We start from the raw sequence: 72,089 nt of genomic DNA on the forward strand, positions 1-72,089 counted from the left end.
ATATCATTGTTCAGCTCTTAATTGAAGAGGTAGGTGATTCCAGCACTTAGCAGCAGTCACCGGGAAGCTGGACCCTCCCGATCTGGATCTTTTCAATCTCAGGATTTTCAGTTGATACGAGTAGGCAGAGTTGGTGGGCCCAGTAGACTGAGATTTGGAGATTTTTTCAGAAAGATATCTAGGAGCAGAGTCCGATAGGCATTTGTGTATGATGGTCAGAGATTTAATGGTAATGTCCTCCCGTATGGGCAGTCAGTGTGCTTTCTTTCTAGCTACAGAGATGGGATCACGCTTGGATATGTTGAGGGCTGCTCTTAAGGCATTATTCAGAATTGTTTGAAGCTTGTGGATCTTGCATACCGATGTTCCTGTAAAATGTGCATTGCAGAAGTCAAGCCTTGATCCTATGGAGGCTCTGGAAACGGTGAGGCAGCTATCTGCAGCCAAGAATGATCTGCAAGCATTAATTAGTTTACATTTGAGGGCTGTGGAGGAAGCAATTTCATTGACCTGTCTTTAAGGAGACAAGGTGAAATCCATATAGATGCCCAAGGTTGTGACATTATTGGCCACCTGATGATGTTACCCTCAATGATGAAAGATTTGTAAGCGTGGCCAAGGTTGCTGAGCCTGATACAACCACCGAGATGTCTGTCTTCTTATTATTGAGGCAAAGGTGGTGTGATGCCATTCAGACTTAGATGGTGTGATATACTGAGCAGTGGAATAGTTGCCAGTAAGAGGGGGTAAGTAGTATCTGTGTATCATCCACGTAGTTTGTGTATGAAATAGTAGGTTGAATAGTGGCTTGGTGAAGATATAGTAAAGCGTTGGACAGAAGCATGAGCCTACAGGACACCACATGTGACTGGGACTAGAGGTACCGCTGCACTATGAGAGAAGACGCTCATGGTTCTCTCAGGAGATCCAGGTTATGGCATCAGGTGAGAAAAAAGCGGCTGAGGCCAGATGTTGGAAGAGGATTTGGTGGTCTACCAATTCAAAGTCTGCAGATAAATAAAGCAGCAGGATGTAAGCTGATTTAGCAATGTCTTTGATCTCATCCAATTGGTTCTTCAAGTCTAAGAGGGTGGATTCAGTGCCATAACCGCGATGGAAGCCAGACTGACACATGCCTAAAAGGTCATGAGTTTCCAGTAAGCATTGGATCTGCAAGTAGGCTGCATGTTCCATAGTGTTTTGTAGAAAGGGGACAGTAGTGATGTGACGGTAGTTAATGGGTATATTGGGGTCCAGGTTAGTTTGTTTTAGGAGGGGTAGGACACAGACGTCTTTTAGGCTGGAAGGTACAGAGCAGGAGGCATTCATGAATGAGGCGAGGAATGGAGTCAGCGGTTCCAAACAGCCGTTAATGACTGTTGCTGGGCAAATGTCACCCTGGCAGCGGGAGGGTTTTAGTCCTTTGATGATGTTTGTCATCTCAAGCTAAGATATAGGTTTAAAGTGACACTGCGTGGCATTAAGTGTTGTAGTTAGAGGCCCCTTCTGGACGGGCGCAGGCGCATCAGTCATCAGGGCATCTTTTTTGCTGGTAATCTTTCTCTGAAGATTGTCAATTTTGGTCTAGCAAGGCCTTTTGGATTTTAGTACACCAGGCGTCATCCTTTTTGCAGTTAGATGGTGGTGAAATGGGCGTTGCTAGCTCATGCATGATGGTTAAGTGTTCTCTAGAACTGGATTTGGCATTCTCTGTCCTTGTGTTGTAGACATTTCTTTTCTCAAGAAGGATTGCTTTTTTATAGACATTAGCAGAAATTGAGTATTGGTTTTTGTTTTCTGAGGTCATATAGTATATGATATGACATTTATAACGTGCCTGTACACAAGTGTTTCTAGGTGAACAAGACAAGGAGGGGTAAACATAGGGAGGACAAAACAATGATCTTCCTAGGCCCTGTGTCATATAGATCGCGCAAGAGCAGGGACGAGGAAAGGGAGAAGTGCCGGGGGGGTTGAGGGAGAAGTGCATGTAACTCAAAAGTGCAGCCAGCATGTGGTGGCTTAGTGTAGGTAAATTAGAAGTGCAGCCATGGGGTGGCTCGTAAGTGCAGAGAGAAGGGACTGTCGGGTTGCAGATAAAGGCTGCAAGTGCTAGGGGAGCCGGGAGGCAGTGCACGGTGCAACTGGACATGCAGGAGCCTGGGCCCAGGTTCAGAGGGTAGCCAAGTGGCCAGTGCGTGGAGCATTCGGGAATAAGCAGAGGAGAGGAAGAGAGAAAGCGAAAGCGAAAAGGAAGGTCTTGAGTTGCTTCTGGAACCGGAGATGGTTCTGCTTAAGTTTGAGAGAGGCGGGGAGGCTGTTCCAGAAGGAGGCCTCAGCCGAGGAGACAGATCTACCTCTAACTCTCTGCTTGGATAAGCATCTGATCCTAAGAGAGTTGGAGGTGGATGAGCGGAGAGCTCGGGAAGAAAGATGTTTTGGAAGAGAAAGTTGGAGGTAGAGAGGTTCCAGGCCCCAGAAAGTTTTGTGGATGATGCAGAGGGTCTTGAAGTTGATCCTTGCAGCTACAGGAAGCCAGTGAATAGATCTCAGAGCTGGAGAGATACGATCCCTGGGCTTGCGGCCACGGACAATTCTTGCAGCCCTGTTCTGGATAAGTTGTAATGGGGCAGTGCTTCTATTTGGCTTCTGACTGCCATTTCTGGAGATGAAGGGTTTTTATTACAAGTGAGAACCATGAATTGTCCAGGAATGAGTTTGCTAGGGATAGTGCATTCAGATTATCTAGGTAATTGAACCCCAAATTAAACCCATCTAATGTTTCTTAGACCTGGTCGACCATGGAATATTGGCGACTGTTAGGTAAGATTTTCACAGAGCTGGTAAATTTCCTTCCCTGGTTCAACTCCAGAACTTTTTGCTTTTCTAGTGGGATATTTATCATTAATACCTCACCTAATCTTTAACTCTTTTTATGGGTGTAATTTTTAAGACTCTCCATAGTGTCTTTTTAAAGTTATCATGTTTAACAACTTATTGTCAATAATTGCCTGTTGTTGCTGGGTTGCCCTAGGGGCTCCCCATTTAACCAAGGGTAGACAGGATCTTTGGATCCCTTTTACATTTTGTTAGGTGAAACCAGCACACCCCACCTTATGTGGAGTGCTGGGGAGATACAATGTACCCCGTTTTACACTAAAACTGTAACAATTGTGTTACAGTGACATGCTTACCTTTAATGGCTGGTGGCAGTGATACCTTTACTAAATTTGTGCACCTTTACCACGGGCTGTGATCACAGATGCAGTAAAGGCACCTATGGGTGCTCATTTTACCAAAATGGCCCCTGTCTTCTTTTTCTGCCATTTTTGTCTTTCTTGTCGTTTCTTGTACCTTCCCCTCACATCCAGGGTAGGAAATTCCGTTGTGTGAATTGTGTCTTTGGCGGGAGTCCCCTGGACACCCTGCCCAGGCTCCAGTCAGTCTGTAAGCACAAGAAGTGGGGGAGGAGTCCAAAACTTCCCCCTCCTTTGTCTTACGCCTTGATTCGACTGGGCCAAATCCCAGTGGGGGACTGGCTGTCCTGATTGGACAACCAGACGCCCCTTTCTTGTAAAATGCGGGGAGAGAATGCAGAGGTTGTGCTGTAGTTCCTGATAAATACTGGAAACCTGGAAGCTGAAGTCATGTCGACCACTGGAACTTAAAACGAAGAGGATGACGAAGGAAAAGCGGCAGAGACGATTTCCAGCGACTGGAGAGCCTGCTGTGTATCCCGAGCCTGCTGCAGCCCTTCCTTCCAATCGACCTGGGGACTCTGAGAATGATGACCCGAACCAAGTGCTTGGTGAGACCCACTAGACTCAAGAAGACCTGCATTTTGAGCCATCCTACGGGTTGCTGCGACCTTGCGTTCTTGCAATACCCCCCACTGTGCGGTGCATGGTCTTCCGAATTCTGAATCTCGCTGAAATTTCGGGGCATCTTGGTGCATCTTCAGAGACCGAATCGAGTCCAAAAAGTCCCTTCACAACAGTGCTGGACCTTTAAAACGATGAGAATTCAACTGCGATTTTCTGTCTTCGTCTGTGCTCCTTGAAAAGGCACCAAATCCACAGAACCGCATTCAGCCGTGAGAGAAATCTTGCCTAGAGCCTTCTTCATCGATCCCTGCTACAAAGTCGCTTCTGAGATCTTATTTTCAGTCTCCACGACACGGAATCCATTGACCAGGTATTTGGCTGCAGTCCCTGAAGTTCTCTTGCTGCAATCTCTTCTTCATAGCTGAGGTACTGTGTTGGCTTGGGTATATACTTACCTTAAGTCTTTTAGGATTTCTGTGTAGTCCTGGGGTGTTTTCTTTGATTGGGAGGTCCCCCATCCAGTGCACCCAGTCCCACTGCTAGAATCCTGCTGTGGTGTCTTCTGTGAAGCCACTGGACCCTCTTCTAACTCTAAAAGTAAAGTACTCACCTGTTTGCCAGATTTCCTAAGGAAACTCTGACCTTTGCTACTAAAGAACCTATTCTAACACTGCCTGTTGGTCACTAGCCCTAGTGACACCCCTTCTGCCACTGAGAACACTCATACTCCAAGAATAAGGGAAAGACTTTGAAGGGATTGGGACTTCTGCCTAGGAAAGAAATCAAGTGTTTTATTTACTTGTAAAGAGTTGGTTGGTAACTGTAATTCTAAGAGTGAACAGTTACAAAATGAAATGTCTTACTGATCTTGAATGTGTGATGCACTATTATTAAAAGTATGGTTAACATCTTTTCTTCCATAGCCACTGTTTTGCCAGTCTAATAGAAAGTAGATGTGAAGGTATTTTATTCTCCTGTGATTAGGTTGTGCCTCTTTACAAAAGTAATGTGTTGGTTTCACCAGATTATTCCTGTAGGGTAATTGTATGAGTGTCCTCCAAATGTTGGTATCACCAGGTTAGTGTCATGATGCCTACCTCTAAGGAGCCAGGCCGGGCCCAGCAACCCCAGAGGCAGACATCATTTTCCCCAGGGAAGTCCCAGCGGGCCCAAGTCGGGGCCCTTTGGACTCAGTCCTGGCGCCTTAGGCGCCAGGCTCACAGCGGACACCAGTCCTGGCGCCTTAGGCGCCAGGCTCATAGAAGAGGATATGTGTTTAAGTGCTTGGGTGCACACTTACCTGATGCAGACCTTGCTGCTTCATCCAGGCCCTCTTGAGGCCTGAATGGGACTACTTAACCTGTAGGACTACTTCACCACCCGGGTGTGGTCGGGGAAGGATACATACCTGATTGGTGGAAGGATACATACCAGGAACTTCTTCCAAGGCTATTTAAACCCCACCCGAACAGCCACACATGCTTCGCGTTGTTCTGCACCTAGCAGCTGGACGCTCACCGTGTCAGCTCCTGCATCCTGACTTCAGCCACGCCTGCCAGCACCCTGGAACACCTGCAAGGGGAGAAAGGAAGAGAATAGGAGAAGAAAAGCCCTTACCTGCTAAATCTGCATCCCGGAGTCATTTCTCCAACAGCCCTGAAAAGGAAGACATCATTTTAAAGGCATTTCGTTTCGATCGCTGCAGCGCTGCATTTTACTCACCTTTGCAAGGCGCTTCCATCTTCAGCAGCGATCTTCCGGATTCAGCTACGCCCCGGCGCCTAGAGGAAAAAAGACAAGAACAAAGGTGAGAGGGAGAAAAGGAATAAGGAAAGCTCAGTTTCCTTTTAAGTCTTACCTGTTGGATTATTCCCACTGCATTTCGGGTCCTGCCACTTCCTGGCATCTCCGGACCCCGGCCCCTATGGGGAAAAAAGACAAAGACATTGAATGAGCGAATGCAAAGACATTACCTGAGCGCTCATCCAGAACTGTTTCACTTCGGGTCGGCGCCATATCTCCGGCACTCCGAACCCCGGCCCCTAAGGGGAAAAAGACATAAGCATTAGCGCTTGCTGCAATTAGACAACAAACATTATTATTAAGCTTGAACTTTTGAACAGAACTTTTACAGCGCCTTACCGTAACAGTCAAGCTTACCTGAACTCCCATCAATCCTCAATCCAGTGAAGTAACTGGGTTTCAACGCGCCCCTGCATCAGAAGCAGGATGGAGAGCTCATCCTTCCAAACCCTAAGGTGAGGCTTCACGGGGAATCGTGGAGGAGGTATCGTGGAGGGTTGGAAGGGAGTGGGAGGCTTGAGCATTGTTCCACAGTTGGTAATACTCCCTTTTCACGCACAGGAGGGTATCCAACGAGCCAGGGAAGCCAGAATAGAGGGGCCCTTCCTGTCCATCTTCAGAGTTCTGCGCCTTCAACGCCGCACCTCCGTGGGAACCAGGTGAGCGTTACAGAACGCGAAGCATTACCACAATATCCCACCTGGGCGCTATGGAGACTTCCGAGACAGATCAGCTGGCCCATCTTTTAGGGGAATTACGGGCAGAAATGCACTCAGCCCGCCAGGAGACTAATGCTCTCAGAAGGGAACTAATCCTATCCAAGGAAAGAACTGATGATTTGGCCAAAAGGTTATTGCAGGGCCAGGCAGAGCACACTCCTTTACCTGTTTCCGGAGATATTTCTACAACAATGGGTTCGAATAACCCGGTACAAATCAATCTACCTGGACACGTGCCTTTGGCCCCGCCGGAACGTTTTGCGGGGGATCCCAAGAAATATGCCGTTTTTATGAACCAATGCCGTTTACACTTTTTATGCAGGCCCGGGGCCTTCCCCAACGACCATACCAAAGTAGCCTTTGTACTATCTTACCTCAGTGGCTGTGCTGCCGATTGGTCTATTCCATTGGTAAATCAGGATGATCCCATTCTCCGGGATTTCCAGGGCTTCCAGGCCAGCATGGAAAGATTGTTCGCTCGACACTCGCAGGGACAGGCCCTTGACAACGAACTGCTATCCTTACGACAAGGTAATCAGGATCTTTTGTCCTATATCGCCACCTTTAATAGACTAGTTGTGGAAACCGGATGGCCTGAAAATAAAAGGATCACATTGTTTCATCGAGGCCTGCGCGGAGAGCTTGAAGATGTTATAGCTCAGATAGTAGATCCACCCCAGGCCTGCGCAGACTACATAGACTTAGTGGTTCAACTTGATCACAGACTTCAAAATAGAAAAGCAGATCGGCTCAAGTATGAAACCAGAGTACCTATCAAGACCCACGTTAACTCCAAGAATACTGACGTTTCCGAACCTATGTAAATTGGCAGTGTTAAAGGACCATTAACGCAGAAGGAACGAGAGAGAAGGCGACAAATGCAACTTTGTCTGTATTGCGGAACTTCCAGTCACTTTCTTCAAAGTTGTCCAGTTAAACCACCCAAGAAGGTGGTTGGAGCCACTGATAACGAGTTATTGACACCTGGTTCGGGAAACGACCTAGCCCGACAAGCGTAGGGGTCCGCTTGCCGAGCTTGAAAACAAACTCTTTGACCTCGCATTTTGTCATGCTAATGGTGCTTGTGAACCCAAAACAGCCTCAGCAGTTGCATGCTATAAAAGCATACATAGACAGTGGAGCTATTGGAAATTACATAGACTGTGAATTGGCTTCCAGGATTAAGCTTCCTCTCCGCCCGAAAGTAACCCAAGATGTAATTACTACAGTTGATGGAACCGAAATAGCCTCAGGGCCTGTAACGCATTCCACAGTTGAAATCACTCTGGTGGGTCAGGACGGACATCGGGAAGCAATCGTGTTTGATGTGATCAAGGCCCCACAATTTCAAGTACTTCTTGGAATCCCTTGGTTAGAAACACATAATTCGAGAATAGACTGGCGAGCAAAGAAGATAACTTCTCCTGATTGTGAACCAACCTGTTACCCAAGGAATCCAGCTATGGGTCTAGCCTCTGTAACTTCCACCCCTGTACAGCTACCATCTGAATACCAAGAATTCCAAGACGTTTTTCAGAAAGAGCAGGCTAACACCTTACCTCCCCATCGATCTTACGATTGCCAAATCGACTTGGTACCCAATGCACAACTGCCTTGTAGTAGGATTTATGCTCTTACTGAACCTGAGAACCTGCATTTGCGCCAGTATTTGGATCAATACCTGGCCAATGGTTTCATTCGCCCATCAAAGTCACCAGTCTCTTCCGCTTTGTTCTTCGTACCTAAAAAGGAAGGAGACCTTAGGGCCTGTATTGACTACCGCGCCCTAAATCAGATAACGATTAAGAATCGTTACCCTTTGCCCCTGATACCTGAGCTTATCGACCAAGTAAAAGATGCTCGTGTGTACACCAAGCTAGATTTCCGAGGAGCTTACCACCTGGTATGTATAAAAGAGGGCGACGAGTGGAAGACTGCATTCCGCACCAAATTTGGGCTCTTCGAATATCAAGTAATGCCCTTCGGTTTGTGCAACGCACCTGCCGCCTTTCAGTACTTCATGAATGATGTTCTTCGGGAACTTATCGATGTTTGTGTCATCGTTTATATTGACAACATCCTGGTGTATTCCTCCTCAGAATCTGATCACAGAAACCATGTTAGGGCAGTTCTTGAGAAATTGCGCCAGCACAAATTATTTGCCAAGCTCGAAAAACGTGTTTTTCATACCACAGAAATGGAGTTTCTCGGATTCATCCTGACACCTCAAGGAATCCGAATGGACTCGCGGAAAGTGGACGCCATTCTCAAATGGCCATCTCCTAGCTCTGTGAAGGGAGTGCAAAGCATGCTTGGCTTTGCCAATTTCTATCGAAGGTTCATCCCGGAATTTTCTCGAACTGTTCAACCCATCACAGCTCTCCTAAAGAAAAATAAACGCTTTGAATGGACTCTTGAGGCTGAACAAGCCTTTCAGGACCTGAAAACCAAATTCACCTCTGCACCTGTATTGAAGCACCCGCGCCCAGATCTCCCTTACATCGTGGAAACCGATGCATCCAGTTCGGCCATGGGAGCTGTCCTGTCGCAAAGAGACCCAGAAACTAACCAACTACACCCTGTAGCCTGTTGGTCCAGAAAATTCTCTCCACCTGAACTCAATTACGCAATTACCGACAAAGAACTACTGGCTATTAAATCAGCTTTCAAGGCTTGGCGTCACTATCTTCTCGGTGCAAGACACACCATCACCGTAATTACGGACCACAGAAATTTGCAGTATTTAAAGACGGCCAAATCTCAATCTTCGCGACAACTCCGATGGGCTTTATTCTTTGCGGAATTTGATTTTGTAATTACCTATCCCCCTGGCTGCAAGAATGGTAAGGCAGATGCCTTATCCCGGATAGGCATGGAAGAACCCAATTCGAGTTTAGAACCTGTGCCAATCATACCGGAACAAAGAATTATGGGCTTGACTTCATTGCAAACCATTGAGGACATCCAAGCTCAAGTAAAACAGCTTTTTGACTCTTCTGCCTTACTGGAATGGAGTCAAAAGGGTCCTCACTACACCGTTAAGGATGATTTACCCTACTTCCAAGAGCGGTTATTTCTGCCAAGTAAAGAATTGCAGGAACTTGTCATTACCCGTCATCATGAATCATTAATGGAAGGACACCCCGGTATCGCGAAAACAGAAGAAAAGATCAAACGCCACTTCTGGTGGCCTTCTTGGAGAAAAGACATAAAGTCATTTGTGTTGTCTTGCGGAATCTGTGCCCAAAATAAGAGTCAAAAGAAAAGGTCAGCCGGCCTACTTCAACCTTTGGACATTCCACCAGCACCTTGGCACACCTTGTCAATGGACTTTATAACTGACCTGCCTCCTTGTGGTGGTTACAACACGATTCTCGTAATAGTGGATCTATTCTCCAAAATGGCCCATTTTATCCCTTTAAAAGGATTGCCGTCAGCTTCCACCTTGGCCAAGGAATTTATGGAAAATATAGTGCGGTTACATGGTTTCCCTTCCATATTAGCCTCAGACCGTGGAAGTCAATTTATCTCCCACTTTTGGAAGAAATGTTGCCAACTAGCACAAATAGACGTGCGGTTATCCACCAGCCACCACCCCCAGACCGACGGACAAACCGAGAGAACCAATCAGACTCTCGAGCAATATCTGCGGTGCATGTTACACCAATCCGAGTTGAATTGGAAGGACATCCTTTGGATTGCAGAATATGCATACAACAATTCAGTGCATTCTGGAACCGGACAGACTCCTTTTTATACCCTGTATGGTCACCATCCTCGGACCTCTGACCTAGATCCACCTCTGACCCTGGAGATGCCTGCAGTAAATCACCTACATTCCACAATAACCCAAGCCTTCAAAGAAGCTACAACCCACTTACAGCAAGCCAAGAAAAAGTATAAAGAAAACGCTGATTTGCACCGAAGTAAAACTCCTCCTTACCAAGTAGGAGATCAGGTATGGCTAGCAACTAAACATCTACCCCTCAAGGGTCAGTGAACCTTTAATCCCAGATTCATTGGGCCTTACCCCATCAAAGCTATTATCAACCCAGTGGCCTTTAAACTCGATTTACCATCCAACATGCAGATTCATCCCGTTTTTCACGCATCTCTTCTAAAACCAGTACAACCTGGAACCAGACTGTCTGAGCCCCCAGGCCCTGTCCAAATTGATGGAGAATTAGAATTCGAAGTGAAAGACATTTTAGATTCCAAGATAGTTAAGTCGAAACTCTTCTATCTTGTTGATTGGAAAGGATATGGACCTCAGGAAAGATCTTGGGAACCCAGTAACTATGTTCACGCACCACGATTAATTCAAAGATTCCATCGAAGATTCCCGCACAAACCAAAACCCCTGGAGGAAAAGACCTTGGGAGGGGCCTTGAGGGGGGGTACTGTCATGATGCCTACCTCTAAGGAGCCAGGCCGGGCCCAGCAACCCCAGAGGCAGACATCATTTTCCCCAGGGAAGTCTCAGCGGGCCCAAGTCGGGGCCCTTTGGACTCAGTCCTGGCGCCTTAGGCGCCAGGCTCACAGCGGACCCCAGTCCTGGCGCCTTAGGCACCAGGCTCATAGAAGAGGATATGTGTTTAAGTGCTTGGGTGCACACTTACCTGATGCAGACCTTGCTGCTTCATCCAGGCCCTCTTGAGGCCTGAATGGGACTACTTAACCTGTAGGACTACTTCACCACCCGGGTGTGGTCGGGGAAGGATACATACCTGATTGGTGGAAGGATACATACCAGGAACTTCTTCCAAGGCTATTTAAACCCCACCCGAACAGCCACACATGCTTTGCGTTGTTCTGCACCCAGCAGCTGGACGCTCACCGTGTCAGCTCCTGCATCCTGACTTCAGCCACGCCTGCCAGCACCCTGGAACACCTGCAAGGGGAGAAAGGAAGAGAATAGGAGAAGAAAAGCCCTTACCTGCTAAATCTACATCCCGGAGTCATTTCTCCAACAGCCCTGAAAAGGAAGACATCATTTTAAAGGCATTTCGTTTCGATCGCTGCAGCGCTGCATTTTACTCACCTTTGCAAGGCGCTTCCATCTTCAGCAGCGATCTTCCGGATTCAGCTACGCCCCGGCGCCTAGAGGAAAAAAGACAGAACAAAGGTGAGAGGGAGAAAAGGAATAAGGAAAGCTCAGTTTCCTTTTAAATCTTACCTGTTGGATTATTCCCACTGCATTTCGGGTCCTGCCGCTTCCTGGCATCTCCGGACCCCGGCCCCTATGGGGAAAAAAAACAAAGACATTGAATGAGCGAATGCAAAGACATTACCTGAGCGCTCATCCAGAACTGTTTCACTTCGGGTCGGCGCCATATCTCCGGCACTCTGAACCCCGGCCCCTAAGGGGAAAAAGACATAAGCATAGCGCTTGCTGCAATTAGACAACGAACATTATTATTAAGCTTGAACTTTTGAACAGAACTTTTACAGCGCCTTACCTGAACAGTCAAGCTTACCTGAACTCCCATCAATCCTCAATCCAGTGAAGTAACTGGGTTTCAATGCGCCCCTGCATCAGAAGCAGGATGGAGAGCTCATCCTTCCAAACCCTAAGGTGAGGCTTCACGGGGAATCGTGGAGGAGGTATCGTGGAGGGTTGGAAGGGAGTGGGAGGCTTGAGCATTGTTCCACAGTTGGTAATACTCCCTTTTCACGCACAGAAGTGTATCCAACGAGCCAGGGAAGACCGAATAGAGGGGCCCTTCCTGTCCATCTTCAGAGTTCTGCGCCTTCGACGCCGCGCCTCCGTGGGAACCAGGTGAGCGTTACAGTTAGTCATGTTAGGATACCTGTATGAGTGTCCCCCAACTGGGTCTTGCTTCCCCTGACTTTCTGCTAGCCTGTCCTTAAGTCTACATTAGGTTGTTGCCTACTTAGAATAACTATTCAGTAAAGTGTGACATTGGGTTTTACTTTCCCCTTCATTGTGAAGTTAAAGTATGTGTGTTTTACTTACCTTATGTTAGCTGTGTGCCATCCAAAATAAGTTACCAGAGTTATTGCTTACCTCAATCTGGGGTTCCCTGATTTCAAAAGCATCTGTAATTGTATATTACATCCTTAGGTTTTACTCACCTCGTATAACTGTGTGTTATGACAAAAGTAGTGCACCTAGGATAAGTGTTTCACTATTCACCAAAAGTGTATTGTCCAGTTGAGTATTTATGTGATTTGTTCCAAGAGTCACTGTACAACTGGAAGGGCCTACTGCCCTTGTATTACTGAATGTAATCTGAAAGTAACCATTGGTCTTTTACTCCCAAAGAATAGGCTTGACCTATACTAAATGTGTATAGCAAGGTTTTGACTTCCCTAGAACTACTGTTAGGTGTTCCAAATAAGGTTTATACTTGGGTCTGTGTACTTTCAAGTAAAGTGTTGTGTTTTATATTGTGATTTCATATAATGTGTTAGTACTTGCTTAACCCCTAGATTTATCTGGGCCTACCTGTATTTAAATAAATCCTTTATTTTTACAATACATAGTGTTTCAGTGTTCCTTTTGATCCTTTGTATTACAATTTCACTTGTACTGTATCTACTGCCCTCTATCCCTCCTAAGATATGCCTGGCTGCTCTGCCTACGCTGCCATGCACTCAGGTGGTACAGTCTTATACTAAGAGTGGAGTCTTGTACTGCCTAAGTTGAATGGTTTTACTAAGCCCTCAGCTGGACTTCAGAACAACTGTCCTAACAGCGACCAGGTTGCAATGAATGGTGGGCTGTTTCAGCACAGCTACGCGATGGCTCGCCACTTTCCTAGGTCCCCGCACTGCCAGGGTTGCCATTGACAAGGCCCATTCCTCCCCGTTTTACGCACACAGGGTGTTCCCCAGGGTTGTTCACTTTCTCCTACACTGTTTAATATCTATATTCTCCCTCTTCTTAAGATGCTTGATAACCTGGGTGTCAGGTATACGAATTATGCGGATGACACCGAGTTCGTCTTTCAGCTTTCAGGCATCTATGCCCAGGATTCTTCATCTATCAATTTGGTATACTCAACCATCCATGCTTGGATGGTTGCAAACTCCATGGCCCTCAATGTGGAGAAGATGGAGATTCTAATCACTGCCTCCAGCCATATGCTGAAAAACCGGGCCCTGGAATATGCTAGATGTACTGACGCCAATACCATCATCCCAGTAGCAAAGACCGTGAAAATGCTAGGTGCCACCCTGGATGCCGAACCTTCTATTGAGACAGCATGTTGCCAAGACCCGTGCCTCATGTGGACTCATCAATAAACTTCTCAGCCACATGTGCCCTTTTCTTACGACACAAACTCTGTCCATATTAGAAGCTGCCCAGGTTAACCCCCGCCTCGACCATTGCAATAGTCTGTTGGCCGGCACAACCCAGTCCAACTTCGCTGCCCTCCAGGTCACACAGCATGGTGCTGTCAGAGCAGTGCTGGGTATCGGCAGGCAACAGTCCATTACCGAATCCAGGAAAAACTTGCAGTGGTTACCTGTGAAGCACTGTGTGTAATTTAAGATTCTGACCCTTACCTTCAAGTGCCTGGCCCTTACTGCCCCTGCCTATCTTATTGAGCGGCTGACTATATACCCTCGCGCTCTCTCAGGTCACTAGACCAAGCCAAACTTAGCCAGCCCGATTCCGCCTGGCCAAGTATGGGAAGGCGAATTTCGATGTACTGACCCTGCCACCTGAAACCTATCCCACTTGAACTGAAAAAGATTGCTCTCAGAATTGATGAAAAAACAGAAAGTGTTCCTCTTCAATGCACGCTTAATCTAGTTTAATTGTCGGTTCTATCTCTCTCCTGTTACCGTCGTGTTTGTTATTTGTGCGCCCTGAGGGCTCCGGGTGAGTTAGCGCATTCAAAAAATTAAAATAAATAAATAAAGTAATAGAGGAGAAGGGTTTTTGAAGTCGGTTTAGTGTCTACAAGGAGATGGAGGATATCCTCTTGAAAGGAGAGGATAGGGCCCGGGGGCCATTAGAGCAGTTTAATAGTGATGGCAAATGTTGAGCTTGGAGGTTAGTAGTTTTTTGGAATTACTTTTCAGATGAGTATTGCCAAAAGAAACACATGTCGTTCATTATATCTTGTATTCTTTCCAGTATGTACTAACTTAGTGTGTTGACTATTTCACCTTGATCTAGCCCACATAATATATTTGGGCATAGTTTGCTGTTCCTGCAGTTGGTCATCTAATTTGCTCGCAGTGTGTTGTTTCATGCACAGATTGTCAGGAAAAAAGTTCCACACACATGAGGTTATTTCTATAGAAATGTGTAAATAAAACGACTGGGACCATTTACGTTTTTGCAAAGAAAGATGTACAAGTGGACATAATTGCCTGTAGGCTTTGTTTTTGCAATTCATTGTACACAGAAAAGTTCATCTTATATACTACCGTAATTTTGATTGTGGGGAACTGGTGTGTTTGCACTCGGGCATAGCGCAGTAATTTGCACTAAGTAATTTGCACGGCAAAGTGTGCACGCCGCCTTTTGCCCTGCGCATTTGAGTAAACACTTCCTACAACGCATGCATAGCAGGCAGCGTTTAATTGTACTTGTACACAGTGCCTAGCATGTCAGGCAGCATTTACAATAGATCCCTATGGAGTCTGCCTGCTCTTATGCAGGCGCACAAAGGCGACGGGCTCCATAGGGATACCCGGCATCTGTGCCCCATGAAAATCCATGCCGGGCCAACGGCTGGATCATTTGTACTGCGGAGAGCAAGGGAGGCCACAGAAATGCAATCTGCAGTCTGCACCTCCTCTCCAACCATACAAATGAATGAAAATGTGGCGTGGCGTGGCGTGAATGAAAGGCGTCATTCAAGTTCTGCCACTGACCAGCATGAGCCCCATAGTGTAAATGGTGCCTAATATTTATGCATGGCAGATGGCATTTAAATGAATTCCTGTGGAATTTGCTAGCTTTTTTAACAGGTGTAAGAAGCAGACACGCTCCATAGGAATTCAATGCACTTTCTTGAATGAAAATAGCATGCTGCCATAAATGCATTCGCTTTTTGCTGCAGGATGGTAGAATCGGGAAGAGATAGCAATGCCCCAGAGTTTTAACTGAGATGTAAAACAATGTCAACATTGTTTTATGTCTTGTTTTTAAGCCTCAGTTACTGCTACTGAGACAATTATCTTGTTGTGATTATTTACCCTAGTGTTGTGTGATGTATGACTGAAGGAGTTGTATGCCTTAATTTAGGATTTATAATAATGGGGCCATTCAGATCCCAAATTGACGATTACAGAGTGATGTTCCAAAGCCGGGCATAATCAGAGACTTGCAGAGTGACTGAACACGTTTAATCATTTACTGAATATTACTGACATAAATAGCCACACATATACATGTATCAATATGATTATTATATTAGCAAAAGTAGTTAATGGGGCCCCCTATTCTCATCATGTTAAATTTTGACAGGTGGGAACGTCCCCTGCTTCCGGCCTTAGCCCCGCCTTCCTTGTGATATAAAGTTTATATACATTTTTTTAATTTTTTTATTATTGTTTAATCAAAAGAAGATTTTTACAATATATCTGTCACATTGCATTTAATGTCCTTGTCTTGACATCCGAATGTTCGTTCGTATCATCTGGGCTTGTCGTTTTGCTTCGGCCATAGTCAAGTTTGTTGAATCGTTATTAACTTTGAATAGGTCATTCACAATGAACTCTAATGTTTTTGCTGTGATTATTTGCCAGCTCGTTCTGTCACCCCCAATGAGCCTACACCACCAGGTTTGCTCTTCCATCAGTGAGTCACCATGTAAAATGGTATCAACTTTTTTATATTGTTTTTGATATAAAATATATATTTCATATAATGTGGGTATAATTTTACATCAGTTTGAAACGAAGTGAACATATATTTTATATAAAAATGATGTAAACATTGGAGCAGCGGGTTGTGGTGCTGCTTGACCGACTCTGGACAGCGAAGGGAGATCTGAACATAGGGACTGTGAATGTAGGGTTTTGCAGAGTGGCGTAGCGATGACGGAGGGAGAGGGGTTCCGCCCAAAGTGATAGGAAGCTGATATATATTTAATAGATAGTATGGATGACATCACAGTGTTATAATTTTAATGACATGGGCTAGAGAGTTAGCGAGTATAGATTTGATTTGAAATGATGAGCTATATATAAAAAGGTTAATAAAATATGGTTATTTATAATATCTAGTTCCATCTATATATTTAGCCGTTATGGGACAAACATGCCCGGGCATGCCCGGCATGAAGCGGTTGGAAATATATTGTGACAAAGGGTCGTTGGTAGGTATGGAGGGTGTCAAGAGCTTGCATAAACTGTGTCTTAACTTAAACCCTGTTATTAAAAATATAGAAACTGGATTCCAAGATGGCCATCTCTCATTGATGATGCAGCTAGTGGAGCTGTGTCCCTCATATAATCTCAGCCCGGTGCAGAAGAGCCCAAATGACCTAATCAAGGTTACAAATTCACAGGGAGCACTGCGGCTGGGTCCGGAGCCACCTACAGAGGACATTATCTCACACGCAATAAGAAAACAAGCCAGCCATAGACTAACTCTCGCATGCTGGGGACTCTGGCCAGAATAGCAGAGTGAAAGCCTGGGGGGCAGCAGCTCATGGCTCCACATTGAATCACCGTCGCCCAAGAACACTAGCACCCGGGGCCGCTGGATCGCAAGAATCTGACTCGCAGTGGGCAGGGCAGCACCCCCCCCTTCCTGGAGACACAGACCAAGACCCTGGGAGCCCGCACCGCAGGCTGGTTGAATCCAACTCAGTAAGCAGGAAAGTGCAGCCCAGGTACAGCTGGTGCCCCGGGGCCCGTGAGCAGGCGAAGGAGAACTTCTCCTTTTTTCCCGGTGCACCATGGGGGGCCCATATTAACCAGTTGCAGCACACACGAGACAGCGGGGGAGCCCAGACCGGAGACAGCCGCAGAGTGAAAATCCAGACACAGCCTCTCCCACATACAAGTACCAGGACCCTAATCGACCCCTCCTGACCCACAGATATAACAAGACTGGGACTTCTGGTGTAACCAAACAGTTTGGTGGCCTTACCAGGGGACAGTAAGACAAGAAGAAGTGAAGGCCTAGAAGCAGCTCCGCCAGGCGTGGGGTCCGGGCGGCACAACCATCATCCTAGACCTTGGGGGAATCTGAATCTCACTGGCACTTCAAGCAACCCCAACCCAGGAAGGACTAATCACCCCCAAATCATACTACTCAGTGTGGCACCCATATACCATTTGCAACACTGCAGATCCCGGCCCGCGGAGACAGCGCAGCAGGATTACAGACCCTTAAGGGGTAGCAGGGACCCCCTACATTACAGCCAATAGCAGTCACCAATGGTAGGAAAACAACACTGAAGACTACACAACACCCCCAAAGAAAACCCAATCTGCAGCTGCTAGCTTAGGTCCGAGGGGGCACAGTCAATCCCAGAGAGCTCACACCATCCCACTGAGTCCACAGCAAACACACCAGACACCGACATGGCAGCCTCCAAAGAAGACATAGAGCTCTGGTTCCTAGAGTTCCAGGACAATTTTCCACCTCTCTTCAGGCGCAATTTAATACATTCTCTACAGAATTCAAATCTGCACTATCCGAAATAAGGAAAGATGTGGCGTCTCTCGAGGAAAGAATGGACACAAACAAAAAGGCCCTAGAAGACCTGGCCCTTGACAACACAAAGTCAGATGAGTTGTTAGGACACTTGGCCAAGACAACCTACAATATTGAACTGCAATGCGAGGACCTTGAGAATAGTCCAAGCAGATCCAATATCTGCATCAGGAACCTCCCAGAAACAGTTCAAGATGCAGACTTGAATGTAGTAGTGTCTAGTATCTTCAGAGACCTCTTCAATGCGGAAGGTGAGGTGGATATTCCAATTGATAGGATCCACCGAGCAGGCCCAAAATGCCAAGAACCAGGCGCATGGCCCGCAACATCATGACAGCACTGGCAATATACCCACAAATGAGCAGATCCTAAGAGCAGCCAAAAGGGAGAAGCTGATTACATATAACGGTAAATGGTCAAAGCATATGCAATGGGGTATGGACAATCAGGTCACTTCTTAAGCCAGAGTATCAAACAACGGTTGTACCTTCAGATGCTTAACTCTTAATATTAGGGGCCTAAACACCACAGCCAGGAGGAGGAAACTATAACGTCTCCTCATGTCACACCGGCCTGATCTGCTCACCCTTCAAAAAACACACATCAGCCTCCAAGACCGATACAGGTTGAAAATAATACAATACCCAAAAATCAAAGAAGCAAATACCAAGGGGAAAAAGGCCGGAGTCCTCCTCGCATTTAAAGCAGGCACCCATGCGACAATCTCACATAGAAAAGCTGACAAAGACGGTCGTTATCTCTTTCAAGTCATACAATTGATCCGGAAGACCTTGACTGTGGCCGCAATATACACCCCAAACACTGGCCAAGAGGTGTTCTTGAAATCAGTCCTCACAGAACTGGAACAATTCATTGTAGGGGAGACTATTCTGATGGGAGATATAAACATCTCATGGGATCCACTCCAGGACAGAAGCTCCAGAACTAAATATGTCCAACCATCTCCCTCTCACGCCCTCAAAACAAAATTCAAAGAGCTTACACTGAGAGACCTGTAGACAACCATGAAAGGTAACAAACCAGTGTATACACACTATCCCATGTCCACAGTTCCTTCTCCAGAACAGACTACATTTGGAGCTCAACCACACTAATAGGAAGCATGTCACACATAGAAACTCATACTATCACAATCTCAGACCATGTTCCGATAACCATCAACCTCAAATTTACCAGAATATTACCCAAATTATGGAGCTTGAGACTCCTGATCGTGCTGTTATCAAAACTGGGTTTCTGCAATGACCTAGCACACAAAATTAGAGACTACTTTGACGTGAAGATAAATGGGGTAACATGACAGGATATGATATGGAATGCCTTCAAGGCAACTCTGAGGGGGGAGTTTATGGCGGCTGAAGCACACTGCGAAAATAGAACGGGACCTAGAAATCGAAGTAAAAGACTCACTGCAATGGATGGAAACAGACACTAGCCCAGGCCTCCACAGGGTATCCAGAAACGCAAAGGGTAAATTAGACCTCATACACACCAAACAAGCTGAAAAAGTTTAATCTGCATGAGGCAGAAGTATTATGTTAAAGCTAATAAGGCAGACAGACTCCTGGCGAGACTGCTACAACAAAGGAACATGGCCCATACAATTGTGGGGTTAGAAGATCAAATGGGGGAAAGGGTGACAAAAACTGAAAGTATTGCATCACAATTCCATACCTTGCATAAAACCCTTTATAAATTGGATAATCCGGACCAAGATGCCCAGCATATCTACGGGCAACCCCACTAAACAAGATCGACATCGACAATAGGGTTCAGCTTGAGAGCAACATCACCGGGGAAGAAGTCCCCTGTACGTGGTAGCAAATCTCCCGGTAAATAAATTGCGGACCGGGATGGCTATCCCACCGCTTTCTATAAAAAATTCTGAACGATCCTGGCCCTCAAATTAAATGACCTATTCAACTTCTGCACCATGTACAGCAAGATGTCTGCTACAATGGAAGAAATCAAGATAATTCTTTTATTACCCGCAGTTCAGCCACTCGATAGTACTCTCAGAAGTTTGGGAGTCCCATCCCCCCTCTGTTTGAGGGAAGCATTAGGGTCTTGAGCGCAATGAGGGGAGGTTTCTTTTTCCAAATAAAAGAATGGTTCTGGGAGGACACGGATAAGAAATATGGGCAGATGGAAAAGGCAATAATAGGCCCAAGAATGAGAGAAAAGTTTTGGTTGCCAAGATGAGACCGACCAAGAAACATTAAGCTAAATCAGATCTCAAAACTAGTTGAGGACTTGTGCGACCAAGTGACACGAAGGCACCAATTTACAACATTCCCATCCCCTTTACCCCACTCTTCGCTAATCCACAATTCACTCTGGAATTTGACACCTATTCATTCTCTGTCAAAGGTTTCCCCCCGGCTCACCTGAGTTCTCTTCTTGTGGCGTTCCGCGGAATACTCCTTCTCCCGGCCGGACCGGGACTTGTATAAGTGCGCGTGAGTCGAGTCTGACTCCAGCGCGAGCGTTCAAAGTTCCAGGAAGTCGCGTGTTCCAGGACGTCCAGGAAGAGGATCGAAGAAGGGTAAGAGATACTGGAAACAGGGGAAAAGGGAAGAAAGAATAAGGGATTGGCCAGGAACTTGGAAAGGTAACGCCGAGCAGCACACACACGGCGCGGGGGCGTGGCCCATTTATAGAACGTGCCGTGTCCGACGTACAGGCTAGTACGGAACACGGCACTGGGCACGGCCATGTTGGAAGTATCACGGAGCACACTCTCCGTCTTGACCAGGACCAGGAAGACCAGAATGGGCTATGTCCATGGTTCATGACAGCATGCCTCCTCCGAAACCCCGTCCCACCAGGCTTGCCAGGGTGTATGAGATGGAATCTTCTCAGCAATCGAGGGGTGTTTAGGTTGGATAGTGGTTCCCATGTTCTCTCGCTAGGAGGATAGCCTTTCCACTCGACCAGGTATTGAAGCCGACCCCGTTTGTACCTGGAGTCACATATTCTGGATACTTCATATTCCAGCTGATTGTCCACAATCACAGGACTGGGTCTGCCGGTTTTCCGGGTTGAGTGGATGTAGGGTCTGAGTAGAGAAGTGTGAAAAACTGGATGTATTCTCTTCCAGGAGTCTGGTAGCTTGAGCCGATAAGAAACAGGATTGATGATTTCTTTTATGGAAAATGGACCATAATATCGGGGGGCTAACTTGTTAGGACGTAGATGTCGTGGTAATAGTTTCGAGGACAACCAGACCTGGTCGCCTATAGAATAGGAGGGTGCTGGTCTTCTTTTGGAATCAGCATATCCCTTAGTGCGAATCTGGGCCTTTACCAATTGTTCCTTGGCTTCCATGTGGATGTTGAGGAGAGTTTCAATCCAGGAATCAAGTGAAGGTACTGGAGTTGGATGTGGTGGAACTGAAGGTAACACGGAGGGATGAAAACCTTGACTGCAATAGAAAGGGCTAACGTTGATCGCTGAGTGATCTGAATTGTTATAGGCAAATTCGGCCAAGGGTATAAGGAGGGACCAATCATCCTGTACCTTGGTTGCGAAACAGCGAAGATATTGCTCCAGGGTTTGATTAACACGCTCTGTGGCCTTGTTGGTCTGTGGGTGATATCCAGATGAAAGAGCGCATTGAATCCCTAGAATACGAAAGAGATGTTTCCAGAATTGTGAAATATATTGCAGTCCTCGGTCCGATATGATCTTGGAAGGGAGTCCATGAAGACAGAAAATGTGTTCTAGGAAAATTCCTGCGAGCTCTGAAGAGGAAGGAAGTTTATAGAGAGGCGTGAAATGTGCCATATGAGTAAACAAGTCTATGGTTACCATGATGGTCTTGTAACCCCGGGAAGGTGGTAATTCCACGATGAAGTCTGTAGCTATACATTCCCATGGTCTTGTTGGCAGTGTAGGTTGCAATAGAAGGCCCGCCGGTCTCTTATTGTCGTGCTTATTCTGACTGCTGACAGTACAGGTGTTGATGTACTCTTGTACCTTGCATTTCATTTCCGGCCACCAAAGATGGAGTGTGTTGGTTACACCACGATGTCCAGAATGAAAAGTATCATGGCAGAGAGTTATTATTTTATGTTGAAGTTTCGGTGTGGGAATGACCAAGGCATTGTCCTTGAATAAGTATCCTTCCTTGATTCTTAAGTTCCAGGGATTCTTCCTAGAGACGTCCTTCCAGAGGTCAGAGGACTGGGTTTTGGCTCGAATCTCTTCCAAGAGGTTGATCGCTTGAGCTATAAAGATTGTGTTGGGAAACATTGTGGGATAGGTCCTATCTTCAGTGGTTAAATAGTCAGGACGTCGGGACAAGGCGTCCGCAATCACGTTTTGTGATCCAGGAACATGAGTGATATGGAATTGGTACTTGGCGAAGAAGTAGGCCCAACGCTCCTGACGACTGTTCCTGCACTCCATAGATTGGAGAATTTGTAGATTTTGATGGTCTGTACGGACCTGGACTGGATATCTAGCACCCAGGAGTAAATGTTGCCATTCTGTGAAGGTTTGGCGATTGCCAACGGCTCCTTTTCCAGGACGGAGTAATGGGTTTCGCTGGTTGTTAGGGTTCTAGAGAGGTAAGCCACTGGGTGGTCCATCTTGTCCTCAAGCACCTGTTTCAAGACTGCTCCTATGGCATGGTTGGAGGCATCCGTTTCCACTATGAAGGGGCGATCTAAGTCAGGCTGAGCCAGGACGGGGGCTTGCGTGAATCTTGTCTTCAAGCATTGAAAAGCCTTCTCTTGCGAGGAAGACCAGATGAAGGGAACATCCTTCTTCAGCAGAGCAACGATCGGTTGGACGAGCTCAGAAAAGGTAGGAATGAACTTTCGATAAAAGTTGGCAAGTCCCAAGAAAGACTAAACCTGTTTCACCGATGTAGGAGCAGGCCAGGCCAGTATGGCCTTTACCTTTGAAGGGTCCATTCCAACTCCTTCTAGGCTGAGGATGAATCCAAGGTAATGAACTGAAGTCACGTGAAAAAGACATTTCTCAGGTTTGACCAAGAGCTTGTTTTCACGGAGCCGTTGTAGTACCGCCATGACATGTTCTTCATGTTTCAAGGGATCCTTGGAATAAATCAAAATGTCGTCTAGATAGACAATGACAAGAGAGAAAAAGCATGTCAGAAAACACCCTATCCATGAAACATTGAAAAACTGCAGGGGCATTAGCTAATCCAAAGGGCATGACTAGATATTCAAAGTGACCAAAGGGCGTTCTAAAGGCGGTCTTCCATTCATCCCCTTCCCGGATACGGATTAAGTGATAGGCACCCCGGACGTCCAACTTCGTGAATATTACAGCGCCTCTGACAGCTTCCAGGATATCTGAAATCAGAGGCAGAGGGTACTGATCTTTGAGGGTGCATTGATTTAGACCACGGTAGTTGAGGCAGGGTCTGAGTTCCTTGGAATCCTTCTTAGGAACGAAGAACAATGAGGCACCCGCTGGAGATTTTGAGGGTCTTATGGTGCCATTTTCCAAATTGATGTCCAGGTATTCTCGGAGGGCCTTTTTCTCAGGTTCTGAAAGGATAAACATTCTGCCAAAGGGAATTACTGCCGAGGGATCTGTCTCAATGGCACAATCTTCGGGTCTGTGAGGGGGTAAAGCATGGACTATGGCAGTCGAAAAGACATCAGTATATCCTTGGTAGTGCTCTGGGACTTGTACAATGTTGGAAACCATGAGTGAGGTTTTTTGCTCTCCTTAATGTTCAATAGCTGGTGTTAAGGAGAGATCCAGGGATAAACAGTGGGACATACAAAACTCAGAGCCCAGAAACAATTTTACATTCTTACATTCTTCACATGCTGTATATTTCTGTATATTTCTGCGTATATTTCTGCATATTTTGCATATATTCCTGTATTTTTGTTGTATGTTATTCTTGCTGCTCTATTTGACCATGTGATCTTGTAACAAAGCTTTGAGCTGTCTTATAAAATGCGCCCGGTTACCCTTGGGTCTGGTGCGCAATATAAGTAATAAAAACAAACAAACAAACAAACAATGACCCTGCTGTCCAATTAATGTACGGATTATGTCTTTGAAGCCAGGGCATACCCAGAACCATAGGGTAATGGGCTGATTTGATGATGTCGAATGTAATCTGCTCTTGGTGGTGGTTTATGGAGAGACAGACCTCTTTTATCTGTAGGGTCATGGGTCCTGAAGAGAGAGGTCTCGCATCAATTGCTTCTACCGGCTGTTTAATGTTCCGTGACTCATATGGTATTTTATGTCTGATAACCCAGTCATGATCAATGAAAATTCCCATAGCTCCACAGTCCACCAGGGCCAGTATGGGATAGGTCTTGTGCTTGGAGGGCGATAGAAAGGCCTGTTGCACCACCAGGTTATTCTGTCCAGGAGAGTTCAAGGATGTGATTGATGTGGAGCAGACATCTTTCTCCCGAAACCTCGCTCCATCTAGGGCCGGGAGTTGGTGTTTCCCGAACGCCGTGGAGGGGCTAAAGGACATTCTCTAACGAGATGCTTGTCTGAGGCACAATACATACACAGGCCGGTGTGAATTCTTCTCATCCTTTCTTGTGGAGTAATTGGCCCAGGAAAGGCGCCTATTTGCATTGATTCAGAGTCGTTATCAGGGGTTGAGACAGGATCGGATTTCACAGTCGACTCCGGAGGGTTCGTTGAAAGGCAGTCTTAGCCTTTTTCCTTTCAGCCCTTCTTTCATGGATACGAAGGTATATTTGTAAGGCTAGATCTACCAAAGCCTGAAACGAACTGGGGCGAGCCACTCTGGCTAATTCATCCTTGGTATCGTCATTTAGACCCCTGCAAAATAAGGTGAAACTCGCTTCAGGGCCCCAATCAGCCTCCGTTACCAGCTGTTTGAATCTGGTAACGAACGTTAGCATATCCTGGGATCCTTGCCGAAAATCAAGTAGGCGTTCCTGGGCGCTGAACACTTGTTCGGGGCGGTCAAACATAGACTTGAGCGCCTGGATAAATGCATCATAATCGTCCAGGAGGACATCTCCAGAGTTCACTAGGGGAGTGGCCCAAGATAACGCATTCCCTGTGGGAGATTATGAAGCCCACCTTGGCCCTGGAAGTTGAAAAATAATAGGGCTTGACTGTAAAATGCACCAAGCAGGAATCCAGAAATCCATGTAAGGATTTTGGCGAGCCATCGTATTTGTCTACCACTCCACCCAGTATCACGCTTTCCTTAAGGGCAGAGTCACGTGACAGCACTAATTGTTTCAAGGCTGCGTTCTCTGCCTTTAAGTTCTGTACCTCGGTTGTTAGCTCCTGCATGCCGCGCATGAGGTCCTGGACCGCTTTCTCCATAGCGGTATCAGTGTTGATCGTTTGGCGTCTCAATCTGTCAAAGGTTTCCCCCCGGCTCACCTGAGTTCTCTTCTTGTGGCGTTCTGCGGAGGACTCCTTCTCCCGGCCGGACCGGGACTTGTATAAGTGCGCGCGAGTCGAGTCTGACTCCAGCGCGAGCGTTCAAAGTTAAGGACAGTAAACAGTGAGTTATTTTTAAAACTATATGTAGATAATCTGTTGCTGTTTTAAGACGTGTGCTCCAATAACATAGATGCAATGCTTATTCGTGGTTGGAACTTCTGTGCTAGCTTGCATATTTGACTGACAGCAAAATAGGTACTGGGAGAGATAAGGAAGGCTTTTATCTAAACTTATATTTTTTTCACTGTGGGGGCATTCTTTAGGGCTTATACTACTTCTTCTTATAGATAATGTGTTTACCACTGCTTGCTCAGTTCATTACGGGTGTGATGGCATTTCCTATTGGCATTTTCTGTACTGTTTGAATAGCGTAGTATTTCTTGTGGCCTATTCTGACAGATGGTAGCGATGTGGATTTGAATATATAGCATGCAGAAATTATTGCAACATTTAGTAACAAGGCTCTTTTACATTTTAAATGAGTGCCACTATGTTTTAAGCAATTTTATGAGGGATGTTTCACACCCTGGAGGTTGAGAGCAGTGGCAAACGGTTTTAATATATTAACCAGCACACAAATATTAATTTATTTTATTAGTTTACATTTGTTAAGCAATCAAAATCCTCCGGTATCAAGGAGCTGTGACAACCAGTTACACTCAATTATGAACAAGAGAGGGGCATAGATAAGACAGAGTCAAGAGTAATATTTGGAATATGGACTCAGGGCCTGCACAAAGAGCTAGAGTTAACAATATTTGTTTTGTGCAAGCAAAGCGCTCTGTGTGCTAGGTAGGCTTAGGTCTTATTCACAGAGCATTTTCCTATGGGATTGCACCATTACAAAGCACTTCTGTGAATCAGGCCCTTAGCGTTTTAGGACTCCATTTTTATATGTGAAAGCTGCAATGTGTGCTTTGTTAATTGCGACTTAGATGCGTGATAGGGTGTGCTAGCAATCTAAAATACAGTTTTAACTTTTGCTGTGTTTCATAGAACGTTGGCACAGATTTTTTAATTATGGTTTGGGTGGCTGTGCGTGACAAGTTTTGATTATGTGTCCGAGATCAAACCTTTGAAGTGCTGAAGTGCTGTAGCCGAGATTTTTTTATATATGTGGAGTGAAATCCCAATTTTTTTAGGGGCCAAGGACTTGGTTGTTGGAACAGGTTTAAGATGTTGATGCTGACCTTGTAATATGCTGAGTGTTGCAATGCCTGGAATATCATTGGTGAGTACTGTAATGCACTCTCATTGTGTAAAAGATGTCCTATTCTGATTTTGCATTCTTTGTATTTACAGACATCATCTCTTCTAACAACTGGATGATGCAGCAGGCAGACCCTCTGGATGTGGGATGTGCCAGCCAACAACCGGCAGCCATTGGATTTATAGAGATTGGTGCATCTAATGCAATATGCCCCATCTGCCTTGGGGACCACATAGTCTGTACAAATATCAACAATCAACAGAGATGTACCATGCAATGTGTTCTCTATGACACAGCAAAATGCATATTATATCAACAGTACTGATATGATACCCCTGTTTTCTGTTTGCTTCATATTACCCTTGATGCCTGTAGATAACCAACTCTGTGTTTATCCTTCTGCACCACTGCTTACACGAACAAATACAAACACTTCTTATCAATAACCACACATGTCTTTTTTGCAGAGGTCTGCAAAATGCATAAATGTCCCGTAGAAACCATCTGGCGTTCCAGAATACTGCCTTACAACATCCATTCATGAGCTGCTCCTATGCTTACACAGCAAAATACATGGTCCATCTTCTGAATAGGCACACATGTCTTTTGTGCTGAGGTCTGAAAAATGGAAACATGTCATCCATTCATGAGCGTTTAAAAAGCAAACACTGCTCGCTGACTAACAAGCGATGGTTCTGCCATTGATATTTTTATATGACAAAGGCCCATCTGCTCTGTCTAAACAAGCTGTTTTTTGTGTTGCCACTGTAAACCGCCCAAAATGCTCTGTCATTTTGTATTTTGTATCTGGCCGTCTACATGTATTGTGTTTTAAAGGAAACAAGCATTGTCCAAGCCAGGGTCTTTTATATTGCAACTGTAAACCAGCCATTGTGCTAGGTTATTTTGTATATTGTATCTGGCTGTACCTGCATTGTGTTGTAAAGGAAACAAGCATTGCCCAAGTCAGTGGTCCTGTGTATTGCCACTGTAAACCAGCCATTGCGCTCTGTCATTTTGTATTTTGTTTCTGACTGCACATGCATTGTGTTTTAAAGGAAAGCAGGATTATCCAAGCCAATTGTCTTTTGTATTGTCACTGTAAACCAGCCATTGTGCTCTGTCATTTTGTATTTTGTATCTGACTTCACATCCATTGTGTTTTAAAGGAAACACGCATTGTCCAAGCCAATGGTCTTTTGAATTGCCACTGTAAAACAGTCATTGCGCTCTGTCCTTTTGTATTTTACCAAGGCAATAGGTTTGGTCTTTTATATAACTCTGGTGAAGACACTTTAATTAAAGCAAATTGCTTTCAATGTTTAAAAAGAATACAAGCATTGACAAAGGCAATATTTTGTGTTTTTGTTTAGGCATGGTAAAGTTCAAGTTTAATGGTGGTGGTGACACTGTATCAACTTGTTTCAAGACTCTTCATTTAAAAAAGAAAACAAGCATTGGCAAAGCCAATAGTTTGGGGTCTTTTATATTAGCACTATAAACCACATTTTACTTATACAGGATCAACAATTTGCTATGCGCTAGAGAGACAGTTTCTATATCTTCAATCACCACAGTATAAGTTAAGACACAAAGTAGGACTCTGTTGTTGATTCAAATGGTGGTGTTTTCATTTTCACAGTTTATGCCAAAAGCTCTTGACACCCTCCATACCTACCAATGTCCCCTTTGTCATAATATATTTCTGACCGTGTCATGCCTGGACATGTTTGCCCCATAGCGGCTAAACATACAGACGCAACCAGATATTATGAACAACATTTTTTTATTAACATTTAAAACATCAGTTTTCTTTTAGATTTTATGTGCATTAAAATACTAAAACCGTATAAGACCTATTTATATTCGAGCATTTCAAATCAGAGCTATGTCCTTCTATACGCACTAACTCTATAGACTGTGTCATTAAAATGATAACATCATGACATCATCTATAATATCTATAAAATGTATATGCGCTTCATGCAACATAAAAGGCCAAACCCCTCGCCCGTGTCATCGCTACGTCACTCTGCAAAACCTTGCAGTTCACAGTGTCTGTCTGAGCTCACTTCACCCTCCATAGTAGGTCAAGCAGCACAACAACCTGCTGCTCCAATGTTAACATCATTTTTATATAACATTTACATTCACTTTATATCGAATTGATGTAAAAATTAAACCCACTTTATATCAAATATGCATTTTATATTAAAACAATATCAAAAAACGTTGATATCATTTTTATATCAAATGTATATAAACTTTATTCCAAAAACCTATCAAAAGGAAATTGGGACTAAGGCCAGAAGCAGGGGGCTTTATTTATTTGCACATTTCCTCCAAAGTGTCACGTGTAGGTAAGCACCTCAGTCAACTCCCAGATATTGGTGGATGGGGGTGGCGGGTGGGGCCAATCAGGTGACAGGTATATATTGACAAAGTATTTCCCTCTCTCTAAACGTGTCCAGCTGTGACATGTTAAGTTTGCACTAAGGTGCAAACAGGTCCTCTGTGGACAATGTCACCATTTATCTGTGTAGTGTAAAATAGAGGTCTAAATGCAGTCGTAATTGCATGTATGCCTTTTTTTGCACTATGCAATACAAATTGACCAAACTCTGCTGTCATTACTCATGTCAAGCAGCATTTGCAATGGATTCCTATCGAAGCCACCTACTGTTTGCTTGTGTAAATAGAGGGCAGATGCCGTAGCAACCTATTGGTTTTACACAAACACTAAAATGTCAGGCTCTGGTAAAACCAAGTGGTTTTGTATGCAGCGGGGCAAAGAGAGCACGAATTTTAGCTCTTGTTCTGTGCCCACACACCTGCAAAAGCCACAAAGTTTTCCCGGAGTATGCAAAAAGCTGTTTTGAAGACCATGCTTGGAAAATGAACTCCCAAGTGCCCTGCCACTAACTTTCAGATAAGGCACGCTTGAGAAAAGATTTGGACAAATTCTTAAGTTTATCCATTTCCTTTCAGCCTCCAGAAAACAGAACACGGTGTGATTCTGCACTCAAAAGAGGGTAACTCCCTCAACCCAGCACACATTGCAGCACATGCAGATTTGAGAAACAAGAACTAATCATTGGTTTGCTATAAGGTGAAGTATTTTCTGGGAGCAGCATAAGATAGCTTGAGATAGCTTGAGTGGGAGGTGCATAGCTTGAGTGAGAGGATAGTGGACCGGCAAAGCCAGGAGCAGGTTCATATGGCCAGGTGTGGTCCCCATTGGTGTATTGTATTGTTAATAACAAAGCAGCTTTGCCAAAGCACTGCACACAAATTACAAAAAATCAATATAATATATGATTTTCAAGCGAACAAAAGTACAATTTCTGAGTAAGAGTGGTTTTAGGCAGAGCATGATAGAAGGTTATGAGCATTGAGACAAAAAGAACACATGTGGAGAGAAGGAACAGATTGATTGTGCCAGACAGGAAAGTATTCCAGAGGTTTGGGTCCAAAATAGTGAAGGAACAGGAGCATGAGATGGGGAACAGGGAGAATGTAATAGTAAAGAGATGAAGCTATTGGGAGGGGAGAGAGCAGAAATTGATGTTAGAAGAGGTCAGGGAAGACATGTAGGACAGGGCAAGACTATGAGAGTACTTCAAGACAGGACAAAGTGAAACAGAAGCCGGGAATCGAATGGAAGAAGAGAGATAGAAAAGAGTGCAGGAGACGTGGGAGATCGAGGGGGAAGTAGAAAAAGAAGCCAAATGGAGGAATGTAGAACAGAGCGCAGGGGAGCGAGGTGTGAAGCAATAAGTCCAACAAGAAGAGTGGTGCGGTACTCGATATGAGAGAGAATAGACGAGAAAATAAGGAGTGAGTTTCGTTGTTTGAAAGGATAGAAAAAGGTGAATGTTAAGAAACTGGCACCAGCAGATTCGGTCAGTTGTAATGAGAGAACGTTTAAGTTGAGTCAAAGGTGGCGCAAAGATTGCAAGCACTAGCAGAGAATTAAAGGGAGGAAGGAGGAAAAAAGAGGGTAGGAGGGTACAGGAGAGGGAGAGGATGAGGTAAAATAAACGACCTCAGTTTTCAAAGGGTTGAGGTGAAGGACAAAAGCAGGTATTCAAGCATAGAAAGAGGAAGAAGAGGAAAAAAGTCTGCGGCAGAGGAGTGAAGTGAATCAGAAAAGATGGAGAAAGAAAAGAAAATCTAGGAATCATCTGCATAGAAATGATAAGGAAGATTAAAGGATTCAATGGGTGAAGTGAGGAAAATCATATAGAAAAAAGTAAGGGGCCGAGGACAGAACCTTCAGGAACAACATAATGTCGAGGGCGGGGTGAAGAGGTGTTTGGAAGAGGAGATGGAGTAGTAGTGTGTTAGAAAGGTCAAGGTGGAACCACCGAGGATAGAACCTGAGCAGCTAAGAGATGAGCAAGAAGTGACTGAAGTGGGGTGATCAACATTGTCGAGGGCAGTGGCGAGATCTAGAAGAAGGAGAATAGAGGAAGACTTTCTGTTGTGAGCAGAGCCAAGCGAGTTAGTGACATGGAGAAGAGCAGTCTCTGTGGAATGAGCAGGATGAAATCCAGATTAAGTGAATAGAAGAAGAGAATAGAGATGAAGATGGGTAGAATTTGAGAGTAGACATCTCTGACCAAGAGTTTGGCGAGGGAAGGTAAGAAGAGAAATTGACTGGAAATTTATGGACGAGGAGGTATCAAGGGAGGGTTTATTTTAGACAGGAATGATTGGAGCATGTTTGAATAGGGTAGGGAAGGAGGAGGCATAAAGAGAGAGATTGATAAGGGAGGTAAGATAAAGAAGCAATGAGGGGTAGATTTCCAGAATGACAGATGACAGAATATGATCAAGAGGTGAGGCAGTAGAATAAGCATGAGAAAGAATGTAGGTCCTATTAACATCAGAAAGGAGGAAAAGGTTAGAGGAAGAGGGAGTTGTTGAGGAGGTGACGGAAAAGGAGGAGAGAGGAAAGGGTTGAAGGAAATGAAGAGAGTAGAGTGGAAATCTTAGAGGTAAGGAAATTGGCAAAGTCAGTTACAGAGAGCAGGGGTCAGATGAAGGGGCCATGGGTAGGGGATAGTAATCTCAATGTGTTTGAGAGTAGATACATTGACATGGGAGGGGGCGATGGAAGCGAGAGTAGAGAATAAGTGTGAAGAAGAAGAAGCACTCGGGAAGATGCACGAGTGGAGGAGAGGTGGAGAATAAAATCACCAAGAAGAAAAAAGTTAGAAAAGTCTAAGAGAATGAGATGCAGCGAATCGAGATCTTTCTAAAAGCTAGCAGAAGGACCAGAGAGCCGGTAAATGATTAACAAGACCAAAGAGCACAGTTTAGAGAGGACAGACGAATTATATTTAAATGAAGGAAATAGAGGATTAGGATACAGTAGGGGTGGTAGAGAATTCTGGTGCCACCTCCCCATGTATGGAGGCAGGTGGTGTGGGAGAAGCAGATGAAGTAAGAATATAGAGGTGGGATTGGCAGTGTTAGAAGAGGTAAGCCATCCTTCAAAAAAGACAGGGAAATTGCAGATTGAATCAAAGAAGAAAAGGTCCAGAATGAGTGAGCCCTTTTGCAGATGGAACATGCATTGAGTCGGCCAATCGATACGGCTGGGGTGGATGAGATGCGAGGGTAGTTGAGATTAGGAGGAATCGAGCGCTAGGATATACGGCGATACCATGATCGAGTGGTAACAGTATGGGAAAGTGTACAGTAGGATAGAAAGGAGGGAGAGGCAGTGTTACAGCAGGATCAATCAGGGAACGCGCTCTCCCCTTAGAGGGACCGCTCATTGAAATGGACATCCAGAGTCAGGTGAGATATATGGGTGAAAGGCGATGCGGGTGGCATGGGCCAACCTTTCACCTATAGCTAGGTGAGCATTCATGCCCACCCATGGGCACTTGGTTAGCTCTCATAACACTATATTCGGCCATCATTTTTCCAGTTACTGCCAATAGACTCTGAAATAGCCCAGGTACCTCACTATGCCAGTGTGATATTTTAATGTGTGTTACTCGCACAATGACCGAGATAATGCATGTCCTGGGCTTGTTTTTCAGTTGTAGGTCAGGTTTCACTCTAATATGCAAGTACTGACATAAAATGGATAGAGAGAGTATGTCCGGCGAATGGTCAGGTACTGCCACAGAGCAGTTCAGTTATCACTTATCCACTTTGCCAGAAAGTGGCATCCTATGCAGAGACACTAGAAAAGGAGCTCAGAGAACACCTCAGGAGAATAAGCCCTAGAATAAGAGTCATACTGGGTGCGAACAGGAATGCAGGATTCCGGGACCAGGATCATGCTGATGCAGGCATGTACTGCATCTTATACCTAGGCAGGGGCACCTGCCTTGCTACGGCATCACAGACCCAAGCATGTGCTCATATGACTAAGTACTGCAGTCATGGAAGGAGCTACTACAACTAAATGCCCAGGTACTCCAATAAAATGTGGAGGTGTTTGTATTATATGCCTCATTACAAGTTTAGCGGTATTCTGGTGGCAAATCTGCCAAAATAGTTTCAAACTCAATTACCGTTACCACCACTTAGTCCCATGGAATTACCAGAGTATTGCAAGTGGTGGTAATTTCCCATTTCTTAAGTCCATTGGACCCCAGGAGAATGCCTGGCTGATTTGCTGCAGGCTAAATTGGCCAATTATTTTAGGTAAAATGGCTTGACATCCTCACCAACCCTATGACCCACTCTCTGGTCGACTGCCTAGACGTGACTAACCTCCATACCCACGTAAACGGGCCAATTCACTATAAAGGACACATCTTTATAGTGATGCCATCTTCAGCTCCCACGACCAGATACATCTAAACACCCCCACCCCCATCATCTGGTCCGACGACTTCATTGTCCCTTTCACCATTCGCTCACCCGCCCCCCTCCATGTACCCGAACCAGAACCTCCAAATCTACACAAATGCTGGAAGAAACTAAAAATCCTTCCCGACCTAGCAGACGCGCACTTTCAGTCTCCTCCCCCTACCTGCCCACGCAATGAACACTTAACCTCTGATGCCTTTGACTCATGGCTCAATACCTCATTAATCCCGCTCACCCCCACTTGCAAATCATCCGCTCGCCATGGCCCTTTTCCTAGATGGTTTACACCAGAACTGAAAACCGCAAAACAACTATATGAATCTCTCGAATGCAAATGGGGAAAAGACAAAACCACCCTGAGCAGATCCACCTTGGCCCGGCACCATCGCCACTACAAAGCCGAAATCCGGAAATCAAAGAAAGCCCATTACAACTCCCGAACTCCACAAAATCATCTCTGAATTCACCAAACCATCATGTACCTCCACCCAATCGAGCCCCTCTCATTCAACCTGCGCCTCACTCTCTCTCCACTTACACACCACTGCTCCCAAAAGAACAAATTCTCTAATGAACAAACTGGCCCTCTTGCATCCACCACACAAACCACCCACCCCACCCGTCAACCCACCACCTGCAACTGCAACCCACCCGACTTTCGACTCTTTCACACCCATATCAACTGGCCAATTTCTCAAACTTATCTCCACCCGCAAACCATCCGGCTCCCCGCTAGACCCCTGCCCAGCCTCAACCCTTAAAGAAATATTTGCATCTACCTGCGCAGGAGAACACACAAGAACCATCATAAACAACTCCCTTTGCTCAGGATTTTTTCCCGACGCGCTCAAAACCGCTCATGTCAAGCCTCTTCTAAAAAACCTTCCCTCGACCCTCACGACCCAAAAAACTACCGCCCCATCTCAAACAGCAGGTTCCTTGCTAAACTTATCGACCGAACCGCTTACTCCCAACTAAATGGCTTTGTCGAAGCCAACAATCTCCTAGTAGACCACGCTCAATCTGGTTTCAGACCCCAACACGGAACTGAACCCACCCTAGCTTCAATCTGGGATGACCTTAAAAACACTGCAGACTCTGCAGGATGCGCTGCACTAATCCTTCTTGACCTATCTGCCGCCTTTGACACAATCAACCACTCAATCCTCCTTGACCGCCTCCACGCCCTGGGAATCCGTGGAAATGCTCTCAAGTGGATAGCATCCTTCCTCAACAATAGGAACCAAATAACCCTACTCTCCTCCTTTACTTCCGCCGTCCGCCCGACCAGTCAATTTGGGAGTTCCACAAGGAGCGTGCCTATCAGCCCTACTTTTCAACCTCTATATGGCCACTCTCCCACGAATAATCCACTCGCACAATATCCTGTGCTACAACTACTCCGACGACACTCAACTAATCCTAAAACTCCTTAACGCAAAACCCAGCTGCCAACCTGACCTCACTGCCTGCCTCCTTGACATTGACTACTGGATGACCAAAAACCATCTCCTTTTAAACCCCTCCAAAACTGAAATCATGGTGTGTGGCAATACTGAACTTCTTCCGCACCCTCTACCCTGGCCACCTGCCATGGGCAATTTCCTGACAACCTCAACCTCAATAAAAAACCTTGACTGCACTCTCGACTCTGACCTAACCCTCTCACTCCAAGTCAACAACGTCTCTAAGTCCTGCCACTACCACCTCAAAATTCTTAGATGCATTTTTCCATACCTCTCCTTTCCCAACAGACTCACTGCAGTCCAGTGTCAAGACTAGACTATGCTAACTCCCTCTACCTTGGAGTCCATGCGTACCACCTGACTAAACTACAAAGAGCACAAGATGCTGCAGCCAAAGTGCTACTAGCACTTGGCTCAAGGGATCACACCTCCCCAGCTCTCAAAACTCTGCACTGGCTCCGGCTGGCCAAAGGGTGACCTTCAAAACCTTATGCATCTTGCACCGAGACCAGACCTCAATATCTACAGGACAAACTAAGACCCTACCATCCACCATGCACTTTAAGATAAAGCTCTGCCCACCTCCTAGTGATACCAAAATCCAACTAAGTTAGGTTAGGTGGATCATCATTCTCAGCCCTAGCCCCCACTCTGTGGAACTCACTTCCACCCCACATCTGACTCATCAAAGTTCTCATATTTCTGCAAATTACTGAAAATGTGGCTCTTCCCCTAAAAATCGACTCTTAACACAAACAGTATAAACAGCAATAATAAACAGTAACCCAAGGTTGCTGAATCAAAAAAGCATTGAGGCCCGACCGTGAAAAATGGAAGACTAAAACTGCCAGTGTAAGTAAAACAGATAAACTACACAGAATCTAATGAAGTGCATGAAAGAAATGAAATGGCTGAAACGAATAAAACGGATGCAATGGGTGAAACGGATGAAATGGATGCTGTGGATGAAACGGGTGAAGTGGATGGAACGGGTGAAGTGGATGGAACGGATGAAGCGGATGGAACGGATAGACTGGATGGAATGGATAGAGTGGTTGGAACAAATAGAGTGGATGGAATGGATAGAGTAGATGGAACAGACAGAGTGCATGGGACGGATGAAGTGAATGGAATGGATGAAGTGGATGGAACGGATGGAACGGATGGAACAGATAGAACGGATGGAACGGATAGAATGGTTGAAGTGGATGTAAGGGATGGAAGGGATGGAAGGCATGGAAGGGATGAAGTGGATGGAAGGGGATGGAAGTTATGATGATATGATATGATATGGCATTTGTAACGCACCTATACACAAGTGTTTCAAGGCGTGACGAGGCAAGGGGGGGGAACAAGGGGAGACAGACAACGATCCTACTAGGCCAGGTGTCATTCAGATCGCGCAAGTGCAAGGGTAGAGGGAAAGGGAAAAGTGCAAGGGGGAAAGGGAGATGGGAAAGTGCAGTACAGGGTTATTAGCAGACAGGATAAATAACAAGGGCCATCTGGTGGCAAGTGCGAGGTAAGTGCAGACAAGTGCTGGGAAGGGGGGCTGTAGGGATACAGACACAGTCCCAAAGTGCAGGGGTTGCCAGGGAGGCAGTGCAGGGGAGAGTGGCTGGGCCAAGGACCGAGAACGGTGAGTGGCCCAGTTGCAGATTCAGTGCAGTTTCAGTAATTTTAGCAGGGGAGAGGGGGAGAGAAAGCGGAGGCAAAGAGGAAGGTTTTGAGGTGCTTCCAGAACTGGAGATGGTTCTCCTCAAGTTTCAGGGAGGCAGGAAGGCTGTTCCAGAGGGAGGCCCCTGCAGCGGAGAGAGATCTGCCCCCAACTCGTTGTTTGGAGAAGCGGCTGACCCTGATGGAGTTGGAGGCGGATGAGCGGAGGAATGGAACGGGTGGAATGGGTGGATGATGTTGGTGGAACGGATGAAGCGGATAGAACGAACAAACCAAATGGATAAAACGGATTCAATGGATATAACAGATACAGTAGACAGTACAGTTGGAGTTGATGAAACGAATTGGGTGGAGGGAACAGATGAGTGGATCTATCTGATGGAGTAGATGGAACAGATGGAATAGATAGAATTGACGTAGTAGATGGAACGAGTAGAGCAGATGGAACAGATCGAGTGGATAGATAACATGGAGTGGACGGAACATATGGAGTGGATGGAACAGATGGAGTGGATGGAACGGATGGAATGGATGGAACAGATGGAGTGGATGGAACGGATGCAACGGATGGAATGGATGGAGTGGATGGAACGGATGGAGTGGATGGAACGAATGGAACGGATGGATCGGATGGAGTGGATGGATCTGATGGAGTGGACTGATCGGATGGAGTGGATGGATCGGATGGAGTGGATGAAGTAGATGGAACGGATGAGTGGATAGAACAGATGAGTGGATGGAACGGATGGAGTGGATGGAGTGCATGGAACAGATGGAGTGGATGAAATGGACGGAATGGATAGAGTGGATGGGACGGACGGAGTGGATGGAACGACCTACTGAAAACCACCATATCACACTACCACACTTACTCCTATACACCACCACTCAACTAGAACACAGCGATACTATTACACATTCGGTATAGCTGTTCTCATACTAACACCTGCCTCTTACTCCTCAACATCCTAATTAAGCACAGCTAGCTGAGCACACACCGCTAGCCTAAGCGTCTCCTCAGGCCTAACGCAGCCAGAAATCAGTTTGGGTGTAAACCCTCCAGAATGAACACATATTCCTGACCTCCCAACCACCACACCTACCGCTAGGAAGCAGCTATCATGCAAGTGCCAAACCGGCTGCACACATATCCGGTGCACCCACGCACCTTACGACTCTCTCTCTCCCTCAACTGACTTGAACTACGCTTCCTGAGGGTGTTCAACCTACCAGCGCTTTGAGATCATACCAATGATACATAAGGCGCTATATAAATGCAAAGTAACATAACATAAAGTGGAGGATTTGCCTCCAGCCACAAGGTTCTGCTGTCTTGTGCAAAAGTGCTCACTTTATTTATTTAATCTGCATTGTTACAAAAGTATGTGCCCCCAGCAGTACCCAAGGTGTGTGTAAAGTCACAATGACAAAAAGAAATGACAAACCATTCTGGTGAAGGTAGCTAACAACACATTGCTTCACAAAAATACATGGCAGCAGATTGCAAAGTCCAGTGCCCTCATTAGGAGGTTGCCGGTAGGCCACCGGTAGTACCAGCGGACTAGCAGCAACCTCGGCTTACCGTTTCCGCTACCCGATATTCCGGCAATACCGGGATATTACGGGCGGCAGCGGAATGGTAAGTACCCATTCCCGTGGAACCGGATAGGACTCTACGGGAATGGGAACACGGAAGCACTGGCACTGTTGTTAACGGTGGCGGTGCTTCAGTGATTTATCTGCCGGTAGGGGCCAGAACTACTGACCGGCAGGTCAGGCCTGCTGATAGTTCACAGCCCCTAACGGCAGACTCAGAGTGGACCGATCTTACTTACGGACCGGCTCACTCCTAATGATGGCCAAGGAGTGCTGGAGGATGGAAGGAGCAACAGGGTAAGGCACTTTGCAAGGTCAATTTGGAATCAGGTTCCTTAAAGAGCATGGTCTCCAGTTTCCTTCCGCATGGCAGGAGGTAGCGGGGCATTCTAGTATGCATCGCTATATCCTTCCGGAATCCGGCTGCAGAGCAGGGAATGCCCTATTTTCTGGTTCTTTCTCTTAGAATGAGGTTTATCAACGCTGAGGCTTTTGGTGGCATAGAGACCTCCAGAGATGGTGAGCTTTTCAGACAGCTAGTGCAGGAATATTTTAACAAAATCGGGAAAAGGAAGAGTGATGAGAGGGAAAAAGAGACGGCATGGTGGCCAGAAGGGCTTTCCCCCTCATTTCAGAATAACAAAAACAAATTAAGAAAATAAACTATACATGAATGTAAAATTCCATCCTGTAAAAAAGCCAGGACGTGCACCACAATCCCTGAGTCTGCAGTGTCTGAAGAATGAGGCTGCTGGAAGTAGTGAACGTTGGGCAGTGATTGACATGCTCTGTGTTTTACTCAGCAAATACTTTGTGTGCAATTCACTGCTTAGTGAAAGAAAAGTGGGTTCGTGTTATAGATCCAGGGACGCATATATGTAGAGCTGCAGAGATCGGTGGTGATCCATGTGCAAACTGCATGTGTATGTTAGAGGTCTTGGAGGGACATCTCTGTGCTTATCCTACTGAAAGGATACAGTTTACACACAGGCTACTGGAACTTTGCACCGGTGCAAGTGCAAAGTTGCACGGTATTCGCACTAGGGCAAAGTATACCCCATTTTTAAAAACAATGGGACATATTAGAAAACTATTGCACCATGACAAGGGCGGTTTGGCATGGTATTAGCACCAGGGCAAAATTGCCCTAGTGCAAAAAAAGATACATTTTCACTGCATTATTGCCAAAGGGCAAAGTTTGCCCTAGTGCTAATACGTAATAGTATTAGCACTTGGGAACACTTTTCCCTGGTGAAAAAACTCATTGAAAATGTATCTTTCTTGTACTATGGCAATTTTTGCCCTGGTGCTTATACCATCCCAAGCTGCACATGTCATGGTGTAATAGTTTTCTAATGTGTCCCAGTGTTTTCAAAAATAGGGCAAACTTTGCCCTAGTGCTAATACCGTGGAATTTTGGCACGTGCACCAGTGCAAAGTTTCTGTAATCTGGCCCATAGTGCTTTATTATTGTATTTGAAGACATTGTAGCAAGGGAAAGAGGGAATGAGGAAGACGGGTCAGAGGAATTCTGCATTCAATGAAAGTCTGAAATGTGATAATGTTACTTTATGGAAGTCTCTGAAGATATTATAGCTCCCATAAATATTATCACTGTTCATTTTTTCTGCGAATGCACTATTACCATCAATTCACAGAACGTGTGAGACGTGTTAATGCTATTTTATGACAGCTATATGCATAGGGTTTTGAATAGTTTGCATAAAATATACCATTATCATATCTCCTACTTTCTATGGATGCAGAGTTGTGAGTGACTATGTTCCCCAACCATCTGGTCACAGAAAATATTTGTATTTATTTGTATTTATTATGTATATATAGCGCTTTACGTCAAAATGCTTACAATATGAGCTGCGATAATCCTATTTCACGGGGAGTACGTCCACTGGGTTTTGAAGCACTCCCATTACATTAAATATTGCACGATCACATCCCGTATTTTATGTGAAACCATGAGTGTGCTTGATTATGGGCCCTAAGCCATCCATTGGCATGCAGTCTCAGAAAATAGAAGGTGTCATAAGATGTGCCCTTGCACGCTCCAATTGTCTCACGACCTAGTAGGACCTTCATTGTCTTCTTCCCTTGCCCCCCACCCAACCTTCACCTCCACTCCTCACCCCTCCTCTGAATTCTTGTTACTGCACTTGAGCAATCCGGATGTTTCAAAACCTAGTAGGAGCGTTATTGTTTTGTTTTTTCTCCCTTCTCCCCTTTCCCTTGTCTTGATGCGCCTTGAAACACTTGCTGCTGTTAAGGAGCATTATAAATACCGAATAAATAAATAAATAAATAAATAAATAAATAAAATAGTGTTATTTTGTGGAACATATCCACATAGGGTTTAGAAGAGCTCCCAAACACTATGCAATGATAGTTTGTTGTCTTGTTAGTCCAGCTTTTTTTTTTTTAAATCACAGAATTTCGAGTTTTCATAACTTTAATTAATTGGATGCCCTGAAAATGTCACGCTGCGATGGAAAATGCATTAGCTTCCAAAGTGCCAGGCACTATCCTCATCAGATTGCATGTTATAGATCCTATTCCCTGTGAATGCAGAATTGTGTGTGATTCTGTTTCCGATCCACGACTTAACATACAATCACAGAAGTTGTCAGATGTGATCATTCTGTTTGGGGGTCGCTATATACAAAGTGTTTTTAAGAGCTCTCACAAAATATAGTATTATAACATCTTCTGTTTTCTGCCCATGCACACTTTGTGTGACCAATGCCCTGGTGGGATGGGAGAGGTGACCAATGTAGGTATGAGTGCAGGTATGAGTGCTGGGAGCTTAATTGTGTATTGATTTTTCGTGCACCCACCACAATGTCAATCTAAAATGTGACATCTAATTACATGTAAAGTGTAATGCGCCGTTGCACTGTTAATTAAACGAACTATGACGCGTTTCATTGATTAACCTTTTGAACGCTAGACATGCTAGACACTGATTGCCACCTCCGATACTCACAGTTTTAATGTCTAGGTCTGTAATCCAGTTAGCCAGATGATTAATCATGTTGTGGGCGGGTTGCGGGTATAAGGTGGATTGCCTTTTTAGAAAGAAAGTCACGATAAATTGATTAGAAACAAATTGAATTGCAAATTCAGTTCCGTGTCACAATGCCGTGCTGTTCTGCCCTCGTCAAAGTCCTCCAGATAAGTTACTTTCATATGTACTCCTACATGGTAACTGCATGCAATGACATGGGGGGAAGGTTCCCCTGTGAGCTGCATGACAGACCTATCATCTCAATGCAGTCCATTCTTTAACCAGTATTATCCAAATTCAGACATGCCAGTACTAACATGATACCTCAAGAAGTGTCTCTGAATTCTTGAGATATGTACACATCTCCTTCTATACTGTCATGTTTACAGCAGAATTAGGCTGGGTTATTATTATTATTATATTTATTGAGAATGGACCTAGCCTCGAGAAGCAGCAGAGCACCTTACAAGCATCTTACAAGTCTCAGCTGTATGAGGTTATGAATGGACCAACAATGACACTGGCCCTCATTAGGACCCTGGCGGAGAACCATGGTGCAATTTGCACCATGGTCCATGGCGCTAAGCTGCCAACTCCGCCATGGTGGTTGGCGGACTTACCGCCCCATTCCGACCTTGGCGGGGCGGTAAGTCCCCAATCCCCATTTACCCTTCCCCATTCCCATTTTTGCCCCATAGGGTATAATGGGAGTGGGGAAGGCGTTAATTACACGACCGTAAATTACGGTGGCGTAATTAACAACAAGTCCCGTAGCGCCATGGATTTTTCCGCCTGCAAAAAGCAGGCGTAAAAATCACCATGGCGCTACGGGAACTCGTAGTCAGGCAGAAAGGTACGCCATGCTTTACGCCGGCGTAAACCCCTTTCCGCCAGGGTCGTAATGAGGGCCACTCAGTCGTATTGCTATTGCATAGGTATAAATGTGATTGCTGTTGCAGCCAGTTACATGAAAACAAAACAAACTTAGCTGATGCAGTGTACATATAGGGATGGGTATAAAAGAGATTGTCAAGCGATAGATGAAAATCAGAACCAAGTGAGATACCGAGTGAGATGTATACCTTAAACACAGAAAGGGCTTGTTGTTAAGTGTTGTGGGTGAGAACTCAGTTTTAGGCAAAGAGCTAAGTTTTTAGGACCTTACAGAAGGCTCAGTGAGAGATTTCTGTTCTCAGGGGTGGGGGTATAGAGTCCCAGTGGTGTGCTGCTATTGAGGGAAAGCTCACTTCCCCCGTGCTCCTCGCCCTTGGCTCTCTTGACTTTGGGTCAGGTGAGTCTGGTAGATAGATCTGACTGGTCTAGAAGAATTTGTTCTCTGCATTTTGTGGACTAGATAGGGTGGGTTGATGTTACTCAAGCATTTGTGTGTAATCGATAGTGTCTTGAAGGTGATCCTTACCTTGATTAGGAGCCAGTGAGCATTTTCCCTAGTGGCTAAATTGTGATCTCGCCTAGGGATGTTCAAGGCCACTCAAAGGGCGTTATTTTGAATTGTCTGCAGTTTGTTTATGTTCTGTTCAGAAGTACCGTCATACAAAACGTTGCAATAATCCAGTTTTGCACCTGTGATGGCTCTGGCAATGGTCAGGTAGTTCTCTGGTGTAAGGAATTGTCTGGCAGCGGTGAGGAGCTTGGCCATGTAGGCTGCCGATGACGGTACCACAATTGTTTGGTGAGGAAGAGGGCAGAGTCTATGTGGACGCCCCCTGTTTTTACAGAGTCTGAGACTGGGATGAGAATTTCATCTATGGTAAAAGACGAGTATTGTGAGCTGAGCTTCTGTAGTCGGGCACATGAGCCAGTGAGGAGGATATCTGTTTTTCCATCATTGAGACAAAGGTCATTTGTAGCCATCCAGGTTTGAATGGTGGGGAAGATGATGTTGAGTGTGCTGGATACCTCTTTATAGGAGCCTGACAGTTGGATCAGGATTTGAGTGTCATTGTCATAATTGGTGTATGATATGCTGATGCCATCAAGCATGTCGAAAAGCTGTTTTGTGAAAATGTTGTATATGGATGGGGAGACACAGGAGCCTTGTGGGATGCCACAGGGAATGGATATGGGAGGTGCATTAGCTATGTCGGAGAAGACTCTCATGGTTCATCCATTGAGGAAGGAAGCCATGCAGGCAGTGGCATTTGCTGAGAAATTGGCTGACGTGATGAGATGGTGGCAAAGGGTAGAGTGGTCAACCAGTTCAAATGTGGCAGAGAGGTTGAGGAAGAGGAGCATGGCCAGTTTGCCCTCCTCTCTGAGAGAGTCTAGTTGGATTTGCAGGTCAAGTAGGGCAGAGTATGTAATGTGCCCTGGGCGGAAGCCTGATTGGTGAATGCTTAAGATGCAGTTCATTTCGAGGTTGACTTAAATTTGATTGTAGGCTGCTCTATCTAGGATATTGAGCAAGAATGGGACAGTGGTTATTAGGCGGTAGTTGTTGGGTAGAGCAGGGTCAAGAGTGTTTTTTTTTTAAGGAGCAGGCAGAGCCAGGATTCCTTAAGGCCAGCTGGTACCTGGTTGGCTGCGAATAAGGAGTTAATGAAGGTGAAGATGAAAGGTGTAAGAGTTTAGTGCAGTCCTTGATTATTGATGCTGGGCATATGTCAGTCTTGCAGTTTGAGGGTTGGAGGTTTCCAATGATTTTCTCAGTTTCGGATTCAGAGATGTCTCTGAATTGTAAGGGGGCAGGGTGTGTTATGACAGGGGGTTGCAGTATAGTGGCTGAGATTTTGACTAGCTTCAGTTAAATATGTTCTTGGAGTAAGTGGATTATGTCTCTCATGGCGCTCTGAATCTTACTGCACTATGCTTCGCCTTTATCAATGGCGCCAGGGGGAGCAGTGGGTGTTTCAAGCTTCCTGAGCATTTTAAATAGCTCTTTGTTGTTTGAGTGAACACCACACACGATTAAGACTACAAATGACAGTACAAATTCACCTTTGGTACAAGCCTGTACTACACAGTAAAAGTGGTAGTGATGGCTGAGCAGCCAGACTTATCTCAATAGTAAGTGAGCAGTATCAAATAGTTACACAAAGGACAGCAATTACTACGATTCAAACAAACACTGACTCAAGGTTTCTGAGTAAAAGAATATACATTTATTTACACATCAGTTGTATAACATTTCACTAAAGAAAAGCAGTTGAAAAAGCACGTAACCAATACACCACACCACTCCGAATAGATTCTGGACAAGATTAAACTCAAAACGAAGGGTGAGCAAAATGGCACTCCAATAATTTAAAAAGGGAGGGGAAGACAAAGTTAGGCTAAAATTGAGCAGTACCAACAGGTAAGTAAGCAGAAACAGAAACTACAGTGATGGAATCAAATCAAATAGGCTTAGGGCCAAAGTCAATAGGACAAAAGTCTTTTGCTCAAGATCACACAGTTCAGGGTAGTTCGCGGTGAAGTCTTTGTCATGAGTTCCGGACGAAGTTGGTGAGCAGAAAAGTTAGTTTAAAGAGAAGAGAAGGATAAGCCCTCGAATTAGCGAAACCACGGCTGAACGAAACACACAACCGGATTTGCACAGTACCTTTAATTGGAGAAGAAGCTGTAGCTGAGGTGGACGTTCCTGGTAGTTCCTGCAGGCTCACGGGTCCTGAAGCGACTGTCGGACTGACAAGAAGTAGGAAGACTGGAGGGTCCTGCACTACCCAGGGAAGAAGCCATCCGCAGAGCAAAGCAACGAATATAAGGTGCGCTCTTTAAAATCCAAGCAGGGTCCGACCTTCCTGGCTATGCAGCCCACTGTAGCTCTGTACAGTGAATTTGACCAGAGGAGGGAGTCCTGGCTTACAGTTTGGGCAAACTGGTTGGTCCCACCAGCTCAGGGGAAGAAGATTCCTGGAGGATCTTCTCTGTCGTTGGAGTTCGAGGATTAGGACCTGCAGCAGGGCTTCACCGGGTGGTTCAGTCGTGGTAGGGGTCCTCTTCCGTCAGCTCCTCGTTGGTTCTTTCGTTCCAGTGGCGACTCTGCATTTCCAGACCCAGAAACCTGCTTTTTATGCAGTTTTCCCCCATTCACATAGCCTGGCTGTCAATCACACAGCAGGGTGGCCAGTCACCACAGCCAATAATTTCAGAGTGTGACATGGGTCTCCAAGGATACCCTGTGAACAAAGGAATCAAACCTGGTTTAGCACGCAGAGTAAAACACGAGAATGAAAGAAATGGTGAATAAACCCAGCTGGAAACGTAATAAAACATATATGGTCTAGCGGGTTTAAGTTTGAGGCTACCAAGATAGCCTAAAGCATACCAAGGTTATTTAAGTTAACCGCGGTAGGAAAAATAGGGTAATTACCACTGCCACCAGCCAAGCCTAGATGAAAAGGGAGCGAAACAGTACTCCAAGAGAAACAGACAAAAAGGAATAAGTATTAACCCTTTCCCGTACTCCATGTTAGATGGTTTGTACTGGGTCTGTGGTTTTACAGAGACTAATAAAGTTAATGGCAACTTTATGTGTTCTGGGAGACAGTAGTCAGTCCCAGAAAATGGAGTCTGAGTTGGAAAGTCTAAAAGACAACCCTGTGTCACTGCACTGAAGGTGCTGTGTAACACACAGTAAAAAGATGATGCCTGTGGAGTAGGTGAGGCTCCACAGTCTATGAACACAAACATGTTAAATAAACACAGCAAAACACATGTAAGAATGGGAAAAAAAGGCTCACGCTATTAGCAGGTGAAAGAAATAAATCCTACAAATCCAGCAAAACTACTGAGGGTCTCAGTAGGTAAGGGAAATTAGCCATTCTTGAGAATTCTCCCTAACATTGAGTTAGCTTGTTGGATTCTTGTATTGTAGACTATGGGCCTCATTACGAGCATGGCGGTAGCTGTGCCTGTAATGCAGACATGACTACCGCCATGCTCGCTACCGGCACTGACTCCCGCGAATGGACACTTAACGGCCCATTAAGAGTTCAATGGGCCGGTAATTGCTCATTCGTTGGAGGCGGTAATGCTGGGTTCCCGATCCCCATTCTGCCCCCTAGGACAGAATGGGGGTGCGGAGCATGCTTGCACCGGCACTGTTGATAATGGTGCCGGTGCAATCACGACATTCCCTCACGGGTGCCACAGAGCTCGCCAGGGAAGATCTGGCGGGCTGTCAGGGACCCGCGAGTTAAACTCGGAATACCTGCACCGTCCATACCGTACCGCCAGAGTCATAATGAGGCCCTATGTCTTTAGCCGCCGGAATTGCTTGTTTGTTATCTTTAGCGAGATTCAGGAAGGCTGTTTTGGAGTGGTCAGTGGGGTCTTTTTTCCAGGACAATTCAGCCTGCTGCTTTTTCGTGCGCAAGGCTTGTAGGTCTGAGTTGAACCCGGGGTTGAGGAGGCAGGTTGGTTTGGCTTTCCGAGAGAGAAGTGGGGCTCCAAGATTGATGGCATTAGTGAGCGTACTGGCATAAAGATCTGCTTATCCCTCAGGGTGGTTATGTGGCAGGATTCGGTGCTGTGGGGTTTGTGGTGGGGGAGATGGAGTCTTTGGACATTTGTCGTGTGCTACGTGTACAGGTTGGAGGTAGAGAGGGCCGGGGGGCCGGTGGCTGTTTCAGTGTAAGGAATGAGAATTTTATGATATGGTGATCAGACCAAGGGCAGGTGGTGCAGGAGATGATGTTGATCTGACTGTTGAGGGCTGCAATCCAGTCGAGGGTTCTACCCTTGTCATGCTTGGGAGAGGATATGCAGTTTACAAAGCTGAGGTCAGTTAGGGCAACGGCTATAGAGGTGGCGGCAGGATCTAAAGGATTTATATATCCTCGGTCGAAGTCTCCTAGAATGATGACTCTAGAGACGGGTTTGATATTTCCTAGTGTGTGGGTGAAATTTTCCTCAAAGACCTTGATGGGTCCTGGGTGGCGGTAGAGGATATGCATGGTGATGGAGTCTGTGGGGGAGATGGTCATTTTGACTACAGGATGTTCACAATGTTCGTATTTGGATATCTGGGAGGATCTAATTTGGAGGGAGTCCATATATATGATGGAAACACCACCCCCTTGGGGGCAGGGCCGGTCACATCTAAGTATGGTGAATCCATCAGGTATAGCTAGGGACAAAGCAGGGCCAGATGACTGTGTCAGGCATGTTTCTGTAATGGCAAGAAGGTCTAGGTTCTGGTTGATTATCAGGTCATTTATGTCTAATGAGTGGCCGGGGAGTGGCCTTACATTTATGAGGGCTCCAAGGATCTGTTGGGGGGAGGGGGATTGGCTACAAGGGGAGCGTGGTTAGTGATGATTTTCTTAGGGCTTTGGAAATGGTTTGCTATGTGCACTGGACCTATGGCGGTTTTGTAGCATGTACTGGTGGTAGTGCAGGTAGGTGTGCATGTGTGGGGTACGTTGGGAGCGCAGTGGAGGCAAATTATCAGGGCCTGTAGATTGGGTGCTAATATGGTCCGAGGTGTGTTAGGGGTCAGATTGTGATTAATGGAGCAGGAGCGTAGGGCAAGGTGGGTGTTTCTATATTCAGTAGTTGCTGGGATGTGAGACTGGGGGAAGCTTAATGGTGCGCATGCGCAGATGTGCATTTCTCAGGTCCCGGGGACGTAGGTGAGAATCATTTTCAGGGAAGGAAGTGATTAGGTGGTAGCATTAGTGGATGGTGGGTTGTTGAAAAGTGTGTCTCCGTTCGAACTACGTGCAATGCATGAAGGAGGGGTGTGGGGGTGAGTAGAGGCATAGTGTGTGCACCCTGCAGTCCCTAGGGGCACTGTGGAAGTGAACGGGAGCTATATCTGTGCAGCTCTTGCATGCAAGCTGAATCAGTTGTGTGTATTGGGGCGCTGTGGCTGGGGTGAGCATTTTGAGGCTCGTGGATTGCGGCGCATGTCAGTGAGTGTTGCGGTTTGGATGGATGAGTGTGAGGGAGTAGCTGGTTGTCTCGGCCAATTGGGAAAATGTTTCACAACTACGACGGAGATCTGGGCAAGGGTAGGCGGGGTTGACGTGAAACCTGTGACTGCATTATGTCACAGGAGTCTATGGATCTTGAAGCTGCGGGGCCAACTGGGGCGAGGAACGGGGTGGGGCAGGGGAGTGTACAGCAACATGGATTGCGGGCATAGTCAGTAGAGGCCCAGGTAACACAGGGCAAGCCTTTGGTATGGCAAGGTGCGGCAGGCTTACCTTTGCTCGGGAGATGCGGCACAAGGGCAGGCAACAAGCAGGCCGGCATTGGTAGTAAGCAGCAGACAGCGACTTCAGCCTTTGGAGTCTGCCAATGAAACGGATTGTAAACTGCCATTAGACCTGTGTGGCACTTTGCTATGAATGGACTGGCCATAAAACAAATGTTATACTGCTATGTTTAGAGCTGTGTGACACTTTTCTATTAATGCAAGAGCAGTTAATCTAATTTGCTACTGCCGTGTTTAGAGCTGTGTGACACTTTACAGTAAAATAAACTAGAATATTAAAGGTGCACCAAATACACACAATAAGAGGCACCTTAAGGACAAAGTGAGGCACAGCTCCATCTCACTGATGAGGCCCAAAAAGGCTGAAACACGTGTCTGGGGTTGCTTTTACTACTCTTGTTCAAAGGAGGTTTGCCTGGTATTTCGATGCTAGACTGCAGGACAATGACTGATATGCAAATGGATATTCCTCCTTTGTGAAAAGTACAGTGAGCAAAAAGCAATGGCTGCGGACTCTCAAAGTGCGAAAACAAACACTGAACAGGCTATCATGCATGTTCTTTCTAGAGAGGTGTGCCAGCTACCTTTTTTGTATTTTTGCAAGGAACTTGGGGTTGGTCGCCCTAAGTTACCGGGTGAACACAGATCTGGACCCATTGCTCACTGCGTTCAGAGAGGCACAGCTCCACCTGACTGATGAGGCCCAATAAGGCTGAAACACGTGGCTGGGGTTGCTGGTGGTACTCTTGTTCAATGGAGGTTTGCCTGGCATTTCGGTGCTGCACTGCCCTTGTGTGCAGGACAAAAACTGATATGCAAATGGTTATTTCTCCTTTGTGAATAGTACTGTGAGCAAGAAGTGATGGCTGCGGACTCTCAAAGTGGGAAAAAGAACACATAACAGGTTATCATGTCATGTTCTTTCTAGAGAGGAGTACCTGCTACCTTTTTTTGTGTAATTTTGCAAGGAACTTGGGGTTAGTCACCCTAAGTTACCTGGGTGAACCCAGATGTGTACCACTTGCTCTCTGTGTTCAAAGAGGCACAGCTCCACCTCAATGATGAGGCCTAACAAGGCTACTCTTGTTCAAAGGAGGTTTGCCTGGCATTCCGGACCTGAACTGCCCTTGTGTGCGGAACAAAGACTGATATGCAAATGGATATTCCTCCTTTGTGAAAAGTACAGTGAGCAAAAAGCGATGGCTGCGGACTCTCAAAGTGGGAATAATCGACAAAAAAGTTTATCAAGCAATGTTCTTTCTAGAGAGAGGTGCCTACTAGCTTTTTTTGTATTTTTCCAAGGAACTTGGAGTTGGTCACCCTAAGTTACCTGGAGGAACCCAGACGTGGACTCCATGCTCACTGTGCTCATAGAGGCACATCTTCACCTCACTGATGATACCCAACAAGGCTGAAAAATGTGTCTGGGGTTGCTGTTGGTGCTCTTGTTCAAAGGAGGTTTGCCTGGCATTTTGTTGCAGGACTGCCCTTGTGGGTGAGACAACGACTGATATGTAAATGGATAATCCTCCTTTGTGAAAAGTACAGTGAGCAAAAAGCAGTGGCTGCGGATTCTCAAAGTAGTGGAAAAAACACGAATAGTTTATCATGCCATGTTCTTTCTTGAGAGGGGTGCCTGCTACCTTTTTTTGTATTTTTGCAAGGAACTTGGCGTTAGTCACCCTAAGTTACCTGGGAGAACCCAGATGTGGACCTTTTGCTCACTGTGCTCAGAGAGGCGCTGCTCCACCTCACTGATGAAGCCCAACAAGGCTGAAACATATGTCTAGGGTTGCTGTTGGTACTCATGTTCAAAGTAGGTTTGACTGGCATTTTGGCACAGGACTGCCCTTGTGGGTGTGACAAAGACAGATATGCAAATGGATATTCCTACTTAGCGATGGCTGCGGACTCTCAAAGTGGGAAAAAAACACAGAACAGGTTATCATGCTATGTTTCCAGAGATGGACCCCTGATAAATTTTTTCTATTTTTGCAAGGAACTTAGGGTTGGTTACCCTAAGTTACCTGGGGGAACCCAGACGTGGACCCCTTGATCACTGTGCTCGGAGAGGCTCAACAAGGCTGATACATGTGTCTGGGGTTGCTGTTAGTACTCTTGTTCAAAGGAGGTTTGCCTGGCATTTCGATGCTGCCCTGCCCTCTAGGGTGCGGGACAAGACTGACATGCAAATGGATATTCCTCCTTTGTGAAAAGTACAGTGAGCAACAAGCGATGACAATCAGAGAGAGCAGGAAAGGCTCGACTGCTAAGGGGCTCTCAGAGGCCAACACTCCTTCCTGCTCCTCCCAGATGAAATATGAGTCCAGCTATAGTTCAAAAAAGCATGGACAGTCTAACAGTATAACTGTCTGGTAATATACAGCCAGAAAGGCTTAACAACAAAAAATATTGAGCCTGCAAAGGAGTCAGTTAGGAGTCACTTAACTGAATAAGTACGAGGTCCAAGGATCTAGGAGTCAGGGGGCGATACAGAAAATACAAACCAAGTCCAAGCTGCTTCCGTAAACCACAGTACTACAGTGAACCACCTTCTCTGAGAACACCAGCACCGCGCAAACTCCTAGCGGGGTCAGGTCAGGGTTAATCAAATCAATCAAGATAGAGCAGCTACAATGGGTCAGCTACCTCACAGGTCCCCGTAGTTCCCAGTAGTTCCCACCGTGTTCAATTTAAACAAAAAAGTGCTGAAGAATTCCAAGGAACACAAGTAGCACTGCCACCAAAAATGGTGTCCCTTTGCCTTCCAGCTTTACAGCTGGCTTTACAAATTACAATTTGAAATGCTCACACCAGCTGCCAAAAGAACAGGGAAGCTGAGAGCAGAATGCAAACAGGGCAGGGGTCCACCTGACACTTGGACCAGTGGGAACAGCAGAAACAGGCCGCCTCGCTGCCCGCTTTGTTCAATCATTGTACATAAAGGCATTGAAGCAGGCGCATACATGGGTTGCCCTTTCTTCTCTGCTCTGCTCACAGCTGCTTCCCTTCACAGCGCTCACACCAGCATTAACTGCCCACCTCGCTGCCCACTAGATATACATTTTTCGCTCACCCAATTTAGGGGAATCATTATAGTCCATAGACAGGCTCTTCACCGCATCTTTGAAATAGATAGAAATAATTATGGTGGCACGGACAAAGCCTTGTTTGAGCACTTTTTCTACAGGCAATAGGTTGGTATTTTCCCCTCCCATCACACACCTCACAGCAGCTGTATTGCTTTTGCAAAGTAAAAGGTTAACCCTTAGGAGAGGCTTGGGGTTGTTCTTGCTCAGGGTTTTCCACAGCTCTGAATGTGGTATGCAATCAAAGGCCGTTTTGCGGTAAATAAAATAGGAAAAATAACATACCCGATGGCAAGTTGACATATTTTCAATCAAGGTGCTTAATCAAAAAGCCTGGACTGTTGTGCTTGCTAATGCCCCCTTTGAAGCCTGCTTGGAGTTCTCTAAAACAGTTTGTCTCTGTAACCCATTCCTCTAGTCTGTTCAGAATCAATTTACCAAATATTTTACCAGAGGTGTCCAATAGGGAAATGGGGCAGTAGTTGGCCGAGAGATTACACCCCCGATTCTTGTTTATAGGGAGAATCACTGCTTGTGTCCAGATGTCTGTCACTTTGCCTAGCTTACAAAAAAGATTGATTATGGATTGGACAATCCATACTTTAGGCTCAATCGTGTACACACTGGTATCATGTGGGGCTGGGGGCTTTGCCAGCATATTGAGATCTCAGGGCATCTTCTACCTACTTGAGCGTAAATTCCAGATAGGCTCCCTCGGTCTGGGCAGTAGTGGCTGATAGCCTCTCGATCCTCTTTATATAGATTGGAGAAGTGGGCAAACCACTGATCCGCTGTGATTGAAACTTCAAAGGGATCACCGTCCTCCTTAACCCCACGTAAGCAATCTGCTAGAAAGATTTATGGTCCTTCTGTCTGATTGCCTCGTTCAGCTTCTCCCATCTATCAATGATAATGCCTTCTTTTATCCTTTTTTATCATGTCTTTATACTCATGTCTAATTTTTGGGATAGTCTCTTTTTCATGTTGTAAAATTGATTTAAATGTTGAAAATAATTTGACTTCTTTGGTTCTACACTCTCGAACAAACCATCAACTGTTTCTTTTCTTTACCCCCCTAGCTGCTATTTTTTTGCAGGGTTGGGTCCAATGGCTGTGCACGATCGCTGTTAGGATCACATTGGTGCTGCATAAAACCTTATCATTTACTCTATCTTGGGGAAAAAAACTATTTCAAGAAGTGGGAGGATTTCAGAAAATATCTGTGGGACAGTGGTATTTAGCTCTATCTTTTCTCATATTAATCTCCTTCTATTGTTCGTGATTGATATAATTTGATCAATGTGAGGTGGCTCCCTATAACTCCTGGCCTAATTGGCTAATGTCAGTAGTGACTGTTTTGCGGTCAGTTTCATTTTTACAGTGAACGTACAGACTATTCAACAACTTCCAATGTGGTAAATCTAACATACCATAACCATGTGGCTCAAGGTAGTGCATTTTCTGTGCATGTAGGATGGTGGTACATCTCTTGCCGTTCAGCCATTACATGCCCTGACTCCCATCCTGAAAAAGATCTGGTCAGTTTCCAGGGCTTTTTCAATTTGAGGGTATGGATATCCCAAATCAAGTCTTCTTCATCAAGGAAATCTACCAACATGAACTCAAGCAGCAGCCTGGTCTGCATGGTATTTGTGCCATAGGGGCGACTGTTTATGCTTGCAAGGAGCATATTTTGGATATTAAGCAAGACAATAGTGAGTCAGTCCCTACTCTGCATAACTCTCTTGGACCTTTCCTGTATTGGGGGTTTGCCCCAAACCTGGTGATGTTTTTGACAAATTCCCTCTCATAAAACCCTACTTTAAGGTAATCATATTTGGGACGGTCAGGGTTCTGGGTGCGCTCAACATCTCTGATATCATCTCGGATGGCCAAGTAACATCCTCTTCTGGTTCGAAACCAATGGACTAACTTATTAATGAGTGAACATTTTCCTCCTAGTTGACCTTTGCTAGCTTTGGTATATTGACCAAATACAGCGGTTCACCATGAACAGCACTACCTGCTATTAAGGGGCCTCTATTCACACCAGTGACAGCAGGAGTATGTGATGTTAATGTACTTCCCCTGGAGTGGATGTGCCTTGGTGGTTGTTCTTTAATGTCGTACAATCTCTCCAAACACTGGAGTATGTTATGGGGGGGGCACATGTTTCCTAACAAAATCCCCTATTGCCCCCAGCAGATTATCCAGGTGTTCATTCTGGTTAATCTTCCCTCCCTGACGCCCTCCCTGCTGGTTCGTGGTGCCAGGGCTTCAGGGTGGGCCGATCAGTTATAGAGTGGTGCCCCACTTTTCAAATCACTAACTTCCATGCCCAGATTAAAACTACTACTTTGCTAAAATGTTCTATAAACTGCTGTAACTCTTGAATCTCTTGGGCAAGTAAAACAATTCCCACATTTTGGCTCTAGTGCTAGGCTAGTCTGCTCAGTCGTTGCTGCAGTCTGGCTGGGGCAGAGGTATCTCCATCGCCCTCCATATGTTCACTGGTAAGTGTGGTGCACCTCCTTCAATGGTGTCTGTGTGTTCCTTGAGGGTTCTATAGTGTCAACAGCGCCTATCTCTAGTGGTTGTAATACATTTGTTAGCATGATGTCATTGACTATGGTGATGCAAGTATTGGTGACATCCGAGTTGACCTCCCCACCAACTCTACATGCTTCCTCAGGTATAGTCTTGGCTTAGGGCTCTGAGGCCCCATGGTTCACAAGGGTAACAGATCCCATAGGTATTTCAACTAGTAAAGATACCCAATGTGTGACACTCCTGGGGAGATCTTTGGTGTCATAGTCATAATATTTACCATCACTTTTGGCCCCAGGGTTAGTGGTGCTAAAATGTAGCTTTGATTGCCTTGACTTCCCTAGGGCACCTGATTTTGCTGAGTTGGCTTCTTTAGTTTTACCTCAAGCATTCGTTTTGGGGTCAATATCGTCATTGTCACTGGCAGCCAAAAGGATTTCTATTTTGTCAATCAAGACCTCTTTAAGAGAAGCCAAAAGGCGGGCAGTCTTCTTTTTGAGATCTAGTTCCAGAGACGCACCACTTTCAGCTTTATGCTATTACATTCTCAAACTGCACCAATTTGAGGTACTTTACCACTAATAGGGCTCGAAATGGCAAAAGTGCAAAAATAGATGCAATCAAACAGGACAAGGATTGAAAAACAGCTAAAAAGCATGGGGCTAAATGATGTGCCCCCTTGGACACTAAAGTGCCAGAGTACAGTGCAATCAAACCATACAACGTAAAAACATAATTCTAGGTAATTCTTTGCGTGATCGTAATAGGTTTTTTGAGTACTGGATGTAAATAGGTAGAGCACTCATCTGCAAATTCGCATATCTTACATTTTCTGCACTTGTAGAAACCCTTATTCCTGCGGTTTAGCCACATGGATTGATGAGGAGTTATTTCAGGTGCCATGAAGCTACTGAAAAACCTGTCTTTGATAGATTGGCATTTTCGAAATGAGAAATTGGGGTAGCTACCCAATGATTGTTTCAGATCTATATCCACCACCAATGTGGTCCAATGCTTCTGAATGATGGTTTCAATGGCCTTCTCTGATTGTCCATACGTTAGTATAAGGCGAGTTGCTTCGTCTTTATCTGTAGTCTGTGTCTTATTTGTACGATCCAAAAACAGCAGCGATCTATCACACTGACATGCTTTCAAATATGCTTGTTGGATGATTTGTTTTGGGTAGCACTGTTTTTTGAAGCCTCATGCTGTCATTTTGCTCTCCTCGTCATAAATACCCACTTCGGAGCAATTCCTCCGTAAGCGGATAAACTCGCTGTAAGGGATACTCCAAATCAGATTTTGACTGTGTGCACTTTTGTATGTAATGGAGCATTGACTCCAGTGGGTTTACGGAACAATTTTGTATTGATTTTCTCATCTTCTATAAGGACTGTCACATCCAGGAAAACCACCTCTTTAGGACTGTGTGTCTCAGTGAATTGTAGGTTGTAACTATTGATGTTCAAATGTTTCACAAAGTCCATCCTTTCTCCAGGAGTGCCCTCCCAAATGATAAACAGGTTGTCAATGTAGCGATGCCACATGACAACATTACTTATGAACTTTTCATTTTCTTCTTTCCAAGCCTCATACCAATACAATGATCAAACAATACATTGAGTCAGAGGCCACTAGAGAGCACAGGGCTAGATGATTGCTTCTCACGGGTACTAAAAGGCAAAGGTACAGTGCAAATATACAGTGCAACCAAAATGGTACTGCTTAAAAATGCGATTCTTGGATGTGCGATAAAAATTCCCTTGCCTCTATACCTTCAACAAACATTATGGTGGGGGGCATAGAGACATAATGGGCAAATGATTATTACTACAAAACAATACAAGGTACAGTATATTAGTTACAACTAGATAATGTTAAACTAGGCAATACAATTAGTTAAAAGTACTGAGTTTAAAAAAAAGAAACATTGTCACACTTACTGGTTCATTGTTAAAGAATATGTCAAAATACATCGATGAATCTGTTTTTCCTTTTGTTTTGACAATACCTTCTTACCTGAGGGACACAAAGGATTTTTTGCTGAAAATCAATGAACTGCCGTGTGATCCGGATTTCCTTTTAGCAACGATGGACGTCGTCGCCCTATATACGTCAATCACACATGAACAAGGAATGAAGGCCTGTTCATACTATATGAACACCAGGTCACTAAATTATACTCGACATTCAGAAATGATCATGGCTATGATCCATATGTGTTTGACGAATAATGTATTTTTATTCAATCAAAAATACTAGACAAAAACAGGGAACTGCGATGGGCACGACCTTTGCCTGGCCTATGCAAACCTCACTATGGGGTATTGGTAAAGGTATGAGGCTTGGAAAGAAGAAAATGAAAAGTTCATAAGTAATGTTGTCATGTGGCATCGCTACATTGACGACCTGTTTATCATTTGGGAGGGCACTCCTGGAGAAAGGATGGACTTTGTGAAACATTTGAACATCAATAGTTACAACCTACAATTCACTGAGACACACAGTCCTAAAGAGGTGGTTTTCCTGGATGTGACAGTCCTTATAGAAGATGAGAAAATCAAAACAAAATTGTTCCGTAAACCCACTGGAGTCAATGCTCCATTACATGCAAAAGTGCACACAGTCAAAATCTGATTTGGAGTATCCATTACAGCGAGTTTATCCGCTTACGGAGGAATTGCTCCGAAGTGGGTATTTATGACGAGGAGAGCAAAATGACAGCATGAGGCTTCAAAAAACAGTGCTACCCAAAACAAATCATCCAACAAGCATATTTGAAAGCATGTCAGTGTGATAGATCGCTGCTGTTTTTGGATCGTACAAATAAGACACAGAGAGTACAGATAAAGACGAAGCAACTCGCCTTATACTAACGTATGGACAATCAGAGAAGGCCATCGAAACCATCATTCAGAAGCATTGGACCACATTGGTGGTGGATATAGATCTGAAACAATCATTGGGTAGCTACCCCAATTTCTCATTTCGAAAATGCCAATCTATCAAAGACAGGTTGTTCAGTAGCTTCATGGCACCTGAAATAACTCCTCATCAATCCATGTGGCTAAACCGCAGGAATAAGGGTTTCTACAAGTGCAGAAAATGTAAGATATGCGAATTTGCAGATGAGTGCTCTACCTATTTACATCCAGTACTCAAAAAACCTATTACCATCACGCAAAGAATTACCTGTGAATCAGAGTACATTGTGTATGCACTGAAGTGCACATGCAAGAAAGGGTACATTGGAAGCACCAAGTGCAAGTTGAAAATACGCATCCAACAGCATATCAGAGCAATCAAAAATCGTGACTCTGCATACCTTATAGCTAAACATTTTTGGGAGAAACACAAAGGGAAGCTATGTGACTTTTCATTTATGGGGTTACAACAAATCAACATTGGACTAAGGGGAGTAAACAGAGAAAAACTGTTGAGGCAACAGGAAACACGATACATTATTGGCTTTGAGAGTAAGACCCCGTTAGGACACAACATCGATGAGGAACTTTATACATCCCTCAGTGAATCATTAAACAAATAAGTACTGTACCGGTGATACTTTTGCAAAATCTTTTGGGAATTATCTGTTTAGTAACTGATGGATTGCTAATTCCCCTCACATTGTTTTTTACTATTATCGTTCTTGTAACATTTTAATCACTCCCACCAATTGTTTGATGGTGGGGAGCCTTTTAGAAGTAATTTTAGACACCCTGATTAATCCCATACACCCTCTTGTTGTTGGCTCTTCCTAAAATCATTAACCATGTGTCTGTGCCCTTTCACTGCTATACATTATGTGAAAAAATATATAGGCATTTTATATACAGTACCGCAGAATGAATATGGGATGCACCATGCACTTTATGCTAAGCACACATGAAGAACAATGACTGTACTGAGCCTGTTCATTCTGGAGGTCCACGTATGAGCTATGCCACTCCACGAAGTGCACTTTGCACTTTAGTATTGAGGTACCAGATTATTCATTATCATACTGACACGGCTCATTGGATATATGGATTCATAATACACTATACCATGATCATTCCTATCCCATGTATGGAATTGCACTACGCACTTTAAGGAGATCATGAGACAAGGCAGAGAAACTGCCCGTAATAAGAATCTGCATTATGCACTTCATGAAATCTGGACACACAGATTAGACATTATTATATGGTAAGCCAGTGTTAGAGGTTTCGATATACATTAATAAATGACATGAACTTGATCACGGTACGGTACCTGTTAGTACACACTCAACACTTTAATGGCACTAGAGCACCTAAGCAGTAGCCACCACATTAGGCAAAAAACATCGTGGCTGGCAGCAAGCAGGGTTACCAACATGATCGTACGATGGGGCATATATGCAAATATACTCCGTAATGGCGGCATTATAACACCAGGCAGGACTGCCGCAAAGTGAATCCAGTCCTCTATCTACTTCCCTCTCGATCACGATGGAATGGCAACTGTGGGGGGGGGAATAAAGGTGTGTCTAAAATGTTAGCAAGATCATGTGACCAAGCTACAAGCAGTAGCGAAACGCGTCATCTGTGGAGGATTTTCATCAGGATGGGCGAGGGTTGGAAGTTTCCATGCAAATTTTAAAATTATTTTTTGATTAAAGGAGATTTTAACCGATTTGGACTGCGGTGCAATTTGTGGTATGCAAGTTTGGAACCTGAAAGTGGAATCCCACTCCGGGAGTGCGGCTCAGCATTACGCCGTTAAGTCGGTGTGATAAAAGTTTGGATATATATATATATATATACATATATATATATTCAGTAAAAAAACTTTTTTAAAGGAACGTTATGGTTAAGTTGCGCTACTAAAAACCTATCAGATTCAGTAAAAAAACTTTGTTAAAGGGACGTTATGGTTCCAAGTAAAACCGAAAAACCCCTGAAATTCGCCAGTTATGGTAAGCTAAGCAACCATAACTCGCGCCACCACCGTGCACTGCTAAGACTAACACCCAGGACATCAAAGATGACATCGCGAATGTGATCAACAAAGTATTTTTACTGAATTTCATAGATTTTTCGTAGCGCAACTGAACCATAACGTCCCTTTAACAAAGTTCTTTTCCTGAATTTCATAGTTTTTTAGTAGCACAACTTAACAATAATAACTTTGACTTTATGTGCATGTAATATGGAACATACTGAACCCTTTCTTCTGAATTTGACTGTCGGCGGACATGTTCGGACAACAGTACCACCACCTAAAAAACTCTGGGGGGATATGTGTAATTGTTATATCATAACATAGGAACATTTAACAAATTCACAAAGCAGCACACATACAAAGTATATGTAGTAATACTTAAGAAATGTAACCCATATATGTAACACACTAACCATTCATTTAAATACAATATGTTCTAAAATGGAATATACCAAAAGAAGATAAAGTGGCTTCCAACATAATTACCTCACAGACACTCCACAACTAAGAGCAAGACCAGACGTACAGACTACTCATCACATATCTAACCTGAAATAGTAAGTGCACTTCATTTTACTCATATATTTATAAACTTTCTGTATTAGATAAAAAAAATACATTACTTTATGTTTTCTCACAGAAAGGTGTAGTACTCTGGAGTGGCTAGAGGAGCATTTCCCACGAGAGGAAATGTCAGAAGATAGTGCACCTAATGGTACACACTTTACTATATAAACCAATTAATAAATATTATTTTGTATACATTTAACATATACTTTTTTTTTGTACAGACCATACAAAAATTGAAACTACTACAGAAAAAGAAGCAGTGGATAACACTCTGGAACACATAAACGAAAAAATGGACCAACTTATGGCAAATTTTACCAATTTAAAAAACTTTGTGGAAGATCACTTAAAACTAACAACAAGATACCATTGTCCCACCTGTACTTGTCCCCCCTCACCATAACACCAAACCCTCTCCATGGACCAAAACGTTTTGATGACATTTCCATCCCTTCTTCACCTGATCCCAATTATGTTGAAATCCCTAATTCTCCTGTTCTTTTTGTTAAAACCAATTTAGGTGTCCACGGACAGCGCAGTTGTTCGGAAATGTTCGTAAATGTTCGTAAATAGACGAAAATGTAAGTGTCCTGAGGACACTATATCTGTCCGTAATGTTCTCATGCAAGTTGAAACTGTTCTAAGAAAACTCGTAGTGTCCTGAAATGTTCGTAAATAAACAAAAATGGAGGTGTCCTTATGAACACTATGCCTGTTCGTAGTGTTTGCTAGCAAGTTGAAACTGTTCTAAGAACACTCGTGGTGTCCTGAATTGTTCGTAAATAAATGAAAATGGAGGTGTGGTGGGGACGCTATTTCTGTCCGTATTGTTTGCAAGTAAGTTAAACTGTGCTAAGAACAAACGGCTGTCCGTAACTGTTCGTTTTACGTGTGACGCACATTTAATTAGTTCAGGACCCGAATACTGTCCGTAGAACATCAACGCGCATGCGCAAAAGCAATGTCCGTACATTGGGTGTCCTGCGGACGGCCGCTTCCTTAGCTAACATGCTCACGAAGCAATCATGTGACCGCGCCCACGCTGATCGCGTGTTCTGAATGCGGACACTGTTCGTGTCCCCGAACAGTTTAAAAGTACATTTCCAAGTAATCCACAATATTTCTCATTAAAAACTCACCATACCACAAATCCCACATACTAATCCTAAGTTTCCACATAGTTTTTGTTACTTTTTTAACCTTTTTCGGTGTTCGATCTGCCTTGCGGACGGTGCGCATGTCCGCTAACCGCGTACAAGCACCCCTATAAAAGACCACGCCCTAGAGCTAATTCTCATTGTGTTTCTGGCTATTCCACAGAGCACACTGCATTTTGCTGATGACATCCATGGCTCCACTATTGCCACCTGGTGCTACATCTGCCTCAGCACCACCCCCATCCCCTCCACCACCACCATCTCTCCAAGGGCCTGAAGAGGGGAACAGGAGTGAGGATACAGAGGAGGAAGAAGAGGATGATGAGAATGAGGTAGAGGAAATCCCTACTACCCTCCCTCGGCGTGATTCTTGGGTGTGGCAGTTGTTTACCGTTCATGGGAATGGTCCTAAGGCTTGTGTGAACCGTGTCACCTGCATTGAGTGCAAAATGGTACTCAGTCGCGGGAGGCATGGTTCATACAGATTTGGGACCACTACAATGAAGCGACACCTCAACTCATTCCACACTGGGGCCATTCGCCAGGTTGTACCTTGCGAAGAGCGTAGTAGGTTGATTGCCTCTACTTCATCCTCCGTTTCTGTTCCTGTCACCACAAGGAATACCTCTGTGGGACAGCGTCTTCCTCAAGCTGCCTCACAGGCCATACAGAATTCTGATGACCCTTACCTTTCGAGGGTCACAGTTGTATGTATGTACTGTGACACAGTACTCTGCAGGGGGGAGCAACTTCGGAGTGCTTTTGAGACTATCGTCTCACAGCACGCGAAGACCTGCTCACTACCCAAATATAACCCACTCTACATCTTTCTCTCTCAGCTCGCCCTTTCTTATCCCTGTGGTTGGTGTCCCCCCCTTTACCCTCCTTTCCCCTCCTCTCCTAGTGTGTCATGTATAAAAAACCAAATAAAATACAAAATAACAAAAATAAAAAAAAATAAGGCTCTTTTCAGAGCCGCCTTTCACAGTTAAAAAATAGAAGTGAAGATAAATAAAGCAGGGCCCTTTGTATTTCATAAGTCTGCGGACAGTTCGCATACATAAAAAAAATTGGGGTACCACCCTATTGTAACCATTGCATTTTTCCCGTGGAGGAAGTGGTGGCTCTGAAAAGAGCCTTTGGGAGGTGTTTGTATGTCAAAAATTATAAATACTTAACACCTACTTCAAAATGGATGCTGTATTTCTAAAAAAGGTTGCAATGCATTTTGTACATTTCTCAGAAAAATCTGATTGCCAGCATAAGTAAGATGGACTCCATCTCTGCGAAAAATGTATGTACTACGAAACATAATATTTTCATTGTAAAAAGAGGACATGCCAAAATCTCTTAGGAAGGCACAAACAGCCTTATTAACATTACGACTTGCTTTCTCCATTTGTGGACCACATGAGAAAGAACGAAGCCACATTTGTCTCTGCGCAATCCCTGAAAAAGTTACTCTGGAGTTTGGAAACATGTCCATGATCTTCTGAAGTCCTTCTTTCATTGCAAATTGAAAAGAAATTCCAGACACATGTCCTAAACTGTTCCCTCCACAATGAATTACAGTTATGTCTGGATATTCCTCTATCTTCAAAGTTGCACAGAGAGGTAGCAAGTCCAACAACTTCATTTCACGCACTCCATGCCAGTGCACTTCCACATGTGCGAATCCAAGATCTGTAGATACTCCACAGCTTTCTGCATGCACCTTCAACCAATGTATCCTCGAGTCTCCCAAAATCCACACAATCTGTTTTTTGAAACACTCAACCATAGCTATCTGTTCTTCTCTCAGCAAATAGAATATCTGAGAAAACCTCTCCTAGCACAACACACTCACTAAACTTTACTGACCAATCCCTTGCTACATTCAATCTCATTTGCATGCCTCCCCACCCCAAATTCCCCGGATGTAATACGCGGTGCCCTAGAACTACCGCCATGTCCGCGAACATATCGTAACATGGACAGCCCTTCTACCATTTCCACTTCACTTTCTGTGCCATTCCCTCATTGGATGTAGCTAAGAAATCACATGACCATCCACCAATCAAATCCAAGACCTCTACATGTAACTACATCATCATAGATCAGCACTGCAAATGTACGGTGAATCTCTCGGAGTACAAGTCTCATACCATTGGCAAGCACGATCTACGAGAAATACTATACAAGTCTCCAAGATTTCTACTTGCAGCTTCGTCCATATCCATAGCATTAACACAAACTACAGGTGTGCATATTTTCTATACAGTACATGAACACATTTTCTAACCGACTTTTACCTTGTATAATCTGTAAAATGAATCTACAATAATTTTTTCATTGTCCTAAAATGAACTGTGACTTACAAACCTTTATACTGTTTAATTTCTTCATACACCCACACACACGCAAATAATGTTGAACTAACATTTTTGAAATAAAATATATAGACTACATATAATCAAACAAAATTACATGCACACTCTATGATCAAATCTCAAACAATAATATTTGTACAAACACATAATTGGTTTTCATTTTTTTAATTTATATAATTACTTACATTTATATTGGACAAGCAGGCTATGACATTGACTCACTGTTACGTGGAAAAGCAGGCTATGACATTGACTCACTAATAAGTGGAAATGCTTAGTTACAGGAATAGTGGTATACAGTGGTACATTATGAATTTCACAAGCCATAGTAAAGATATTTTCTTTCCTACAGTTAGTCATAAGATATTTTTAATGGTTTTGAGGAAGGCGCTGAGCATTTCAATTTTAAAAATCTATCTCTAAATTAAAAACAGTGCTATATACAAACCAAATTACTAATTTCTTTCTTTTTGAATTGCAGTGAAGACCATTCTCCTGAAAAGAAGCAGCCGAATTTGAAGTACAAAGAACAACTAAGAAGCAAACAGCTCATTTTAGAAAAAAAGTAAGTAGAATGTTACCATAATATTTGAATTATTACTCAAACACACTGTAAGTTTAATTCAAGCTATTTCTGTGCCTAAAAATAGAGATTCTGCACCATTCTGACCAAAAATCCCCCCGTCTTGAACAGTGATTTACTGGCAGAATGGCCCACAAATTCCTATTTTTCGACACACAAATTACCCAACTCAGCCGCTAGAATTTAGATGTTGTAGAACAAACAGCTGTTTTAATTGTATAGCTTTAGATATACTATTTAAACTTCTCCACACCACTGGCTTACTTTTTTCTGTCATCTGAACCCCAGTTTAGTAACACATTAATTCAAGAATACCCATCCCTAGTAGCTGTACTTCCCAATGCACAATCACACACCATTATACACATCTTTATTATCTTACTCAAACACTCATGCATACAAAACACATGCATTGCAGAACACCTCAACCCATACCTTCTGTATTTTTTTCAACAGACCCTAAAGAATGCCTACCAAAAAGCAACTCCGTAGAGAGGAACGCAGAAGTCGAGCAAATGAAAAGAAAAGTCTCCAACATAAACATCCATCTATAGCAGAATTTGTAAAAAAATGTTGAAACACAACAGCTAATCCAGTCATGTGGTGAAACAGAAGAGGTTTCTAGTACAAAAACTTTGCCTCCTCTATCAAAAAGTAAAACAACCCAAAAAACAATTAACAGAAAATCAACTATCACTACAAATAAAACTTCTTCTATAAATCTTGATATAGTACAAAGTAAGCATACCAAGAAAAGTATTTTAGCCAAAATGTTCCGTCACAAAGTCCATCACAATCTTATAAAAACAGGAGAGAAACCAGGTTCAACACTTCAAACCTATCGGAGGAAAGTAATCTTAGAAGCGTTGATAGACAGTGAAATTCTTCTCAAAAGAAAGTTATTTATTTTAGTGTTCAACAGAATGAAACCACTAACAAAACTAATAACTAAATTACAAAAAATACTTCTCAATAAACGAAATGTCAACAGAAATAACTTCTTAAATATCTGTGGAGGTGAATGGAGTCACACTACAAGCACAGAACCATACTTTAATGAAGAAGCATACAAACAAAAGCAAACAAATACAATTGCCATACATAGCAGTGGTCGAGGTTATGAAAAAGTTAATAATACCATAATGGAACAAGAAGTACTCCTTACAAAAATATGCCCTGAAAACGTAGATTTACCCCTCCATTCAACTGAATCAGAACATCTAGTGTACAAATGGCCATGCACGTCAATGTATAACATTCCCAAAAAAATGTTCAAATCTTTATGCCAATTCCTCAATCAATATGTGAAAAGCAAAGACAAAATCAAAATTAAATTACTGCAAAATATGGATGCTTGTCCAGTATGCAAGTACACAAGACTACAAGGACATTCATTGGCCTGCATTACAGGACCTACTTACAAAACAACCTTCCATGATATCAAAAGGATATCAACACATCATGCAAGTATAAGAAATCTAGTTTATAAACTGTACTATGCTAAAAGTCCTGCTTTAGCACTAGCCAATTTAAATAACATTCTTCTACATGGTACAGCAAAAGACCTACCAGAAGAAATAAATCGACTATATCCAGACAAAATATTTTGGAAGTGAAACCCACTTACAAGATGAATTAGCTGTAAACCAACTTCGTAACAATTCTGCACATGGCAACCTTTCACTACACACATACAAAAAAGAAATACTAAAATTTGAAAGCCCTTCAGCTGAAGTACCAAACCACGTGTGTGTATGTTGCCGCAGAACTTTTTATAAAAGTAACACAAAAACTGTAGAACTATCATACAAAATAGAAGACAATGAAGATTCGAAATGGCTTGCATTAGCTCTCTACCTTATAGCAGAAAACAAATACGAAATAACTGACCCCATAATACTTTGCAGTTACTGCAAAACAAAACTTGACAACAACCAAACTCCTTCACGTGCTATCACAAATAACTTGGAATTATATCCACTACCAAAACCCCTTCAACAACTTAATTTATATGAGAGCATCATAATTCAAACAGTGCACCCATTTCAAGCAATAATACGCCTTCAACCAAAAACTGCAAAATTACCTCCCTCTGAATTAGTGAAAGGTATTTGTGGAAAAGTAGTCTATTTACCATTAGATCTAAAAGAAAATGTGCACACTCTAGGAGTGCAACGTCCAATGCAACAATCTTTAATTATCTTGGTAAATGGAGTACCTACAAAAGACAAAAAAAATTTGGCAACAACTGGTAGATTTACATAAAGTTAGAGAAGCCCTGCAATATCTTAAAGAGAATAATGAATATTGCAAAGAAATTAATATTGAAGAAAACTTTAAAGATACAACTGAAATAATTCAGGAGACACAAGAAGCTGGTCAATTTGAGCTCCTAGATCCTGCTACAATATCAAACACTTTAGACCATTATACAATTCATCCATTGCACTCTAATGACACCATAGAAGATGCACTGGAAACGTACCAAATGCATCAAACAAAAGGATCACCAATCTGCATATGGGAAAAAAGTATAGAAGCACGTGCTTTTCCTCTACTCTTTCCTACTGGCAAAGGAGGAAGATACGATGATAGACCTATTCAAATATCAGCATCAGAATATTGCTCATTACGAATGTATTCTGAAGATCCGAGATTTTGACAAAATGTGGAATACATATTCCACCTACTCTTTGAAAGTGAACTAGCAACTTTATGTTACGGAGTTGCACACTATTAAAATCAGGATCACAATTTCAAAATATGACAGATACACAATTATTATAAAAAGTTCAACAAAAAGATGAGGTGTTACAAGCAAATCTTACAAATCTATTAGCAAATATGCGTGGTACTAAAGAGTACTGGTTTCGACGTCATTGTATGATCAGAAACCTTGGCCCACCCACTTGGTTTGTTACATTAAGTTGTGCAGAATATGCATGGGAAGATTTACATGCTTTCCTACGCATATCAAACGAAAACAAAACAAACATAGATATACTAACACCTGGAGAACTTTGTTATCAGGATCCTGTTAATGTTTCAAGATATTTTCACCATCGCTTCATTGCTATGCTACATTTTATTTGTAATAAAACTGTTCCTCCCCTTGGAGAAGTGCAACACTTCTTTTGGAGAAAAGAATACCAAGCCAGAGGAGCACCACATGTCCACATGCTTTTATGGATTAAAGATGCTCCTAAATTTGGTCAAGACAGTGATGCCACTGTTTTACAGTTTATTGAAAAATATGTCACTTGTGAAATTCCATCAGAATCCACAAATAGTGATCTTCATGCAAAAATTTTACAATTCCAAAGACACAAATATCGTCGCAAATACAAAAACAAAGGGAAATACTACACCAAATGCCCATTTGGTTTCCCTAAACCAATTACAAATACAGGTCAAGTGAACAACCTCATGTCTTCAGTTAGACATAGTGTTAAAGGTAAGTCAACTAAAAATACATATTGCATAAAAAGAAAAGAAGAAGAAAAATATATCAATGATTACAATGCAATCATTGCCCACTTATGGAATGCAAACATAGATGTGCAGTACATTGCAGACCATTCTACTGCAGTTGCACGATATGTCACAGCATACTTAACCAAATCAGAAAAGACAGAGCTCCAAGACCTCTGGAATGACCTGTCATCAGATAAAACAGTGTCTCAGAAATTTTACAGCTTGGGCATAAAAATGCTGTCCCATAGAGAATGTGGTTCCTATGAAGCAGCTGATCGATTACCTGGTACTGCATTGTATGGTAAATCTGAAAATATAGTATGGCTAAGTCTTGGTCCAGCTAAATCTAGAAAAAGAGTTCTAAAATCATACGAAGATATAGAAACAATAGCCAAACATGATCCCAATAGCCAAGACATTTTAAAAAACAATGTATTGGACACATACTACCCAAACAGGAGTACCACTTTGGAAACCATGTGTCTATACCACATAGCCCAAAACTAGACATACAAAAATAATATAAAACCTGATTAACAAAACTGTAAATACAAAGTGACAAACTGTGAAGGCAGCTTAGTAAAACTCACCAAACCAAATTTAATGAATCATATCAAATTGTCATTAAAGACTCCTCAACATAAAGAAGTATATTACATGCCCCTGCTACAACTCTTTAAACCATGGAGAAAAGAAGAAGAAATACTAGATAACTATGACTCATATGAAGACGCTTTCAAAGCAAATGAAAGCAGTATAACTGATGTAAACTTTGCACAGTACAAAACAATGTTGCACAATGAACAGCAACACGAAGAAGAACTCCAGGCCCAACTAGATAAGGACACTTCTGACAGTAGTCAACCTTCTGTCACAGGAAGCCAAGAACCACTGGGAGACCCACTAATAACAAATGAGGCAGAATTAGCTATGATAGAAGTAGGAAACACCATGTGTCAGTATGCAGATAGAGAAGACTTAACTATACTACAATCAAAGCTAAACAATGAGCAACGTAGCATTTTTCAAGAAGTAACAAAAGAAATTGCACATGGTGTACAACATGAAAACAAAGAATGCACCTGTCAAAATTACAAACCTATACTATCGTATGTCAGTGGTGAAGCTGGTTCTGGCAAAACATTCCTAATCAAAATCATCAGTAAGTTCCTTCAACAATTGACAAACAACAAACTGTCAGCTGTTGTCACTGCCCCCACAGGTTTAGCTGCCTACAACATAGGTGGTGTCACTTTATACCAATTACTACTCCTGCCAGTAGAACACCAAAACAAATTAGATTATTACAAACTTTCTGCAGAAGCTGCAATGGAACTACGCAGAGTGAAAATGCTACTAATAGATAAAGTGAGCATGGTGTCCAACCTAATGTTGGCTTTGATTCACCTCAGATTACAAGAAGTACTCAAAACAAACTATGAAGAGCTCTTTGCAGGAAAACACATTATTGTTTTCGGAGATCTTCAATTGACACCAGTAAAAGGTGAGCCTATTTTTAAAACATTAGGACACAAACTCTGCCGTAAAACTGTTGGCAGCATTGGAAATGTCAACCTTTGGCAACATTTCCAATACAGAGAATTAACAGAAAACATGCGCCAATCTGCAGATCTCACTTATGCCAACATCTTAAAAAGTATCAGAGTTGGTATACTTTCTAAAGAAGCAGAAGCAATATTGAAAACCTGGCACATTCATGCACTTTATGGTGATAATGCATGTGCTACAGATGTTATGGAACAATTAGCCCACAACAATGTCAATTGTATGGCCTTAATGCCAACTCTTGCAAGCTGTTTCAAATTCAATGAAATAATGTTAAGTAAAGAAATGCAACCAATAATGGAAATTAGCGCCACAGACAAACTAGATGTACATGGAATGACACTACCCATGTGTGACCAAGCCACAACAAGACTAAATAGTTTAGAAAAATCAATCTCAAACACAGCAGGCTTGGAAAAGATATTAAAATTATCCTTAAATTGCAGAGTAATGCTAAAACGTAACCTTGACGTGGAACAAGGACTAGTTAATGGAGCAGTGGGTACAGTTGTTGGCTTTCAAACATACCCACTTGGCAACAAAATTCAGTTTGTCAATATTCTCTTTGACAAACATTCAGAAGTAAAAAGAATAGGATGCTCAACAGCTCGATTCCTTCTCTTCAAAGATATGCATGTACGCAGAGAACAATTTTCTCTAACTTTTGCATACGCAGTCACCATTCATAAATCACAAGGTCTTACCCTAGACAAAGCAATGATAGACATTGGTAACACAGTCTTTAAAGAAGGCATGAGCTACGTAGCACTATCACGCTTACATACACTTGACGGTCTATTTCTAATCAACTTTGATGCAAGTAAAATAAACGCTGATATTCCTTGCATTTTAGAATACAATAGACTTTGTTCACTATACACTCCCCATCTAAACACATATTCTGTTCCACAAAAGTAAAACATTATAAAAGAAAAATAAATCAAACAGTAAAGTAACAGGATGTCACTGCAAATCCTCCAAAGAGAGTAAAAGAAAGTAATACTTCATCAAGTGCCACAAGCAAAAAAGAATCAATTAGGGAAAGTAAACCAGGTACTTCTTCAAAGAAGGAAGACAAACTCCAAAAAAAGCAGTCAGATACAGAACTACCTGGTCCATTTAAACTCTCAAATATAGTTGGTGTAAGTTGCTACGCAAATGTAGCAATGAATATTTTATTTCAATTACCACCAATTGTTGAGAACATTTACTTATACAGTACAGACCCATTGTGTTTGCAAATGTTAGTACTTCACAGAAATGCAGCAAACAATCCTGACAACACGTATAGTGTTTATGGAATAAGACAACAATTGGACTACTGTGCTGGAATGGTGAAACTCGCTATAAACTCACAGGAAGATCCACAAGAATTTCTAATGTACTTACTATTAGTACTGGAAAACAAAAACATACCTATAAATGAAATCTTGCAGATTTCATACATGTGGAAACATACATGCACTCTCTGCAACAATGTGACACAAGAACAAATCCCCAATGAACGCTTTATGTATATATCAATACCTAATTGTGAATCCGTTCCATTTCAGCAACTTGTACAAAATGCAAAACATGGTAGATTATGTTCGACCTGCAATTCAGATATTCGCTCCACGTTAGTAATACAAACACATAGTAAATACGTAATACTAATGCTTCTACGTTACAATGCAGATGGTACCAAAAACAACTGCAAGCTGACTGGATTCACACATGGTCAAATGTCACTTGGTAGGAAAACCTTCACAACAATAGGTATAATCTACCACGCAGGAGCCACAACCAATTCAGGGCACTACACTGCATATATAAAAAAGAAATGTGGATGGTTTGAATGTAATGATAGTACCATTACTCTAAAGCAGAGACTACCAGCAAATCTTACAAACGCTTATTTAATGTTCTTAAAACCAGAATTTGATAACTAAACTGTACTTAAACCTTAAGTACACTTGTAGTAAAAAAATATAAACTGTCACAATATTCCAAAAGCTATCTAACTGCCCAAAGATGCTACAACAACTAATCAGATAAATTAATACCACTCAAATAGAGAAAAAAATAGACAGTTAGAATACGCCAATTGGTATCTAACTGTCCCAACATTTAGAAATATCCAAACAGATAAATCAATGCCATGAAATTATATAAAAAAAATAAACAGTTAGAATACGCCTACTGCTCCAAAATTTTACAATATCCAAACAAATACCTAATATCTTACTGCTCCCAAAAAACTAGAACAATCCAATGTATAAAGCATTAGCCAGAAACAACAAATAAACACTAAAAACAAACAAACAAATAAACTGTAGCATAACAGAAAAAGTTTTTTTTTAATCCACCATGGATTTTTTTTCTCCCACAGACCCAATGATTTTAGCAACAAACACAGAAACTGAGCAAATTGCACAGTAGTCTGGTTTGTCATCTACTAAATATGAGGGTCAAAGAAAAGAAGATAATGTTGATTGTACAATGTAATAAGTCTTTATAAAACACTAATACTAACATGCTATTTTCTTTTATCACAGAAAAGAACAGAAAAGAACAAGAAAAACATGGACTCCTGTTACTAAACCAAATAGTAAGTATAACATGATAAATACAACCATCGCAGCATATCACACCCATACTGGCTTATAATATTGTTCCTTATAAATGTTTTTGACCCAAAGTTATAAGCCACTATGAGTGTGATATGGTGTGGTGTTTCTGGCCAGGGCATAGACTCTTGGTTGCATGGCATATGAGTGTGATATGCTGCGGTGGTTGTGGCCAGGGCATAGAGTCTTGGGTGCATGGCCAAATGGCCATGCACCCAACATTCTATACCCTGGCCACAACCACCGCAGCATATCACACCCATAGATTCAAGCATTGCAACCATTTTAATGTCCGCGGACACAAGGAAGTTCCTAGAACACATTCAACTTGCCAGAGGACGATACGGACAGCGTCCTGAGGACACCCCCATTTTCTTTATGTAAGAACATTTCAGGACACCGCGAGTGTTCTTAGAACACTTTCAGCTTGCCAACGAACAATACAGACAACGTCTTCAGGACACCCGCTGCGAACATTCCAGGACCCCACGAGTGTTCTTAGAACACTTTCAACTTGACACCGAATCCATTCTGTTTATTTACGAACATTTCAGAACAGCCGTGTTGTCCGCAGACAAATCGAACACAACAAAAGGGTCTAGCACATAAAAAAATACAACATTGCACCTATCTCATACTCCCCCACCCTCTCCAAACACTCTTACACACCAACACACTCCACTAAATACAATTTTTAAACCAAGTTTCACCT

This window comes from Ambystoma mexicanum, chromosome 5p, assembly GCF_040938575.1.
Source record: "Ambystoma mexicanum isolate Mex_15411 chromosome 5p, UKY_AmexF1_1, whole genome shotgun sequence".
Classification (NCBI taxonomy): Eukaryota; Metazoa; Chordata; class Amphibia; order Caudata; family Ambystomatidae; genus Ambystoma; species Ambystoma mexicanum.